General features: G+C 43.6%; 3 protein-coding genes across 3 annotated transcripts; 2 read left to right on the forward strand and 1 right to left on the reverse strand.

Annotated features, from left to right (window-relative positions):
• The first annotated feature begins 32,679 nt into the window (after positions 1-32,679).
• Positions 32,680-33,708, forward strand: LOC147902145 (microbial Terpene synthase-like protein 13). Its single transcript, XM_087374434.1, has one exon. The coding sequence runs from the start codon at positions 32,680-32,682 to the stop codon at positions 33,706-33,708; it is 1,029 nt and encodes a 342-aa protein (XP_087230560.1).
• Positions 33,709-35,880: 2,172 nt separating this feature from the next.
• LOC147902146 (uncharacterized) lies at positions 35,881-36,288 on the reverse strand. The gene has a single exon (XM_087374435.1). The coding sequence runs from the start codon at positions 36,286-36,288 to the stop codon at positions 35,881-35,883; it is 408 nt and encodes a 135-aa protein (XP_087230561.1).
• A 14,666-nt stretch (positions 36,289-50,954) lies between these two features.
• On the forward strand, positions 50,955-51,983 carry LOC147902147 (microbial Terpene synthase-like protein 13). Its single transcript, XM_087374436.1, has one exon. It carries the CDS (start codon positions 50,955-50,957, stop codon positions 51,981-51,983), a length of 1,029 nt encoding a protein of 342 aa, XP_087230562.1.
• Positions 51,984-72,089: the final 20,106 nt, after the last annotated feature.

A 72,089-nucleotide genomic window follows, 5' to 3' on the forward strand; every position in this document is an offset into this window, starting at 1 on the left:
GTTTATAAAGTGCACAAGCTAAATTTTTAGAATACTTCCAACTAAAGCCTATATTAAATGCAAAAAAAGTTTTATTGACGTTAAATCTCTCAAAGACTTCTAAAAACACTTTTTCAGGTAAAATGAAGTCAAAAAGTTTATCAACAAAAAGAAGATGAATAAATCTTTTAGTTCTAGTCTTCTTACTGAGCATAAGTAAATCGTTAGGTTTATTAGTAAGAAATCTTACTTGATCATCTTCTATATTGAAGTAGTGCTTTAGTCGCATCATTGAACTCTTCAGTCCCACGAAACATACGTGGCTTCTTTGATATGGATGCCATAGAGCTGGAAGAAATGGAGAGTCTTTTAGACTCCTTGCTCTTGGTTGATTTGAGAATTGACTCGATAGTGTTAGAGATAGGGGTGTTAAGCAGGTGAGGAAGCAGTGGGGAGTTGGGGGTATATAGAGCTAAGTTGCGAGCTGCTTCTAACATATACCCATGAAACTAGAAGTAAACCAAGAGAGCTGTTTGAATTTCAGAGGGGAAGGAGGCAACCCAACAAATAAAAGCATAAACAAGAGCTGGTCTGGAAGAAAAAGAAAAAAAGTGGGGAAGCTTTTGAAAAACGTACCATAGAAGATGATCAAACCAAATGATAGAGGCTAAGCAGGAGGAATTAGGGTTAGATTTTTTACATTGACACTTTAGCAAAGGTCTAAAAGTGTTCCAACAATTTTTGAGAATTTTTTTGGATTCTCGGACTTTATCTTGACTGACAGGTCCTTTGTTTAGGGCACCTCTGAGGGACAACAGTAGGATAATCCAAAGGGGAATAACTAGAAGGGTATATCTGAGGACCAGGAAATGTACGAGGGCATGGAGGCAAGAGCACAAGATAGCGAATTAATGCCAAGGGAGTAGGAAGTCCAAGCTGATTATGCAAATCCTTCTCAAAAGACCAAGCAACAGGGAGGCAGCTCATCTCCACTTAATTTGCCTCTACCTCCCACCCCTCTTTAGAGTCTTGTGCATGTAGAACCCTTCCCCTGGACCCCTTTGTCATGAAAGATGATAATGAAGACTGGGCTATCACATAGAGTCAGTAGATAAGCCCTTGTTATGTTGCCTGTAGCAAGCCAAGCAGAGGGTACCAACAAGTAGGCTACACAGAGCGACTGCAGTTTTGAGGATGCAGTAGTGAAGGTCTAGTTTTTGGCAGAGACGGCAGATATAGGGGTGTAGACAAAGCAAATAGTGGAGGCCAAACCCATTTTGTTTGCCGAGGCTCTTGCTCTCCTCTTGCCATTACAATCCCCACCACACAAAATTTTTGTGTTGCATTCTGGGTCAGGAGGAGATGCCCATTTGCTACCAGGTGTACTGGTAGACCAAAGAATCACAATTTTTGCTCCGTGACATTCAATACACCAAGGGGTTTTGGAACCTACATAGCCTATAGTCTCGGTAATTCAATCATTTTGTCAAGGAGCATGCTCAAAGGTAGCATCACACTTTCAAGATGGAGCGTAGGTTAATTCTTGCCTGAGTACACCAGCTACTAGTAGCAAAGCCTACTATGCGTGAGCTACCCATGTAGTATGGCAATCTTTTGCCAGAGCTCAAGAAGTTAATCAATAGTCATGTAGTAGAAGCTAAGTCTGGGAGATAACATGTGCGACTTATGTAAGGATCTAGGTGTGAAGTGGGAGGAGTGAGGTAGCCAAGTCCAGTGGTATTATACCAATTTTGCAATGACACTAGATATTGATATACCATCTAAAGATAGCCAAATTATGGTGGGAAACCTTGTTCAAAGATGCTCATGCTCGGTGTGCCAAATGTCATGTATGCCAACACATAGATTGGATAATACCATGAGGTGAGGATTACTGTAATTTGAGATACTGCGTTTGATTGAGCCTAAATCTTGAGCAAGCCTAAACTTTGAATTTAACACTAGGGTTCATTAATCAATTCATCGATCAATGTTGCAAAAGTAAGAATCATTGATTTCAAACCCTTTTCTCTTGCATGAAAATAATAACTGTGGTTACATGCTTCTCGGGAAGGACTTTATTTACATTATTGGCTGATAGTAGTGGCAGGATGAAAATCAGTTGTAATTTGTTATGTCTATCTTCCTTCGTGATATCAATTGTATGCCTACAAGACTTTATCTTCTTCAACATCAAGATACCCTTGACCAAAATATCATTGGTATCTCTAGGAACTCTGGAAATATCAAAGACCTGCACTCCTCTCCATAATATCTGTAACTCCTCTATCAAAGGTGCCATGTACACGTCTATGTTTTTTGCCTTGTACTTTCTTGGCACAAGTAGTGCAAGCATGAGGTGTCCCTTTTTTATTGTTAGCCATGGTGGGATATTGTAATTCACCACGACTATGGGCCATGTCGACCAAGATGTCGAGCGTAACGTAACCCGAAAGGATTCATGCTGTCCATGGCTAGCCCAAGATGTAAGTTGCGTGGCTCCCTCGCAAAGTCCGGCCACTGATTATCTATGTGCTTCCAAGCTGCACAATTTGCGGGAATCCTCAATGTGTCATCAGTGGACCGATGAGATGATTGCCATGTCATCAACTCCGCTATGGATTTGCATCGGAACATGTGTTGTATTCTTGCAATGATGGGAAAGTGTCTCAAGACCTCTACCGGTATCCACTCACCCTGCAAGTCATCTCTATATCGTTGTTCCCCACACTTTGGACAACTAGCCAAATCTCCATGCTCACGATGAAAGAGAATACAATCATTACGACAAGCATGGATGGTATCATAATCCATACCCACCATTGTTAGCATCTTTTTCGCTTCATCTCTTGATGCGGGCATGGTATTTGGTGCAGGCAACATCTTCTAGAGCAACCTATGACAATTCGAAACATACATAGGCTTCGAACAATTATGATTTGGTATACACTATCCAAATGATGATTCTCAAAACAAAAAATATCCAAATAATGAGTCAAATTAATGCAAGAGCTAACCTCATTAAGGCCGAGACACTTGTGTATCCGACCACCCATACTTTACTTGTAGATTCAAGATTGAGAGACAAGCACGTAGTTTAGACATCGTAGCACCCTCGTACAATTGTGTTGATTGCAACTCTCGCATTTTGACCTCAGACTCTGACATCACATGTACATGGGATGTAGTGCCCCTAAAAATGGAATCCATCATGTCAACCATACCCTCATCATCATTTGGGAGACTATAGTCTTGCTGAAAGTGAGAAGGTATATACGTACCCTTGTTACCCTCCTCATCCTGTTTTAAGATTTCGTGTAAATATAAGATCTTGTATTTCCTGGTATACAATAAGACTGCCAGTTCACAGATAAATGGGGGAAGTCAAAGATTGTTACGATACTTAGCAATAAAAGATCTTCCCTTAAGGGGGGTTAGGATACCTAGAGCGAACAGTAGCGAGGGTCTCATCAGCCAACCTCTTTGGGTGGTCTTTATAGTGGATAAAACAATCTCTGTAATTGTTAGCAATTACAGAGCGCATGAAGGCCATGATGTCCTTCCCCCGCGCATCCATCAAGATGGCTTCTGTCTGCGTGATGTCATAATAAATCGTACCATCACCCAGAGGCACGTCTAGATCATCCGAATCCTCCTCCTCCTCACCGCCACATGGCCCAAAGCACTGTGCCATGCATCCGCCACCGCTCTCCCTACTACTACGCCTGCTACCCTGTCGTGTCGAGCTCGTACGCTGGCCACTCGTAGCTGGGGACTGCACGGGACTACGCTGACCACTCGTAGCTGGAGAACCGAGTCTCGATGGCTGGGGAGTATGTCGACGGCTCGTCGAGACTGAAGGACCTCCTGACGGCATGGGGGAAGGGGCATAAGACGGGATGGCAGAAGGGACATAAGACAGCATGGGGGAAGGGGCATAAGACGGTACGGGGGAAGGGGCATAAGACGGGGCATAAGACGGCTGTGCGGACTCCGCTGGGGTGATCTCAGCCGGTGTGGGGTGGCTCGGAGTCTGTAGTGCCGACTCCTGGGGAGTGTTAAGGGTACCCGTCATGTACCCGTATAACTCCGCAGGACTAGGAGGGTGCCCTAAAATGTTATATAAATCCTTCCATATCGATTCCCGTGGATCAGGTGAGCTAGAAGCACTTCCTCCCCACATGTTAAACTGGAAAAAAGGAAACAAATCTATTACTTTGGGAGCTGAGAAGAAAGGGGAAAAAAAAGGGGAAAAAAAAAGAAGCTCTGTCAGAGCGCGTCTATAGACCCATCTGATCTGCGCATCTATAGACGCGTCTAACAGAGCGTTTAACAATTCAAGTAAAACCGCGTCTAACAATTCGTCCAGCAATCCGTCTAACAGTGCGTTTACAAGCGCGTCTAACAGCGCGTCTAACAGTCCGTCAAAACATCCGTCTAAAAACGTGTCTAAAAGTGCATCTAACCATTCATTTAAAACTCCGTTTAACAGAGCGTCTGTGTGAGCGTCTAATACGTGTCTGTGAGTGTCTGTGACAAGCTAGATGCGCAAATAGACGCGCCTATAGATGCGCGTTTAGATGCGCCCTCAGACGCCTCTATACATGCGCTCCGACAGGCGAGAATACTAAAAAGTCAAAAAGGACGTTTCGCCCGACAAAAGAACGTGTCGCTCATACCTAGATGCTGCGTTTTGTGGATGCGAGAAAGTACAAAACTGGAAAGAGCAAGCAAGAACAACTTCAAAAGGACTTACTTGGAAAAAGGTATGGAAGGATCTCTCTTTTCCAAACTTGTTTCTTCTCCTTGTTCGTACTCCTCCTCTTCTTTAGGCTTGGAAGCAAGTGTAGGTACGGTCCCTTTGTCTTGAGTGAAAGCTTGGAACTGTGTATGGGAGGCTCTCTCTTAAGCTTCGAATCTATAGAACTGCTAATAAAGAAGGAAGAAAGCCGCTCGCGAAGTTTAAGTAGTCAAAAGAAAAGCAAAGCGAGCGGCACGCCGAAAAGCAGGTTTAAAAGTCACGTCTATAGTCACATCTATTAGCGCGTCTATTAGCGTGTCTACAGGCACGTTTAAATACACATAGTAGATGCGCGTTTAGACGTGCAAATAGACGCGATATTAAACGCGACTATAGACGCGGCGATAGATGCAACACAGAGTTTTTAAGTTAAGCATTTGAAGAAGAGCAAATTTGGTGGGTTGTTTGTTTGTAGGATGTCCCCATCTTCAACAAGCAGCTCCAGTGAGGATGAATCCCTCCGTATCCACCATCGCGAAATGTGGTTGGAGCAAAATATCAACAAATGTCTGTGTGATCGATGTGGAGGTGCTAATAAAGAAGGAAGAAAGCCGCTCGCGAAGTTTAAGTAGTCAAAAGAAAAGCAAAGCGAGCGGCGCGCCGAAAAGCAGGTTTAAAAGTCACGTCTATAGTCACGTCTATTAGCACGTCTATTAGCATGTCTACAGGCGCATTTAAATACACATAGTAGATGCACGTTTAGACGTGCAAATAGACGCGATATTGAACGCGACTATAGACGCGGCGATAGACGCAACACAGAGTTTTTAAGTTAAGCATTTGAAGAAGAGCAAATTTGGTGGGTTGTTTGTTTGTAGGATGTCCCCATCTTCAACAAGCAGCTCCAGTGAGGATGAATCCCTCCGTATCCACCATCGCGAAATGTGGTTGGAGCAAAATATCAAATGTCTGTGTGATCGATGTGGAGGTGCTAATAAAGAAGGAAGAAAGCCGCTCGCGAAGTTTAAGTAGTCAAAAGAAAAGCAAAGCGAGCGGCGCGCCGAAAAGCAGGTTTAAAAGTCACGTCTATAGTCACGTCTATTAGCACGTCTATTAGCGCGTCTACAGGCACATTTAAATACACATAGTAGATGCACGTTTAGACGTGCAAATAGACGCGATATTGAACGCGACTATAGACGCGGCGATAGACGCAACACAGAGTTTTTAAGTTAAGCATTTGAAGAAGAGCAAATTGGGTGGGTTGTTTGTTTGTAGGATGTCCCCATCTTCAACAAGCAGCTCCAGTGAGGATGAATCCCTCCGTATCCACCATCGCAAAATGTGGTTGGAGCAAAAAATCAAATGTCTGTGTGATCGATGTCGAGGAAACATGTATCGTGCATGCAGGATTACGCTCAATCATATCTCAAAGTATGGAGAATGGGATGTGACCGTAAATAGGGTAAGGGTTTGTAAGTTAAGGTTGATTGAGATACCTATGGGTGTGCATATGTTTGAGTTATAATGATCCCGTTTTAATTTGATACAGGATGCAGTGCCACACCCGCACATGTTACCGATGACTAAACCAAGCTTTTTGGTGAATCTTGAAAGTGTCAAAGAACTTTTGAATTGATTTAAACTAGCTATTTAAATCATCCACAAATTCTTGGCACTACTGGGGACACTCTTCTTTTCCAAAGAGACTCAAAGAGGCTGTAACATAGCAAAATATTGGGAGTCGATAGAGAAAAGCAAAGGCATGCATTATAATACAAAAGAAACTAACCTTAGCAAAACTCTAAATGTTTCAATTGCCTTAAGTGCACTCCTAATAACAGTAGTTTTATTACAATGTACATATTGAAATGTTGAGCATGAAAGAGAATAGGTAATTGCAAATGTTTGTCCTTAAGGATTCTCTAGAAGTAAGGGAAATTTGGAATATTTCAAAAACATGCACAAATTTATAGTTCCATTTCAAATAAACATCTAAAATTTTAATTATTTTAGGGTGGGGGAAAAAGAATTACATAGAGTACAGAAGATGCACTAAGTTAGACACTCAAGCTTCTCATTTTGGGATCAAAGGAAAATATAATGAAAAAGTATGCAATTTAATACACAAAAAGAGAGAACAACATATGAGTGAATGAAACATTCTTGAATTTTTGGTATTCTTTTATTGTTCAATGGTTCTAATGCTTTTACATATACCTAAAATGTCTCAAATTTCTAGCATGTTGAATTGAACTGCCTTTATTGCTTTTACATATACCTACACACACACACACATGCACGCACACATGCACACACACACACACACACACCCTCCCTCGCACTTCAGTTTATGATGCCATTGCGGTTGGAATGGTTTACAACCCCTTGAGCATCCTCATAGGATATCATAGTTTTGGAGACTATACTATGGATGCTTAAGGAAGCCTTTAGCTATTTTGAAACCAAGTGCATTGCTACAACACACACCTGAACAAGGAATAATTTGGTATGGACATAACTATTTTTAAATCCATAGCACATCCAACACTACCTAGCTGCCACACCCTTCCTCCAATATTACATTAGGGGAATTTCGGGCTAAAAAAAGGAGTGGATTACTAGAATGGATTAATAACTAACAAGTCCTATGGAGACATAAAGGTACATGTCCCTAGGCCCTTGGGGGTCCCAAAAAGTGCCCCTCCTTCTCCCACTTGGAGGGGCCTTACAATTCCTCAAAGTTGACTCTCTTTACAATTTTGTGGTGGTCCCCATCCCCAAAAAGTCACTCTCGGCTACCTGCCTCTCCCCAAAAAGTTTGGATTTTTTTACAAGTCCCAAAAATGTCATAGAACCTTCCAAACCTTCCCACAAACCAAACCTATGCACGCAAATCACTTTCCTATTGCGACGTTTAAGTACCGATGTTTAGCACGTGGGGCGCTAATCGTCGGTATGAAAAGCGGGTCCCATAAAGCGTTGCTATATAGCGACTTTAGGCAAATGTCGCTATATAGTGACTATTATAAAAGTCGCTATATAGCGACTTTTAAGTGTCGCTATATAGCAACACTGAGATACTATTTTATGGTGATGTTTTCCAGAGAGGTTTTTTACTCATATAGGCCTTAAAAGTTGGTTTTTTCCAATGACAAATTTTTTTAAATTTTCATACATGCTTGATCTTTTGAGAGAATAAAAGTATGAGAGCATGTACATCAAGCCTTTGAAGCTCATATATTCATGTCCAAGTTTGAGATGAAAAAAATCAATAAAGAGCATTTACATCAAGTGTTTCATCTTGAGCCAAGTCTAAGGCGCCAAACAAGTCTATCTCTAACTCTATACTGAGTTGATCTCCTATATCATCATCGTACTCTAGCATCGTATGTTCACCTAAAAGTACTTGATCATCTTCTTCAATAAAGTGTGGTGATTCTTGATGATCATTGTCTTCTTCCTCAATATCGTGATCTCCATCTTGCTCCCGTGCAATGTCATTATGTGCATTTTCCTCTTGGCTCATTTTGTGATCTTCATCTTCTTCGCTAGATTCATCGGGATCAATTGGATCTGGCATTGGTAGTGGCATCTCCATATCCATATCTCTATCTTCAAAAATTTGCTTACTTCGTGGTGCAACTTGGATCACGCATGCCGTCAGGAGGTCCTTCTGTCTCGCAGAGCCATCGGCGTACTCCTGTGTAGTCGAGACTCGGTTCTCCAGCTACGAGTGGTCCACGTATTCTTGTGCAGTCTCTAGCTACGAGTGGCCAACGTACTAGCTCGACACGACACAGTAGTAGGCGTAGTAGCAGGGAGAGCGGTGGGGGATGCATGGCAGAGTGCTTTGGGAGGGGTGGTGGTGGGGATGATGATGATTCATATGATTTAGACGTGCCTCCGAGTGATGGTACGATCACTCAGATAGGAGGCATCTTGATGGATGCACGGGGGAAGGACATCATGGCCTTCATGCGCTCTGTAATTGCTAACAATTACAGATATTGCTTTATCCACTACAAAGACTAGCCAAAGAGGTTGGCTGATGAGACCCTCACTGCTGTTCGCTCTAGGTATCCTAACCCCCCCAATTGTCAATTCACAGATAAATGGGCCAAGTCAAAGATGGCAATAAAAGATCTTTGCTTAAGAGGCAGGCACTAGCGGAGCTTGCCAGGCTCGTGGGAGGTCAACCTCCTAGGGGCCCGCCCCACACTGCTCACAAGCATGAGTGGAAGAAAGCAATGAAGTCAGCGAGGGAGGACCTCAGTCTACAGCACGTGGAGGCACGAAGGATCTAGATGGAGCAATATGAAAGCGTGCATTTTGGAGCAGGGGGTGTTGAATCATGGGAGGCCCAATTTGTAAGTATCGATCTCAAATTATATTGCTTATGTAGTTTATTAGGAGGTTGTTTCTTTGTACTAACTCCTCCACAAATTGTGTTGTCTTGCAGCTTGATATCGTGGGCAGATACCCTACTCCTGTCGAGATAGCCTACCACCACCACCATCGCAGAGGAGATACATGGAAGCACTTCTATCATGACGGGTTGATTACTGACGAGCAGTATATCCGGGCTACTGGAGTGGCCCCCGAGGTATTTGAAAGTAATTAAATAATGTCAATATTATAAGTAAATATTTGATTTCTCATACATTGATATATGTTGTCCCTTGTTTACAAGTCCCTGCACAAGAAGACGAGGAAGAAAACGAGGAAGGAGGCGGAGAAGGGAGCACAGAAGGGAGCGCAGAAGGGAGCGTGGAAGGGAGCAAGGATGTGGAGAACATAGATTAGTCATAGAATTAGTGGTAGCTACTCTTTTTTATACTTAAAGCCACTGGCTTGGCTTCATGCCTCTTGTATATACACTCCTCTTATTTTTTGTACTTGAAGCCACATGACGTGGCTTAGCTTCGTGCTATATGTACATACAAGCACTTTTTGAGCTTTCAATTTTATTGCGTTTTGGAGCTGTAATGTTTCATTTGGAATTGTAATTAAAATGTGGTTGGCTGTAAGAATCGAATAACACAATGTGGAAATGGGATTCTTGTAACTATATAGCGTACACAACATACATAGCATTCTATAAATCTAAAAAAAAATATTATGTAGCGCGTCTATCAGTGCATCTATAAACATGTCTATATACACGTCTGTTTGTTCAAGAAGCATCTATTTGCATGTCTATAAACGTGTCTATAAGACCGTTTATAAATGCGTCTATACACACGTTTAACGATGCATCTGTCTGTCTTTTAAATTTTTTAGTAGAGCGTATATTTACGTCTCTAGATGCGCGTTTATATGCGTATCTGTCTGCTATATAGACGCGGGTCTCTAGACATGCAAATAGACGTGCCCGTAAGTGTTTTTTAAAGTTTAGTAAACGCGTCTGTTTGCGCATCTGTGGGTGCTTTTTCTTGTTGTGTGTCTCACCACATACTCATGGAAATACTAGTTTGGTTGACCACAAACAACTCCACAAGAATAGATATGTGGTGGTGGATAGCTTGCTCTCGCTCGCGAATTGACACATGAAGTGACTACCATTCATTTGTTGACAGTGTATCTACCCAGAGGACATTCTATCTACTGAGAGGATGTTGCCGACATTAGGATAGTAATTTGGCTCACCACACATATATGGGAGTTCTAGTTTGGCTTACCAAAACTCATCCACTACTAGAATAGATATGTGGCAGTGTGTAGCTCACTCTCACTCTCAAACAAACACATGATTGAGTACCATTTTTTATTGTCATTGTATCTACCGAGAGGATGTTGTTAGCATTGTAACTACTCGGAGGATGTTATTGATATTGTATCACATGATCGAATATGTATGTGGTGGTTTATAGCTCGCTCTCACTCTCAAATTGACATATGATCAACTAGCATTTATTGACCTTGTATCTACTTAGAGGATGTTATTAACATTTTATTAACCAAGAGGATGTTATTGACATTGGAATATGAAATTGGCTCATGAGACATACACAGGAGTACTAGTTTGGCTCACCGTAAACCTTTCCATTGGTGTATTATAGCTCTCTTTCACTCTCAAATGGACACACCATTCATTTATTAAAATTGTATCCACCACGAGGATGTTATTCACATTGTATCTACCCATAGGATGTTGATGACATTGGAATATAAAATTGGCACATGGGAGTACTAGTTTGGGTTTACCACAGACTCCACAGCTAGAATATATGTATGCGGTGGTGTCTAGCTTGCTCTTATTCTCAAATTTTCACATACATCATGGACTACCTGCATATTGTTCATAGCCTTACTATTCCTCCACTTCAATGTTCCACACTCATTCATACGATTAAAGATGAAATTGAGATGTGGCTCTTGGCTATCTTCAACCCATCCTCTGAAGTTGAGGAGAAACTTCTTCTTCAGTCTCAGTTTCCTTTGCTGACCTGCTTGGTTAACGTCGGTGGTGAGGCAAGACGCATCGTCTCTCTAGCCAAATTCTATTCTTGGTTATTCAAGTTCGACGACATGACCGACGACATGCTTGGCCTAGGAAGAAACCTTTCTACAGCCACACTTCTCTTCCAATCCCTTATGGATACGCTTGAGGTAAAGCCTTCCCCTTCAGGGGCACATAGGATGGTCACCATGGCACAGGATTGGTGGAGTGAGATTTGCCTGAATATGCCTGCGACGCAGCGATCCCGATTTCTTCATGCTTTCAGAGATTCAATTGATGCTTGGAAATGCCAAATTTCCTGTCGTGAAGCACGAAGCATCCCGGATGTTCAGACATACATTCTCAGGCATCGGAAGTACTCTGCCACGTTTATCGTCTTCATCCTTGCAGAGTACGCACTAGGAATAGACCTTGATGAAGAGACTCTGACAAGTCCCCTCCTTTCTGCACTCCATGACGCCGTAGTAGATCATGTCTCGTGGGCGAACGATCTCTTCTCGCTTAAATCAGAATATTTGAGAGGGGAGCACGATAATATTGCTTCCGTCATGTGCTTCAATGAGTCCCATGACTTCCAAGTCAGTGTTGAGATGGTATGCAGAATGATCCGACAGAGAGACAATGATTTTGTTAGGTATCTTGATGAAGTCAAAAGGTCCAAGCTGATGGAAAAACCTGGAGTGGGAAGCTACCTGGAAAGCTTGGGCAACTGGATGGTTGGAAATCTGTATTGGTCGTACGTAACAGCTCGATACCATGGTGTGGATGCAAACCCGAATGCTATCGGTGAGCCTCTTCAGGTCGTACTCTATTCGAAAGGACTTAAATGAATAGAGAAAGGTCTTGGTTGTGTGTGATACCTCCATACGATGGTGTGTAATATCTCCATATTAGTCGTGTCTCATAATGGTGTGGACAACCTCTATCCATCCAGCTAATGTACCTTTAGCCAAGCCACCTAAGTTTATGTAACGTTCTCACCTAATTTATGTGGCCAATTAACCTATGCCTTTACATATGTCAAAGCTGGACACGAAATATGATGAAGTATTTTTTTAATCTACTTAGCAAATTTAATACCTATTTTTATGCTTTTCATCCATTCCATCGGGTCTTGTAACATTATCACATGTATATTTTAGGTTTTATGTTAATGTATGCAATGCAAATGTGAATGTTATATTTACATCTTGAAGTTCATCTATACGATATAGTTATCTATGATTTTATCACATAATTATTGCAATTTTTTGGTTGCATTGCAACTATGTAGGCACTCCTGTCACCTAAAACTCATCGTACTATCATCTATAAATTATAAAAGACAAAAAACAAAGTTTCTAATCATCTTTAGAAAAAGAATTAAAGCTTCTCATCTTTAAGAAAACATGATACACATGATCATGGTGATAAATTACGAAAAAGTCAAAACAATAATACTTGTATCTATGTATGTGTTGATACACGGCATGAATAAGCAAGCCAGCCCCCGACACATGAGAATGACCTTACAAATTATGATGTAAAGATGTACACAATTATTTTTCTATCCTTTATGGAGGGTGGAGCTAGCTCAATTAGTCAGAAATGGTAATGGACTATTCATTGATATAGCATAGTTTTATATGGTATATTTCACTGCACAAGAATCTACTTATTAGCGTACATAAATACCAATACCATGCGGTAAACATAAATACCACACATGATTGCCATTTCAAAACTGCTCCTTAATTTAAATCATGACTAAACCAAGTTTTTTGGTGAATTTTTAAAGTGTCAAAGAACATTTGAATTGATTCAAACTAGCTATTTAAATCATCCACAAATTCTTGGCACTACTGGGGACACTCTTCTTTGCCAAAGAGACTCAAAGAGGCTGTAACATAGGCGAAATACTAGAAGTCGATAGAGAAAAGAAAAGACATGCATTATAATACAAAAGAAACTAACCTTAGCAAAACTCTAAATGTTTCAATTGGCTTAAGTGCACTCCTAATAACAATAGTTTTACTACAATGTACATATTAAAATATTGAGCATGAAAGAGAAAAGAAAAGGCATGCTTTGTACAATGTAAAAGCAAGAAGCATGTATGAGTAGCTACCCACAATATGCCGTATTATTTAGGGAATTGCAAATGTTTGTCTGTAAGGATTCTTTGGAAGTAAGGGAAATTTGGAATATTTCAAAAATGTGCACAAATTCTATGTACGTTTTGAGCATTCAAACACCAACTCAACTTGTATTCACCCCTAGTAGGAGCTCCAAACTCTACCTCCATCACCACCAGTGTACACATCGGTTGCGCAATCATCCCTCTATCCATAGGCAAAAAGATACGCTGATGAATCGATATCATTGTCAACTTCCGATGCTCATCTAGGAACTCCATAGCAGATCCTATCAGCAATTACTGGCAAAGTGCCGATGCTGATGGATGACCTTTGCCAATCAATACTGCTGAAACTTCGAATCCGTAGCAGCTGGAGGTAAGCATCAATTGACTAGGAATCAATATACTCCAACAGAAGAAGAGGAAGAAATTGAGCATGAGCCATTCCCATAGAACTGCAAGTGCGATGAAGAGAAAGTAGCAAGCAACTGGTACATGAAAACAATTGCTCAAGGGTTGTAATTCAGATTGCCAATATCTTGCCCTTATGACAGTGCATTGCATGGCGGCTAGGCTAAGACCTCGTAGAAGGCTGCTGTCATCATGCCGCGAACCCTTCTGCCACATGTCCTCATGCGATAGCTCAGCTGCCTCTAGCTCAACCCAAGAAATTTGTGCCTCATTTTTTTTTTGCCGAAAAAACAGTTCTAATTATATTACTTCGAGAACAAGATACAAGAGGTCAGCTTATAGCTGACGGGCTGCGTTCACAAACCGGACGCAGCCCAAAAGGTAGCATAATAAATCATACTCTCACGGAGGAATATGCTGAGTGTGAATGAACAGCCATCGGGGTGGTGAGTAGTGCCACCGAAGGCCCTGCGTAGTCTGCTCGAAGAAGAGGCTCTGTGAATCCCAAGCCTGGAGGAAGCGTCTCCGCTTCTCCTGACCAGCCCGGGAGTCTCCCTGAATCTGGTCCCACTGGCCTCTGAGGGTATGAATAATCTCACTCCAAATCTCCGCCATGATCTGGGCAGTCGATAAGGAGGTGCCACCGAGGATCTGCGCGCAGCGCGAGGTCCAGATGTGCCATCCTGTAATGCTGATGATAATCTCCCAGACTGGCTGCCTCTCCCGAACTCCTGTATCAGCCTCTGCTAGGTGCTGTGGGATACCCTCGAGCGGCCCCCACGTCCCCTGTGTGATAAGGAAAGTGGGGTCCTGCTGGCATGCCTCGAACAAGTGATGAAGACCAGGTGCGGTGCTGCACCAACAGAACGCGCCCCAAGTGATCACTCCTAGCTCTGGTGCTGCACGAGTAAGAAGCCCGAAGGTCCACCTCCACACTTCCTGGGCGCGCATGCAGCTCCACAGGCAGTGTTTTGGTGACTCCTCATCCGCATGGCAAATCTGACAGCAACCGTCCTGGCCTATCTGCCTCAACCAGCTCCCCACTGGAAGACCTTTGTGGGTAAGAAGCCACAGGAAGTACGAGATCTTCCGCGGCCGCCAGCTCTCCCACAAGGCCTTCCAGAAAGCCTGCAAAAAGAACCTGGAAATACCCTGTGCGTACCAGCTAGGACGCTGGGTGGGGGGGCGGCTCTGCATCCTCCCGAGAATTCGCCTGCCCAGAGTCGTGCTGTAAGCGAAGAAGGAAGTCTGCCCCTGTCCTGACACAATCTCTGGCCACCACCACTCTCCTGGGTCCCACTCAAGCTCTGACAAGGCCCGCCCCTCCCAGAGCCAAAGACGCCAAAGCTGCAACTGGTCCTGCTCGATACTAGGGTCGGTATGCCAGACCTTCCCCAGAAGGCCTACGACCCTAACCCTCTGCCACGGTAGTAGGGGGTAAATGAGCGCATCCTCTCTCCTGAGTCGTCCGTCCCCTGAAACCGCGAAGAAGGCGATAGAGGAGTCATCCAAACGTCCTGCGACCACCAGTGGGATGCCACGGGGGGTGAACTGTCCCAGCCAGTGGGTGTCTCCAGGCATGAGGACCTGAGGCTCAGGTGGAGCCAACCAAGCGGCTGGGATCGCTCTGTCGATCTCCGTGCGTCTCGCCTGGACTCCGCGTGCACCTCCCGCTGCGTGTGCCAGATCGGCCATCTCCAGATGTCTGTACGTATCCCTCCAAACTCGAAGGGACCGGGCTGGCCCCCTCATCCAGCCGTCCCACCTGATATGTGATCTCTCCCCCAACTGAAGGCCCTCGGCGTCTCTGACCTGCCCATTCCAGACGAGCGGCTGGCGATCGATCTCCTCCTGACAGCTGGGCTGGGACTGAATGAGACTGAGACGGAGCCGCCTCCAAACCATGAGGAGGCTACGAACGAGTGGGGAGCGGGGCTGAGTGAGCGGGGCGGAAGTGAAGATCCACCTGAAGGACGGTAGCCACTCTCCACCTCGGCGCGGGACACAAGAGCCGACTCCCTGCTGGAGTAACATCTTCCACGTCTGCCCCCCTGGGGTCAAACCGCGGATGATAAGCTTGCCTAACAAGGCCTGACTCTGAAGCTCTGGATCAATGACCCCCAGACCCCCCTCCGCCTGCGGAAGAATGACTGTCTGCCAAGCAACCCTGGCTCTGGTATCTCTCTGCCCATCCTCCCCAGACCAAAGAAAGTTCCGAACCAACCTCCTGAGCTGTGCCACGCTGGATCTCGAGAAGCACCAACAGGAAGCCACATACCAAGCCGTGGCTAGAAGGACCTGGTTAACTACTAAAGCACGACCTGCAAGGGACAGCTTAGCAGTGCTCCAGAAAGCCAGCTTCCGTCGGATGGAATCTAGCACCGGGAGAAACTGTTGGGCTGGCGTAATGTCTAGGCCAACCTGGAAGCCAAGGTATCTAGCTGTCTGACCACGTGGAATCCATCTGAAGCCCAGGAATCGCCCCCACTGAGAACACGCCCCCGGGTCTGTGAGAAAACCAACTGATTTGTTCCAGTTGATTTTCGCACCAGCGGCCGAGCAGAAAACCTCCAGGGCCATCCGCACCCTCTCTAGCATCCTCTCATCGTCCTGGACATAAAGGGCTGTATCATCTGCGTACTCTGAGTCCAGAAGCTCCGTGTCCTCCCGGAGTGGAAGGCGAACACCCCTGAGCCCTGTGGACCTCGCCCGAAGGTAGTAAGTCATGGCCTCGGCGAAGAAGAGAAACAGATAAGGAGCCAGGGGACAACCCTGACGTACTGATCTCTCCAAGCTGAAACGCTCACCCATCCTGCCTCCAATGATGACTCTGCTAGACGCTGTCCTGTACAAAGCTGAGATACCCTGAATCCAGCCTGCCGGGAAACCTAGCCGCTCCAGAGTCCCCTCCAAAAAGGACCAATCCACACGATCGTAGGCCTTCTCGAAGTCGAGAAGTAAAATGGCAAGGTGTGAACCGCTGTACTGAGCCCACTCCGCCGCCTCTGAAAAGGTGAAGACATTATCCAGGATACTGCGGTCCTGGACAAAGCCTGTCTGAGTGTCATGGACGAGGTCTGGGAGTAGAGGTCGAACTCTGGCACTGATCATCTTGGCGAGGATTTTGTAGGCAGTGGTAAGGAGAGTGATCGGACGCCACTGGCGGATCTCCTGTCTATCTCCTCCCTTCGGGATGAGGCAAATCAGTCCCGAGGAGAGGCTCTCTGGCATCTGACCGCTGCTGAAAATCCCCTGCAGAGCTGCAAGGAGGGGCTGATGGATCTAGTCCCAGAAGGAGGTGAAGAAAGCTCGGGATAGCCCATCCTCACCTGGGCATTTCTGCCCATCAATAGCCATCAAGGCCTCCAACATCTCATCCGCGGTGAACGGCGCCAACAACGACGCCTGCATGCTGGGCTGGACCAGGGATGGAATGTGCCTCCACACCTCCTCACGGTCACGACTAGCACGAGGGGCAAGTGGCTCCTGCTGGAAGAGGGTCCTGTAGAAGTCAGTGGCCAACCCCATGACCTCCCCCGGGTCCGTAACAGTGTGACCATCCGCTGTCCTGAGACTCCGTAGCTGATCACCTGCAGCTCTCTGGCCGTGTGTCCTGAAGAACTCCCTGCACATCCGGTCACCCTTCCGGGCCCAGAAGGAGAGGGAGGCGTGATAGGAGAACTCGGAGCGACGCTGGAGGGTCTCCTCCAAGAGGGCTCTGGCTCGAAGGGCCTGGATCCGAAGCTCCTCCGAGCCCGGGGAAGACTGCTGAAGTCGCTGAATGGAGGCGAGGTCCCTCCGAAGAGCTCTCTCTCTGCCCCACCAATCCTGTCGAACCTGTAGGGCTGCGAGCTGGCAGATCTGGCTGGACTCCTGCAGAGCCTGCGCGACCGAGTCTACCAGATCCATGCCCTCCCCCCAATCTCTGTCCCAAAGACTGCAAATGCTGCTACGGATGTCCACCCTCGAGAAGATGGAATCGGGAATCCTGCATGATCGGGGGGGGAGAGTCTGGGCTGCCGAATCTAATGAGAGGAGCACAGGCGCATGGTCGGATAGTGTCGTCCCTGGAACAATGCCCGCCTGGCCACCTCTGCTGATGGCCCAATCACTGACATAAAACCTATCAAGCCGCTCCAGGAGTCTGCCTCCTTCCCTGGGGAAGCCCCAAGAGAAGTCCAGGCTCCCGTGCCAACGCCGGAAGGACGGGTCTCTCCAACTGTCCCTCCCTCCTGTCGCGAAGATGAAAGAGTCCCAAGCTGACTGCTCTGCCTGAGCCATACCTGTGAACTCCGGATCTCTACCCTGCTGGTCCTCCAAGGTCTCCAGGTTGTTGAAGTCTCCTCCAACAATCCAGGAATCCATGTCTGGAAGAATCCCTGTGAGTGTCCTCCAAAAGGTGGCTCTGCATCTGAGGTCTGTGGGAGCATAAATGTTGAGGATTCCTATCTTGGATCCCTCCAAGTTCAGGCCTACCCAAAGGGCTCGGCCTGGGATCAACGTGCCGTGACCGAAAACTGACTGAGCTAACTGCTCGCACACGGAGGTACAGACCCCCCCGCTCCTCCCCTGTGTGCCGATCGAAGGCTCCCAATAAGTGTAGGAGCGTCCAGGGAGAACCTTCCCGCAGCTACGGGCATGAGCCGCAGAAAGCTTGTGCTCCTGGAGCAGCAGTACATCCAATCGACCAATCACTGCAGGCTGAAGTTCCTGACGCAAAATGAGCTTCCTGGGACCACGGGTACTCGAAGAGTGAAACCCGTTCACATTCCAGGAAACGAGGTGTAGGCTCATGGAGAGGGATGGGGGGCTGCGAACAGCTGTCTGCTCGCAGAAGAAGTCGAAGAAGAATCAGACAGATCGGAGTGGAGGCGCTGCCGCTTGTGAGAAGGTTTGGAGGGGGAGACGGGGTCGTCCTGCCCGTTCTTCAAAACCTTCAGCAAAGGCGAGAGGCCTCTAGTGCCATGAACAAATGCTTTCTCGAGCCAGCTCGAGATCTCTGAAGCAGTCATCCCGTAGAAGGTTCGGAGTTTCTGTTGGGACCAAGCTCTGACATCCTGGGGAAGAGGCCATGCCAGGGGGGGTCTGAGGATCACGATCAATCGGAAACGTTTGGCAGCGCAACGCCACCGCAAGCGCACATCGCCCTCGGACCACTGAGTCTCGAGGAGCTGCCCACCGGACGGGCCTATCCAGGAGCAAATCTGGGCGTGTGTCTGCTCTCTGAGAGCCTCCCACACCGAGTCGTCTGTCCAGGTCTCGGTGCCATCGCTGAGGAACGTGAAGGCGAAGCTAGGGCCATCCCTGGGAGCCAAGGCACCAATCCTCCCATCCGCCCCTTTGCGGAGCATGAAGATACTAATGTCGAGACAAGCCGGGAAGGTCCCAAGGTCGGCCACATCCAGGTAGTCCCAGGGGCCAGATCTGTAAAAGTCTCGAGGGAGCTCTCTCTCCTGGAGCTGAGACCCAGCTGAGTCTGCCACTGAGGGGCTAGCGGGAAGGGAAACCTGCTCCACTGGTGGTACAGACACTAGGTGTCCTGCAAGCGGGGGAGGAGGGGGAGGAGGCTGCGGGATAGGCGACTCGGGCTCCACGGAGGCGACTGGCGGAGAAGGTGGAGGAGGTGGAGCGGAGGCTGCACTCGGCTGGGAAGGCGACGGTGCAGCTAACTCTGTAGGAGGGGCGAGGGGAGCAGGGGGGGGAGGGGGATGGGGATGCATCTGGAACTGGGGCTGAGAGGGAGGGGGGGGGGGAGGGGACTGAGGAAAAGGAGGCGGGGGCTGAAACTGCGGGGCGGGCGAAGGGGGGGGAAACTGGGGAAACCGGGGAGAAGGCGGGGGGGTAGGAGAGAGGAGGATCTGAGGCTGTGGAGGGCGGGCTGCCGTCGAAGAAGAGGCTCTCCCAGGTCCCTGGGGCATCTGCCTGTCAGGCCTGTGGAGTGCTGCTGCAGGAATGGTGACCTCTGCCTCCTTGCCTTTATCCGAAATCTTCTTATTCTTTCCTCTTTTCCTTCGAACCTCGGTCCAACCGCCCACTACCTCTGGCCCAGGCTCCGACTGCCTCGGCTCCTCCTGACGTGGCTGTCCGGGGGGGGGAGGTGGGGGCGGAGGGGGCGGGGGCGGGGAGGGTCGAGACGAGCTGGCAAAGCGTGGACAAGCAGCCGCCAAGTGCCCAAAGCCATGGCACCGCAGGCACTGACCTGGCTGTCCGGTGACTATCATGCTCTGGGTGATACTGTCGGCACCTGTAACGATCTGGATCACTGCAGGGAGAGTCGCAGGATCCGCCATAGCCACACGGACTCGGGGAGCTCCTGCCGTGGTCACCGCATCGGCAAAGGTGTCGTGCATAACCCAGCCAAAATGGGAGCCCAAGTCCCTGACAATCGGCCGCAGCTCAGTAGCAAGCCCTGGAAAAACGAGTGTCACTGGGTGGCGAGGTATACGGAACCGAGTATCGAAATCCGCTGCGCTGAAACCACGGTACCACGGGACTATCATGATGATCTTCCCATCCACCGATGTGGGGGAACCGACAACCAGATTGCTCGCAGCTTTCTCACAGGAGAGTTTGAGCCAGAAGATGCCCCTTCCCATAAGGGCCACCTCCTCAATGTGGCCATCCTCTAGCAAGAGAGTGGACTGGAGCCAGTCCCTGATGGTAGACCTGGAGGGGGAGTGTCCAATGACTCTATCGTAAACAGAGGTACGAGCAAAGTCACTGGCTACCGCCTGAACACGGGATGATTGTTGCTCTGTCAGGATAACGCGGTAGGCATCTGGAGAGGGAGGGTCCGACTGGGCCTCCGGATCCGGGCTGGGGGCCGCCATACCGCCAAGACTAACTGCAAGCTTCCGATGAAGAAAAACAGGCTGCCACCCAAGAAGGGGATGAAGCGGCGGTGGAGCCTGGGGGTGAGGCGGGCGAGGCGAAATGAAGGGTCGGAGGGGTCGAAACTGAGGGCGGGGCGAAGGCTGCGGGGTGCGGGGAGTACGGAAGGGGCGAGAGGGCGGGGGGGGGGTGAAGTTGGAATGGCGGGGGTGGAGAGGTGAAGCGGGGGGGCGAGGGGAGCGGAATGAGGCGGAGGCAGGTGAAGCGAGGGGTGAAGGAGCAGCGAGGGGGCGGGTTATTAAAAAAAAAAACAAAAAAATAAAAAAAAAAAAAAAACGAGGCGAGGCGACGCGGGATGGAGCGCGCGGTTAGAGCGGCGGCGAGGGGGGGTTAGAGCGGAGGCGGTTATAGCGACAGCGAGGGGGGGGGTTAGAGCGGGGGCGAGGGGCGGGGTGGAGCGAGGGGGCGGGATGGAGCGGAGGTAAGGGGGCGGGATGGAGCGAGGGGGCGGGTTGGAGCGAGGGGGGGAGGGGCGAGGGGCGGGTTGGAGCGAGGGGGCGGATTGGAGCGAGGGGGCGAGGGGCGGGTTGGAGCGAGGGGGCGGGAAGGAGCGGAGGCAAGGGGGCGGGATGGAGCGAGGGGGCGGGATGGAGCGAGGGGGCGGCTGGAGCGGAGGTGAGGCGAGGGGTAGCGGGAGGGGTGGAGGTGGTCGCAGCGAGGGGGGGGGGGGAGCGAGGGGGGAGGTAGGGGCTAACAGCGAGGGGGGGAGGGGAAGCTCGCAGGAGCGCTCTTTTCCAAATGCTTGATCACTAGTCATAGAAGCATTGCGATTCACACGACTTTGCTCTTCCTAAAAAAGAAAGCAACCAGCTAGTAAAATGAAATTTGTGCCTCATTGGAGATGGGGAATGGGCATTCAAGACTATCGTCATGATGGTATGGACAAAGCCAAAACTGGATGTGGAAGTACGTGGCCTTGAAACGATGTCGGTCCTCAATCATGAAAAACCCAGAATGGACTTGACCATCACTATTTCAACTTGAACCCCGGCATTTTTCTAAGGTGAGTGTTGAACAGAAGAACCAGTTGCCCGCACTCAAAAGATTTCTTCTTCTTGGAAGCCAAATCCAACCTCCGCTTGCACCGTGCTTGAACCTCTAAGGTGAGATAATAGTTCTCCAGCTTTAAATCATCCAATTGGTCTAGAACATCCAACTGGAATACCATAGAGTCATGTGGAAGAAGCCTGTCCTCCACCGCAATCCTCAGATTGAAACAACATGCTTGATCGACGTGATTGCTTCCATCGCAAATGCCAACTTAAAAGGAATCAACCCCATGGCCACCTTGAATGATGTGCGATAGGCCCGTAATGCTACCACTAACTTCTCATCCCAATCCGACACCGTGCGATTCTCATTCACCACTACCGACATGATCTGATTGAAGGTATGATTTGTAGACCCTAGCAATCCATTCGCTTGCAGATAATAAGGGAAAGACTTCTTGTGAATCACCATATAAAGAGCATTCATCTGCTTGATGACTTTGTTGACAAAGTGAGTCCCCCTGTCGCTGACAATCTCAATTGGACACCCGAACCAGGTGAACACATCACGGTATAGACACTTTGCGGCCAATTTTGTGGTGTTGTCCCACAAGACCCAAGCTTTCACCCATTTGGTACAATAATCTGTGGCTACTAGAGTGTAGCAATTCATTGTGTGGGCTGCTACGGGCTTGAATGGACCCATGAAATCCAGGCCCCATTTCTGAAATGGTTCTAGAGGCAAGATGGGATTAAGTGGCATGTGGTCTCGATCAATGGGCTGTCCCAACCGTTGGCAAAGGTTGCAACTTTTTGCAAACCATCGAGTATCCTTCTGTATGGTCAGCCACCATAACCCTACCTATAGAACTAATTTCTTTGCGGTGACTTTGCCCGCAAAACGGCCACCCAAAACCCACAATGGGCTTCCATTAACACTACTTCCTGCTCATGATGTGGAATAGACTGCAACATCGCCTCAGTCAGGTGACGTCAGTACAACTGTCCCAGGACTACTTCAAAGGATCGGCTTTGCAATGCCAAGCATTTTTGCTAATCTTGATTCATGTACTTGGGCATGATGCCAGTAGATAGGAATGAGAGCATCTCATCATACCATGACCATGGTCTTTCTGGGATGACTTCAGCCTCTACCATGATTGGATCCACCCAAAAAATCGCCGCTAGCTCCACATCAATGAACTCGTCTTGCGGACTGCCATCTCCATGCTCAAGATGTTGTGCCACTACAGTTGCGTCGTCGATGTTAAGGGATCAAGAGGTCCTTTCGAGCGTGTGTACATGCATGCCTATTGGGAAGATAACAACCATAGAATTCATTGCCATGACCATCGGATGAGGTTCTTCATAGGAATTTCAGCACTCACTCGACCATAACCAGGGTGCTGGGGGTTGGATCACATCCGATAGAGTGGGGAAAGAGAGAATAAGAGAAGAGGGAAAAAAGGGGGAAAGAGAGAATAAGAGAAGAGAGAAAAAAGGGGGAAAGAGAGAATAAGAGAATAAGAGAAAAAAGGAAAAAAGGAAAGAGGGAAGGGAAAGAGAGAAGGGGGTAAGACAGAATAAGAGAAGGGGGAAAAAAGATACATATGCTCATGCATAAGCATAAGCATGAGCATATGTCTCATTTTCCTATGCTCATGCTTATGCTTAATAAGCATAAGCATAAGCTCATGCTTATGCTTATGCATGCGCATAAGAGAAGGGGGAAATAGAGAATAAGAGGGAAAGGAAAGAGGGAAAGGAAAGAGAGAATAAGAGAAGGGGGAAAAAAGAGACATATGCTCATGCTTATGCATGAGCATATGTCTACTTCTCTTATGCTCATGCATAAGCATAAGCATGAGCATATGTCTCATTTTCTTATACTCATGCTTATGCTTAAGCATAAGCATAAGCATAAGCTCATGCTTATGCTTATGCATGAGCATAAGAGAAGGGGGAAATAGAGAATAAGAAGGAAAGGAAAGAGGGAAAGGTAAGAGAGAAGGGGGAAAGAGAGAATAAGAGAAGGGGGAAAAATGAGACATATGCTCATGCTTTTGCATGAGCATATGTCTACTTCTCTTATGCTCATGCATAAGCATAAGCATGAGCATATGTCTCATTTCCTTATGCTCATGCTTATGCTTAAGCATAAGCATAAGCATAAGCTCATGCATATGCTTATGCATGAGCATAAGAGAAGGGGGAAATAGAGAATAAGAGGGAAAGGAAAGAGGGAAAGGAAAGAGAGAAGGGGGAAAGAGAGAATGAGAGAAGGGGGAAAAAAGAGACATATGCTCATGCTTAGCATATGTCTATTTCTCTTATGCTCATGCATAAGCATAAGCATGAGCATATGTCTCATTTTCTTATGCTCATGCTTATCCTTAAGCATAAGCATAAGCAAAAGCTCATGCTTATGCTTATGCATGAGCATAAAAGAAGGGGGAAAGAGAGAATAAGAGGGAAAGGAAAGAGGGAAAGGAAAGAGAGCAGGGGGAAAGAGAGAAGGGGGAAAGAGAGAATAAGAGAAGGGGGAAAAAAGAGACATATGCTCATGCTTATGCATGAGCATATGTCTACTTCTCTTATGCTCATTCATAAGCATAAGCATGAGCATATGTCTCATTTTCTTATGCTCATGCTTATGCTTAAGCATAAGCATAAGCATAAGCTCATATGCATGAGCATAAGAGAAGGGGGAAAGAGAGGAAAGGAAAGAGGGAAAGGAAAGAGAGAAGGGGGAAAGAGAGAATAAGAGAAGGGGGGAAAAAGAGACATATGCTCATGCTTATGCATGAGCATATGTCTACTTCTCTTATGCTCATGCATAAGCATAAGCATGAGCATATGTCTCATTTTCTTATGCTCATGCTTATGCTTATGCATGAGCATAAGAGAAGGGGGAAATAGAGAATAAGAGGGAAAGGAAAGAGGGAAAGGAAATAGAAAAGGGGGAAAGAGAGAAGAGAAGGGGGAAAAAAGAGACATGCTCATGCGAATGCATGAGCATATGTCTACTTCTCTTATGCTCATGCATAAGCATAAGCATGAGCATATGTCTCCTTTTCTTATGCTCATGCTTATGCTTATGCATGAGCATAAGAGAAGGGGGAAAGAGAGGAAAGAGGGAAAGGAAAGAGAGAAGAAGAGGGAAAGAGAAAAGAGGAAAAAAGAGACATATGTCTACTTCTCTTATGCTCATGCATAAGCATAAGCATTCTTATGCTCATGCTTATGTTTATGCTTAAGAGAAGGGGGAAAGAGAGAAGAAGAGGGAAAGGAAAGAGGAAAAAAGAGGGAAAGAAAGAGAGAAGAAGAGGAAAAGGAAAGAGGGAAAAAGAGGAGGAAATAGATTGAAGGAGGGAAGAAGGAAAGAGATTGAGGGGAAGAGAGGGTTCCTACGCCCATCACTACAGGTAGTGCTTAAGGCGCTACCTACAGGCCAATGCAAATAACAAAAATAATAAATGGAAAAAAGAGGAAGCACTTACCTGAAATAGTACATCCTGCTCGGTGTTGTGGACTGGCCCTACAAAAGAGAGGAAACAACCCATTTTTCAAATAAGATGTTAGAGGAAGGAGGAGATTACAAAAGTAACTTCTTGAAAGGAGGAGATTAAGGAGACAAGGAAAGGAGGAGATTGAGGAGACAAGGAGAAAGAGAAGGAAGAGAAATACAAAAAAGAGGTGAGTCTTCTTTCTTTCTTGAAATCTCGTTTTTTGTTTCAATCCTTTGAAAACAAGCATGAAAACTAGTTTACAGGTTTAGCAATACAAGGAGAAGCACTCACAAAACTAAAGCTAACCTCGGGGGGGTCACTCATCATATGTAACCCTATCACGTGAGTTCAACAGAAGGATATTTTTTATTTCTAAAATTTACAGAAATATATATACATAAGGGACTATTTAAAATAGTTTTGGAAAAAAATTACAGATTTGTATAGAAAAGGGGTACATTTTATTGATGAAAAATTTACAAATAAGGGATTTTAAAAATAGGCCTTGAACGCACGTGATATAGAGGGTTTATACATAGTGATCCCCCCGAGAAGCTAACAAACAAATAACCTACATTGTTGAAACAAACTCACCTCTTGAAGAACTTCCTTTCAAGAAACCAAAGAGGGAAAAGGGTAGAGAGAGAGTCCAAGAGCTAGGAGAAGGGTGAGGAGTGGAGAATAGAGTGAGAGGTTGTCGGAAATAGGTGGGAGGTCATCGAAAATAGGTGGGAGGAGAGATTGCCTTGCTTACTTGAGAGATTAGAGAAGGGGATAAAGAAAGCGCTGCGTGATGGGAGTCTCGAGTTTTAACCCACAATGTCGCTATATAGCGACGCTTATCCGTCGCTATATAGCGACGTTTTTAATTAAAAACGTCGCTATATAGCAACGGAACAGAGCAAAAAGTCGCTATATGCGACACTTTAAGTCACTTTTTGTTGTAGCATGAAAAAAAGCTCATAGATGCTATTTTATAACTATTAATATCTCTTCTTCATGCTTATGTTGTGATTTTATAAGTGTCAAAATGCGAGAGTTGCAATCAACACAATTGTACGAGGGTGCTAGGATGTCTAAACTACGTGCTTGTCTCTCAGTCTTGAATCTACAAGTAAAGTATGGGTGGTCGGATACAAGTGTCTCGGCCTTAATGAGGTTAGCTCTTGCATTAATTTGACTCATTATTTGGATATTGTTTGTTTTGAGAATCATCATTTGGATAGTGTATACCGAATCATCATTGTTCGAAGCCTATGTATGTTTTGAATTGTCATAGGTTGCTTCAGAAGATGTTTCCTGCACCAAATACCATGCCTGCATCAAGAGATGAAGCGAAAAAGATGCTAACAACGGTGGGTATGGATTATGATACCATCCATGCTTGCTGTAATGATTGTATTCTCTTTCATCGTGAGCATGGACATTTGGCTAGTTGTCCAAAGTGTGGGGAACAATGATATAGAGATCACTTGCAGGGTGAGCGGATACCGGTAAAGGTCTTGAGACACTTTCCCATCATTGCAAGAATACAACACATGTTCCAATGCAAATCCATAGCGGAGTTGATGACATGGCATGCATCTCATCGGTCCACTGATGATACATTGAGGATTCTCGTAGATTGTGCAGCTTGGAAGCACATAGATAATCAGTGGCCGGACTTTGCGAGGGAGCCACGGAAGTACTAGTTTGGCTGACCACAAACACCTCCATAAGAATAGATATGTGGTGGTGGATAGCTTGCTCTTGCTTGCAAATTGCACATGAAGTGACTACCATTCATTTATTGATAGTGTATCTACCCACAGGGCGTTATTGACATTCTATCTACCGAGAGGATGTTGCCAAAATTGGGATATTAATTTGACTCACCACACATTCTAGTTTGGGTTTACCACAAACTCCATAGCTAGAATATATATATGCCTTGGTGTCTAGCTTGCTCTTATTCTCAAGTTGACACATACATCATGGACTACCTGCATATTGTTCACAGCCTTACTATTCCTCCACTTCAATGTTCCACACTCATTCATTTACACCCTGATTTTCATACGATTAAAGCTGAAACTGAGATGTGGCTCTTGGCTACCTTCAACCCATCCTCTGAAGTTGAGGAGAAACTCCTTAATAAGTCTCAGTTTTCTTTGCTGACCTGCTTGGTTAACGCCGGTGGTGAGGCAAGATGCATCGTCTCTCTTGCCAAATTCTATTCTTGGTTATTCAAGTTCGACGACATGACTGACGACATGCTTGGCCTAGGAAGAAACCTTTCTACATCCACACTCCTCTTCCAATCCCTTATGGATATGCTTGAGGCAAAGCCTTTCCCTTTAGGGGCGCATAGGATGGTCACCGTGGCACAGGATTGGTGGAGTGAGATTTGCCTGAATATGCCTGTGACGCAGCAATCCCGATTCTTCATGCTTTCAGAGATTCAATTGATGCTTGGAAATGCCAAATTTCCTGTTGTGAAGCACGAAGCATCTCGGACGTTCAGACATACATTCTTAGGCATCGGAAGTTCTCTGCGATGTTTATCGTCTTCATCCTTGTGGAGTACGCACTAGGAATGGACCTTGATGAAGAGACTTTGATGAGTCCTCTCCTTTCTGGGCTCCATGATGCCGTAGCAGATCATGTCTCGTGGGCGAACGATCTCTTCTCGCTTAAATCAGAATATTTGAGAGGCGATCACGATAATATTGCTTCCGTCCTGTGCTTCAATGAGTCCCACGACTTCCAAGTCAGTGTTGAGATGGTATGCAGAATGATCTGACAGAGAGACAATGATTTTGTTAGGTATCTTGATAAAGTCAAAAGGTCCAAGCTGATGGAAAAACCTGGAGTGGGAAGCTACCTCGAAAGCTTGGGTAGTTGGATGGCTAGAAATCTATATTGGTCGTATGTAACAGCTCGATACCATGGTGTGGATGCAAACCCAAATGCTATCAGTGAGCCTCTTCAGGTCGTACTCTATTCGGAAGAACTTAAATTAATAGAGAAAGGTCTTGGTCATGTGTGATACCTCCATACGATGGTCTGTAGTAGCTCAATATTGGTTGTGTGTCATAATGGTGTGGAAGACCTCTATCCATCCAGCTGATGTACCTTTAGCCAAGCCACCTAAGTTTATGTAACGTTCTCACGTAATTTATGTGGCCAATTATCCTATGCCTTTACATATGTCAAAGCTGGATGCTAAATATGATGAAGTATTTTTTTAATCTACTTTATTTTTATGCTTCTCAGCCATTGCATCGGGCCTTGTAACATTATCACATGTATATTTTAGGTTTTATGTTAATATATGCAATGCAAATGTGAATGTTATATTTACATCTTGAAGTTCATCTATACTATATAGTTATCTATGATTTTATCACATAATAATTGCGATTTTGTGGTTACATTGCAACTATGCCTATAGGCACTCTTGTCACCTAAAACTCATCATACTATCATCTATAAATTATAAAAGACAAAAAACAAAGTTTCTAATCATCTTTAGAAAAAATTGCTTTTACATATACCTACACACACACACACATGCACGCACGCATGCATGCATGCACACATGCACACACACACACACACACACACACACACACACACCCTCCCTCGCACTTCAGTTTAGGATGCCATTGCGGTTGGAATGGTTTACAACCCCTTGAGCATCCTCATAGGATATAATAGTTTTGGAGACTATACTATGGATGCTTAAGGAAGCCTTTAGCTATTTTGAAGCCAAGTGCATTGCTACAACACACACCTGAACAAGGAATAATTTGGTATGGACATAACTATTTTTAAATCCATAGCACATCCAACACTACGTAGCTGCCACACCCTTCCTCCAATATTACATTAGGGGAATTTTGGGCTAAAAAAAGGAGTGGATTACTAGAATGGATTAATAACTAACAAGTCCTATGGAGACATAAAGGTACATGTCCCTAGGCCTTTGGGGGTCCCAAAAAGTGCCCCTCCTTCTCCCACTTGGAGGGGCCTTACAATTCCTCAAAGTTGACTCTCTTTACAATTTTGTGGTGGTCCCCATCCCCAAAAAGTCACTCTCGGCTACCTGCCTCTCCCCAAAAAGTTTGGATTTTTTTACAAGTCCCAAAAATGTCATAGAACCTTCCAAACCTTCCCACAAACCAAACCTATGCACGCAAATCACTTTCCTATTGCGGCGTTTAAGTACCGATGTTTAGCACGTGGGGCGCTAATCGTCGGTATGAAAAGCGGGTCCCATAAAGCGTTGCTATATAGCGACTTTAGGCAAATGTCGCTATATAGTGACTATTATAAAAGTCGCTATATAGCGACTTTTAAGTGTCGCTATATAGCAACACTGAGATACTATTTTATGGTGATGTTTTCCAGAGAGGTTTTTTACTCATATAGGCCTTAAAAGTTGGTTTTTTCCAATGACAAATTTTTTTAAATTTTCATACATGCTTGATCTTTTGAGAGAATAAAAGTATGAGAGCATGTACATCAAGCCTTTGAAGCTCATATATTCATGTCCAAGTTTGAGATGAAAAAAATCAATAAAGAGCATTTACATCAAGTATTTCATCTTGAGCCAAGTCTAAGGCGCCAAACAAGTCTATCTCTAACTCTATACCGAGTTGATCTCCTATATCATCATCGTACTCTAGCATCGTATGTTCACCTAAAAGTACTTGATCATCTTCTTCAATAAAGTGTGGTGATTCTTGATGATCGTTGTCTTCTTCCTCAATATCGTGATCTCCATCTTGCTCCCGTGCGATGTCATTATGTGCATTTTCCTCTTGGCTCATTTTGTGATCTTCATCTTCTTCGCTAGATTCATCGGGATCAATTGGATCTGGCATTGGTAGTGGCATCTCCATATCCATATCTCTATCTTCAAAAATTTGCTTACTTCGTGGTGCAACTTGGATCACGCATGCCATCAGGAGGTCCTTCTGTCTCGCAGAGCCATCGGCGTACTCCTGTGTAGTCGAGACTCGGTTCTCCAGCTACGAGTGGTCCACGTATTCTTATGCAGTCTCTAGCTACGAGTGGCCAACGTACTAGCTCGACACGACATAGTAGTAGGCGTAGTAGCAGGGAGAGCGGTGGGGGATGCATGGCAGAGTGCTTTGGGAGGGGTGGTGGTGGGGATGATGATGATTCATATGATTTAGACGTGCCTCTGAGTGATGGTACGATCACTCAGATAGGAGGCATCTTGATGGATGCACGAGGGAAGGACATCATGGCCTTCATGCGCTCTGTAATTGCTAACAATTACAGATATTGCTTTATCCACTACAAAGACCAGCCAAAGAGGTTGGTTGATGAGACCCTCACTGCTGTTCGCTCTAGGTATCCTAACCCCCCCAATTGTCAATTCACAGATAAATGGGCCAAGTCAAAGATTGTTACAATACTTGGCAATAAAAGATCTTCGCTTAAGAGGCAGGCACTAGCGGAGCTTGCCAGGCTCGAGGGAGGTCAACCTCCTAGGGGCCCGCCCCACACCGCTCACAAGCGTGAGTGGAAGAAAGCAATGAAGTCAGCGAGGGAGGACCCCAGTCTACAGCACGTGGAGGCACGAAGGATCTAGATGGAGCAATATGAAAGCGTGCATTTTGGAGCAGGGGGTGTTGAATCATGGGAGGCCCAATTTGTAAGTATCGATCTCAAATCATATTGCTTATGTAGTTTATTAGGAGGTTGTTTCTTTGTACTAACTCCTCCACAAATTGTGTTGTCTTGCAGCTTGATATCGTGGGCAGATACCCTACTCCTGTCGAGATAGCCTACCACCGCCACCATTGCAGAGGAGATACATGGAAGCACTTCTATCATGACGGGTTGATTACTGAGGAGCAGTATATCCGGGCTACTGGAGTGGCCCCCGAGGTATTTGAAAGTAATTAAATAATGTCAATATTATAAGTAAATATTTGATTTCTCATACATTGATATATGTTGTCCCTTGTTTACAAGTCCCTGCACAAGAAGACGAGGAAGAAGACGAGGAAGGAGGCAGAGAAGGGAGCGCAGAAGGGAGTGCAGAAGGGAGCGTGGAAGGGAGCGAGGATGTGGAGAACATAGATTAGTCATAGAATTAGTGGTAGCTACTCTTTTTTATACTTAAAGCCACTGGCTTGGCTTCGTGCCTCTTGTATATACACTCCTCTTATTTTTTGTACTTGAAGCCACATGACGTGGCTTAGCTTCGTGCTATATGTACATACAAGCACTTTCTGAGCTTTCAATTTTATTGCGTTTTGGAGCTGTAATGTTTTATTTGGAATTGTAATTAAAATGTGGTTGGCTGTAAGAATTGAATTACACAATGTGGAAATGGGATTCTTGTAACTATATAGCATACACAACATACACAGCATTCTGTAAATCTTAAAAAAAATATTATGTAGCGCGTCTATCAGTGCGTCTATAAACATGTCTATATACGCGTCTGTCTGTTCAAGAAGCATCTATTTGCATGTCTATAAACGTGTCTATAAGACCGTTTATAAATGCGTCTATACACACGTTTAACGATGCATCTGTCTGTCTTTTAAATTTTTTAGCAGAGCGTCTATTTACGTGTCTAGATGCACGTTTATATGCGCATCTGTCTGCTATATAGACACGGGTCTCTAGACATGCAAATAGACGTGCCTGTAAGTGTTTTTTAAAGTTTAGTAAACGTGTCTGTTTGCACATCTGTGGGTGCTTTGTCTTGTTGTGTGTCTCACCACATACTCATGGAAGTACTAGTTTGGTTGACCACAAACACCTCCACAAGAATAGATATGTGGTGGTGGATAGCTTGCTCTCGCTCGCGAATTGACACATGAAGTGACTACCATTCATTTGTTGACAGTGTATCTACCCAGAGGACATTCTATCTACTGAGAGGATGTTGCCGACATTAGGATAGTAATTTGGCTCACCACACATATATGGGAGTTCTAGTTTGGCTTACCAAAACTCATCCACTACTAGAATAGATATGTGGCAGTGTGTAGCTCACTCTCACTCTCAAGCAAACACATGATTGAGTACCATTTTTTATTGTCATTGTATCTACCGAGAGGATGTTGTTAGCATTGTAACTACTCGGAGGATGTTATTGATATTGTATCACATGATCGAATATGTATGTGGTGGTTTATAGCTCGCTCTCACTCTCAAATTGACACATGATCAACTAGCATTTATTGACCTTGTATCTACTTAGAGGATGTTATTAACATTTTATTAACCAAGAGGATGTTATTGACATTGGAATATGAAATTGGCTCATGAGACATACACAGGAGTACTAGTTTGGCTCACCGTAAACCTTTCCATTGGTGTATTATAGCTCTCTTTCACTCTCAAATGGACACACCATTCATTTATTCAAATTGTATCCACCACGAGGATGTTATTCACATTGTATCTACCCATAGGATGTTGATGACATTGGAATATAAAATTGGCACATGGGAGTACTAGTTTGGGTTTACCACAGACTCCACAGCTAGAATATATATATGTGGTGGTGTCTAGCTTGCTCTTATTCTCAAATTTTCACATACATCATGGACTACCTGCATATTGTTCACAGCCTTACTATTCCTCCACTTCAATGTTCCACACTCATTCATTTACACCCTGATTTCCATACGATTAAAGATGAAATTGAGATGTGGCTCTTGGCTATCTTCAACCCATCCTCTGAAGTTGAGGAGAAACTTCTTCTTCAGTCTCAGTTTCCTTTGCTGACCTGCTTGGTTAACGTTGGTGGTGAGGCAAGACGCATCGTCTCTCTAGCCAAATTCTATTCTTGGTTATTCAAGTTCGATGACATGACCGACGACATGCTTGGCCTAGAAAGAAACCTTTCTACAGCCACACTCCTCTTCCAATCCCTTATGGATACGCTTGAGGTAAAGCCTTCCCCTTCAGGGGCACATAGGATGGTCACCATGGCACAGGATTGGTGGAGCGAGATTTGCCTGAATATGCCTGCGACGCAGCGATCCCGATTTCTTCATGCTTTCAGAGATTCAATTGATGCTTGGAAATGCCAAATTTCCTGTCGTGAAGCACGAAGCATCCCAGATGTTCAGACATACATTCTCAGGCATCGGAAGTACTCTGCCACGTTTATCGTCTTCATCCTTGCGGAGTACGCACTTGTTATTGACCTTGATGAAGAGACTCTGACAAGTCCCCTCCTTTCTGCACTCCATGACGCCGTAGTAGATCATGTCTCATGTGCAAACGATCTCTTCTCGCTTAAATCAGAAGATTTGAGAGGGGAGCACGATAATATTGCTTCCGTCATGTGCTTCAATGAGTCCCATGACTTCCAAGTCAGTGTTGAGATGGTATGCAGAATGATCCAGCAGAGAGACAATGATTTTGTTAGGTATCTTGATGAAGTCAAAAGGTCCAAGCTGATGGAAAAACCTAGAGTGGGAAGCTACCTGGAAAGCTTGGGCAACTGGATGGTTGGAAATCTGTATTGGTCATACGTAACAGCTCGATACCATGGTGTGGATGCAAACCCGAATGCTATCGGTGAGCCTCTTCAGGTCGTACTCTATCCGAAAGGACTTAAATGAATAGAGAAAGGTCTTGGTTGTGTGTGATACCTCCATACGATGGTGTGTAATATCTCCATATTAGTCGTGTCTCATAATGGTGTGGACAACCTCTATCCATCCAGCTGATGTACCTTTAGCCAAGCCACCTAAGTTTATGTAACGTTCTCACCTAATTTATGTGGCCAATTAACCTATGCCTTTACATATGTCAAAGCTGGACACGAAATATGATGAAGTATTTTTTTAATCTACTTAGCAAATTTAATACCTATTTTTATGCTTTTCATCCATTCCATCGGGTCTTGTAACATTATCACATGTATATTTTAGGTTTTATGTTAATGTATGCAATGCAAATGTGAATGTTATATTTACATCTTGAAGTTCATCTATACGATATAGTTATCTATGATTTTATCACATAATTATTGCAATTTTTTGGTTGCATTGCAACTATGTAGGCACTCCTGTCACCTAAAACTCATCATACTATCATCTATAAATTATAAAAGACAAAAAACAAAGTTTCTAATCTCTTTAGAAAAAGAATTAAAGCTTCTCATCTTTAAGAAAACATGATACACATGATCATGGTGATAAATTACGAAAAAGTCAAAACAATAATACTTGTATCTATGTATGTGTTGATACACGGCACGAATAAGCAAGCCAGCCCCCAACACATGAGAATGACCTTACAAATTATGATGTAAAGATGTACACAATTATTTTTCTATCCTTTATGGAGGGTGGAGCTAGCTCAATTAGTCATAAATGGTAATGGACTATTCATTGATATAGCATAGTTTTATATGGTATATTTCACTGCACAAGAATCTACTTATTAGCGTACATAAATACCAATACCATGCGGTAAACATAAATACCACACATGATTGCCATTTCAAAACTGCTCCTTAATTTAAATCATGACTAAACCAAGCTTTTTGGTGAATTTTTAAAGTGTCAAAGAAAATTTGAATTGATTCAAACTAGCTATTTAAATCATCCACAAATTCTTGGCACTACTAGGGACACTCTTCTTTGCCAAAGAGACTCAAAGAGGCTGTAACATAGGCGAAATACTAGAAGTCGATAGAGAAAAGAAAAGGCATGCATTATAATACAAAAGAAACTAACCTTAGCAAAACTCTAAATGTTTCAATTGGCTTAAGTGCACTCCTAATAACAATAGTTTTACTACAATGTACATATTAAAATATTGAGCATGAAAGAGAAAAGAAAAGGCATGCTTTGTACAATGTAAAAGCAAGAAGCATGTATGAGTAGCTACCCACAATATGCCGTATTATTTAGGTAATTGCAAATGTTTGTCCGTAAGGATTCTTTGGAAGTAAGGGAAATTTGGAATATTTCAAAAACGTGCACAAATTCTATGTACGTTTTGAGCATCCAAACACCAACTCAACTTGTATTCACCCCTAGTAGGAGCTCCAAACTCTACCTCCATCACCACCAGTGTACACATCGGTTGCGCAATCATCCCTCTATCCATAGGCAAAAAGATACGCTGATGAATCGATATCATTGTCAACTTCCGATGCTCATCTAGGAACTCCATAGCAGATCCTATCAGCAATTACTGGCAAAGCGCCGATGCTGATGGATGACCTTTGCCAATCAATACTGCTGAAACTTCGAATCCGTAGCAGTTGAAGGTAAGCATCAATTGACTAGGAATCAATATACACCAACAGAAGAAGAGGAAGAAATTGAGCATGAGCCATTCCCATGGCAAGACGAAGGAGAAGAAAAGAGAGAAGAATGGATGCCAATGAGAGCTGAAAGGCAAATGCACTCAAGAGAACTGCAAGTGCGATGAAGAGAAAGTAGCAAGCAACTGGTACATGAAAACAATTGCTCAAGGGTTGTAATTCAGATTGCCAATATCTTGCCCTTATGACAGTGCATTGCATGGCGGCTAGGCTAAGACCTCGTAGAAGGCTGCTGTCATCATGCCGTGAACCCTTCTGCCACATGTCCTCATGTGATAGCTCAACTGCCTCTAGCTCAACCCAAGAAATTTGTGCCTCATTGGAGATGGGGAATGGGCATTCAAGACTATCGTCATGATGGTATGGACAAAGCCAAAACTGGATGTGGAAGTACGTGGCCTTGAAATGATGTCAGTCCTCAATCATGAAAAACCCTGAATGGACTTGACCATCACTATTTCAACTTGAACCCCGGCATTTTTCCAAGGTGAGTGTTGAACAGAAGAACCAGTTGCCCGCACTCAAAAGATTTCTTCTTCTTGGAAGCCAAATCCAACCTCCGCTTGCACCGTGCTTGAACCTCTAAGGTGAGATAATAGTTCTCCAGCTTTAAATCATCCAATTGGTCTAGAACATCCAACTGGAATACCATAGAGTCATGTGGAAGAAGCCTGTCCTCCACCGCAATCCTCAGACTTGAAACAACATGCTTGATCGACGTGATTGCTTCCATCCCAAATGCCAACTTAAAAGGAATCAACCCCGTGGCCACCTTGAATGATGTGCGATAGGCCCGTAATGCTACCACTAACTTCTCATCCCAATCCGACACCGTGCGATTCTCATTCACCACTACCGACATGATCTGATTGAAGGTATGGTTTGTAGACTCTAGCAATCCATTCGCTTGCAGATAATAAGGGAAAGACTTCTTGTGAATCACCATATAAAGAGCATTCATCTGCTTGATGACTTTGTTGACAAAGTGGGTCCCCCTATCACTGACAATCTCAATTGGACACCCGAACCAGGTGAACACATCACGGTATAGACACTTTGCGACCAATTTTGCGGTGTTGTCCCACAAGACCCAAGCTTTCACCCATTTGGTACAATAATCCGTGGCTACCAGAGTGTAGCAATTCATTGTGTGGGCTGCTATGGGCTTGAATGGACCCATGAAATCCAGGCCCCATTTCTGAAATGGTTCTAGAGGCAAGATGGGATTAAGTGGCATGTGGTCTCGATCAATGGGCTGTCCCAACCGTTGGCAAAGGTTGCAACTATTTGCAAACCATCGAGTATCCTTCTGTATGGTCAGCCACCATAACCCTACCTGTAGAACTAATTTCTTTGCGGTGACTTCGCTCACAAAACGGCCACCCAAAACCCACAATGGGCTTCCATTAACACTACTTCCTGCTCATGATGTGGAATAGACCGCAACATCGCCTCAGTCAGGTGACGTCAGTACAACTGTCCCAGGACTACTTCAAAGGATCGGCTCTGCAATGCCAAGCATTTTTGCTAATCTTGATTCATGTACTTGGGCATGATGCCAGTAGATAGGAATGAGAGCATCTCATCATACCATGACCATGGTCTTTCTGGGATGACTTCGGCCTCTACCATGATTGGATCCACCCAAAAAATCGCCGCTAGCTCCGCATCAAGGAACTCGTCTTGCGGACTGCCATCTCCATGCTCAAGATGTTGTGCCACTACAGTTGCGTCGTCGATGTTAAGGGATCAAGAGGTCCTTTCGAGCGTGTGCACATGCATGCCTATTGGGAAGATAACAACCATAGAATTCACTGCCATGACCATCGGATGAGGTTCTTCATAGGAATTTCAGCACTCACTCGACCATAACCAGGGTGCTGGGGGTTGGATCACATCCGATAGAGTTCATCTTGAAATCCATGGATGTGCCTCCTCACCACAGCAGTCTCCTCCCGAATCTCCTCTAGAGGGAGTGCAACTGTGTGCAAACCTCCATGTGAAGTGCCTCCGCAATGATGGCAAGGAGTGGATGAGATGAGCACTCAATTGCCCGATCGCGAATTCCTTGCGTGATGGTAAGAATGCGCATCGTGATTGCCAATGTGTAGCGTCATAAATACGCGCAGATGCTATGGGAAACAATAGACAAATGATACGTGTAACATCCTTAAGAACGGAATATAGATATACAAGAGAATGACAAAATGGTGAAGAACACTGTATTCCAAAGCAATAGCTCGCACAACATCTATGTACACAATGACCTCGGAATGCTAGTAATAGCATGCATATAGAACCGTGTGATGGTTAAAGAAGCAACCATTGAAGACCACAACTGCTTGGAGATCTGATTAACCGTCAACCCTTGCAGCTAACCTACCCTTGCACACCCCTCTAGGTCACTGTTGGTAGCCCGCATGGTTATGCAATAACAATTTCTTACATGGTGTCAAAGCTCTAGGATCTTCCAACAACAAGTATCTTGATAGTCTTGAACATTAGATGATTTAGCTTGGCCATTGCACCTAGGGTAATATGTAGTTGCAACCCGGTGCATCACCATGAATTCCTTGGTCAAGGATTCAATCAATTCATTCATAAAGTGGGTCCCTTGGTAACTAACAAATTTAATTGGGCAACCATAATAACAGATGATATGTTCAAACAGAAGCTTGGTAGTATTGCAAGCCAAGTTATCATGTAGAGCCTTGGCTTCTACCCACATGGTGGAATAATTTGTAGTTGCCAACACGTACTTATTTTGTGTCTAATGTGCTATCTTAAATGGACCCATAAAATTAATCCCCATCTCTAAAATGCTTCCTAAGGTTGAATTGGTTGCAGAGGCATACGATCTTGTGAGAGCAAGTTAAATCATTGAGGTGATCGTGTTTGAGCGAGCCCAGAGTTTGAGTAAAGTTTCCAAGGAACTATGCCATTGTGTGCTATTGAAGAAATTCAAAAGCCTTTTACAATTCCAAGTTCTTTGACAATTTCAAATCTATATTGTGAGAATTATAGTATTAACATATGAGATGAAATCATAGAAGTTGAACATGTTTATGTGAGGAAAGAAATGCAATTGCAAGTGAACTTTTGTTGAAGTACATAAAGCTATGTTGACATAAGAATTGTCATTGCAATCATATTGCGTGAACATTTGTACATCCCATTCACTCAAAATATGCTATGTACACACTTAGATTATAGGTTTAGGGATTTTCAAAGTAGATGCAATAAAGTGGTAATTACTCTGCAAATTTAAAATTAGCTTCTAACACAGTAGTAGGAGCATTACATACATCCAGCACATTGCCTGCAAATCACATAACATGATTACATTTCCTAGTCAATTTACTTAGAATAATCAATGTAAAGGGAGATCCTCAAGATGAATAAGATCAACTTAATATTAGAAGATAAATACTATTCATTTCAAAATTTCTTGCACCAATTATTTCAAAAGATATAAACTTCCATGAACCCCCTCAATCACTGTCTTTGCACTTGTCATCCATAAAAACACTATGAATGCACAAGTGTCCTTTGATCTGTTCATTATATTGCCTATCTCTCAACAAGGCCCTAGCCATTCCTTCAGCATACGAAGACCCCAACACACTACAATTTAAAAAAATCAAACATGGATAAGTTCAAATTCAAAAGAGAAGTACAAAATGACAAAGAAAATATTTCCAGTAAGATAACCAAAATTCTTATTCCGTAGTTAGAAAAAAAACAAAAGATCTAGGTTTTGGGGAAAAAATGATATTCGTATGCAATCAAATAAAAATAAAGTATGTCTGTTGCTATCAATGTGGGTAATACAACCAAGTGGAAGTGAATTCTCTCACTAGTTATCAAAGAGATTAGAAGTGGGATTCATTGAATAGTCATCAAAGGGACTAGAAGTGGGATTCATTGAATATTCATCTTTGTCAAGGCTACGAGGCCAATAGCCACATAAAGCTGCACTAGAGGCAACACATGCATGTCTACTATGAGTATCCATATCAAAAGAGTAACAATAGTGACCACTAGCCTGGCATGACCTCATGAGTGGGCCTATTCCATATCCCATCTCAAGGATTAGACCTCTCGGCATGCATAACAAACTCAAAATCATAGAAATGAATCTAGAGGAGCACTCCAATGCACCCCTAGCACCCTAAAGTGCTACAATAGAAGAAGAGTGTCCTCTAGTCTAGTGAGCCTCAAGCATGTAATGAGTCCACATGTCATCAATCACTCATACTCGTTGCATGTCACTCAAAGATGGGCAGCGTGGCTCGAGTGCAAAATCCAAGTACCAACATAGAAGTACAAAATTGCACAAGAGAAATTACATCGTGTAACATAGAGAAGTTAATGAATAGTATATAATTTTCTTTTTTTAAGCAAAAAAGATGGTTTTTTTAATATTATATCTCAAGAGACAAATAATCACATAAAGTTCCAATTATGACTAGTTCCACCAGTACATTTGAGAAACCAAAACAAAAAAAGGGAAAGAAAATGATGATTATACATCAGTTATGGACTGAGGGTCTATTGATTATGCTTGATATCTTTGATGAATACCTTGCCATCTCAATAGACAACCCATTTTCCTTCCTTTCTAGCCACCCTCGCCTTTGCAACCTCTGAGGCTTTACATTCAACTGAGTTTTTGTGAGTTCCTTTGCAATCCACACTGGAAGTACTTTTAGCTTATTAGACTATCTAAGAATTTGTATTCTTTCCTCTCTTATTAAAAAAGTGAGAATTTATTGAGCTCCTTATGATACCATGTCGAATTCTACATCTCCCCACTCAATTCTTGGTAGAGCTTTGTTGAGTTTTTCAAAGGTCTCACTCCCACATCTTCTACTACATTCTAGTTGTCTGCTAGTCCTCCAATCCTTACTTTCTTGAGTTGAGCTGCCTTTCAACTTGCTCCTTTACTTCCTTCTAAACCTATGTACCTAAAGAGCTCTCTACCTCTCCTTTGAACTTCTCTTGAATCTCTCCCTTAAGTGCAACTCTTCCATTTGAGTAACTAGCTCCTCATCTAGAACGACATTTGGGATTGGATTGTTGAGTTTGAGCTTAGCAGTTTTCACTATCTCTTCTAGCTTTTGAAACTTGTATTTTCGCTTACTATTCTCCTTCTTGAGAAAGCTATTGGAGAAGGAGGATGACTTCATTTTTCCTAGTATTGGGTAGAGATGATGCTACTGTTGCAGCATAGGAAGGCTTCTCTTCTACTTTTCTATCACTCATTGAAAAAATGATAGAGTACCATCAGCACCCCCACCCCACTTGCGATGCTAATATTGTGCGAAAAAAAAGAGAATCTAACTTTGAATCAGAAGGAGAAAATGTATCCTATTTTCTAAGAAACACAATTTCTTTTTACTGTGAAGTGATCCAAACAAACCTTTGATAAAGTCATACATGTTCTTGTCCAGCACCACCACTCGCCTCTTGGGAAAAAATCATGTCTTCACTCCTAAGAAGCTAAGGGCCACATTGAAATAGACAGATCCTACAACCTACAAAAATTACAAAACTTCTTAGTTTTGTCTAGATTTTAGAGGAGATTCATCCAAGATTATGCCAAGATTGTTGTTTAAACGAGATTCATCCAAAATTATCCCAAGATTGTTGTTTTAATGATGGAACAACTTAAGGGGAAGGGAAGTGTGGGGGGTTAAAGGCCATTATACCTTAACCCCAGTTATGTACAATACTCAAACAAATATATATATGGATGACATAGAAGATTAGGGTGTTCTGCACCCGCCAAAACTTGTGTGGCTCTCTTCTTACTCTCCCTTCCCATAGGTTTCTGTTGTGCGCTCACAATAGGTATCAGAGCCTTGCCCTCTTGCCACCCTCTACTTTTCTACTACTGTGAAAGCTTGTGGGAGAGCTTCTACTTACTTGTGGCTTCAAAACAAAGGAAGGAATCACATTTTGCTTGTTGCAACAGTGATTTCCAGCCCGCCGTTGCTTGCTTTTTAGAGCTTGTTTCTTGCTGGTTTCCAGCCCAAGAAGGGTTATCTTCACCCGTAGTGGTATGGGGTCTCCTATTTCCCGTTGGAGCTATAATTTGACATATTTTAAGTCGTGTTTACTGTTCAGGGTGTATACAATAGGTTGCTCTATCTTTTCGAACAGTTTGTTGCTTGTTTTAAGAGGGGAAAGACATATATTCATCTTTGGGAGCAAAAACGACCTGCTATACAATGCTTTCGGCCTGTGCTACACTGGTTTCAGCCACGAGAAGCAAAAACAACCTGTTTTCTTAGGAAACTTTGCTACTACGAGTGCCGAATGTTGTCACTTCGTGGTTTCATTCCTAGGAGGTCGCAAGTGATGCGTTTACACATTCAGAGCTGAGCATTCTCTGATTTGCAAGACATTTTGCAAGATTTGTGCTTGTGCACTGTTCATACTTGCTCGGGTGTAGGAGAGGATTGGTTGCTCATTTTTCTGTGCATTGGTTTTACTGATGCATTATGGCCAGGATTGGTTGAGACAGAGGGAGATCGCAAACTGAATTGTGAGGAATAATTTTATGCTGCTATTTTTTCTGCTGCAAACTATACGAACAGTCACTTTCAAGAGAGAATATCTCAAACCTTGAGGATTCAGAATCTGAGTTAAATAGAGACAGTGTAGACTATTTTAAGGGCTACAACTTTGCTTTCGCGAGTTTTCTGATTTGGATTATCTTTCAAAAGTTATCAAACCTGTAAAACAGCAAAAAGTTGCAGTCTACAACCTATGAAGCCTGTTTTTGACCTAAATATCTTTCCAAGTGTGAATAATTCAATCAAGGTCTGAACTAGAAATTTTGAGATCATTGGAAAAGCTACAATATTTCTTTTAAAAGCACTTCAATCCGAGATTTGCAGGAAAAGTTATGATGCCTTATATGCCCATGATTTATAATTTTGACAGTTTATGACAGCAACAATTGGAAAAAGTGAGCAGGAGGTCGTTTTCAGCAGTTAATATTAGAGAATCCATAAGGAATTTGAATTTGTAGTAAACTAGAAGCTTTTATAGCTATCAGTTGGCTATAATTTTGTTGTTTATAGTTTTGGCATCCGAGTTATCATTTAAAATATATAGGCTATTCAAAATAGGGAAAAGTTGCTATAGACTGCTGTAATTTCAGCACTTTGACTGGCATTTGGATTGCCATTGCAGTTGGCATTTTCTTTTGGGCCAGATTGCTCATGTGGATTCATAGTATGTGCACATGAGTCAGTTGCATTTTAATGCTTTGAGCTTTGAGCTTTTGGTGACATTACCCTCCATTGCGGTATACATATTTGGGTGCATCGAGTATTTGGTGTGATTCTTTCTTGCAAGCACTAGCATTTGGGATTTTGCTTTATTTGCATGATGGCATCCTCTTTCATGTCTGAAAGGGAGTTTTCAACATTAAAATTTTTGATGGGACAAACTTTTCTTTGTGGAAAGAACAGATAAGGGATGTGCTTATTCAAAAGAAGCAGATTAAACCCTTAGCAGGGATCGAAGCTAAGCTTGCATATATGTATGAGGATGATTGGAATGAGTCGGATGCATTAGCAAAGTCTACTATTAAACTTTATCTTGTAGATTCAGTCTATTTCATAGTAGTAAATGAGCAGACTATGGAAGATTTGTGGAAGAAATTATGTGCCACTTATGAGAAAGAAACTACCTCTAATAAAGTTTACCTCATGAAGAGGTTGTTTGAGGTACAGATAAAGGAAGGGACCGTCTCCATTGCTTTGCACTTGAATGAATTTAATATTATTTTCACCCTACTTCAGGCTCAGAAGATGAATTTTGATGCGGAGACTAAGGCAATATTCTTCTTATGTTCATTGCCATCCTCGTGGAATACCTTCCGTACAGCTATCAATAACTCAGCAGTTGGTGGAGTATTGAAGTTTGATGATGTTGTGGGTAGTTTGTTGGCTGAGGAGATTAGACGAAAGTCTATGGATGGCAACAAGCAAGATGCAGCCTGAAATGTACAAAGGGGCAAATCATAGTTCAAGGGGAAGTTGTGAATTCATGAGGAAGCAATGAGGCACACAATCTCCACACAATGTAAAGCTTTATTCCATGAGTGGTTACATATATAGGCAACTGCCTCCATGTAGGTAGATCCCAGATCCACAATCATATCCCTGATTATCTTAATCAATCCCCTCCTATGATCACTCACTCATCACACCAACCTGACACACCTAACTAATGAGTCACTACAACCTTCTAGCACACCTACACTCACACACTTCTTGCATAGGACTCCAAGCCCATAGGCACATATGCACAAATCAATTTGCCCCTTCATTCCCCCCCACAAATTGATGACCTCATCCCTTAGTAGTAGTACATGGGATGCTCCATGGCTTGCCCACCATCATGTGGCAACACACATGGCCCCAACCTGTGACTCACTCTTAGGATTCTTGGTTTACAACAACTGGGAGATAGACAATGACTATGTATATAAAGCCCAATGAGTCCAAGGAAAAATCTCAAAAGACTAACAATCATTTAAGGATGGACTATCCATTGCAAAGAACCATTATTGACCTCACACACACATAACTTAGAAAACATATGGATCCTCACCCTTGTCAGAATTTTGACTTGGGTGTTGTAAGCAGTGAGAGCTTTGACATTCTCTGGTCCTTCATTGGGTACACAGATGTTGTGCGAGCTATTGCTCTAGAATACAATGTTCTTTAGTGTTCTATCTCTCGCAAATTTGTATTCTGTCTCGTGGATGTTGCGCGTATCATTTGTCTATTGCTTTCCGTAGTGTCTGTGTGCATTTATGATGCTACAAGGATAACCCAAAGGGTAACAATGCTTAGGGAACCTCTGAGGGACAACAGTAGCATAATCCAAAGGGGAACAACTAGAAGGGTATCTTTGAGGATGAGGAAATGTAGGAGGGCAAGGAGGCAAGAGCACAAGACAGCGGATTAATGCCCAGGGAGTAGGAAGTCCAAGCTGGTTATGCAAAGCCTTCTCAAAAGGGAGGCAGCTCATCTCCACTTAAATTGCCTCCACCTCCCACCCCTCTTTAGAGTCTTGTGCATGTAGAACCCTTCCATTGGACCCCCTTCTCATGAAAGATGATAATGAAGACCGAGCTGTCACAGAGAGTCAGTAGACAAGCCCTTGTTATGTTGCCCGTAGCAAGCCAAGCAGAGTGTACCAACAAGTAGGCTACACACACCAACTGCAGTTTTGAGGATGCAGTAGTGCAGGTCTAGTTTTTGGCAAAGACGGCAGATATAGGGGTATAGAGAAAGCAAATAGTGGAGGCCAAACCCATTTTGTTTGCTGAGGCTCTTGCTCTCCTCTCACCATTACAATCCCCACCACACAGAATCTTTGTGTTGCATTCCAGGTCAGGAGGAGATGCCCATCTGCTACCAGGTAAACTGGCAGACCAAAGAATCACAATTTTTGCTCCATGACATTCTATGCACCAAGGGGTTTTGGAACCTACATAGCCTATAGTCTCGGTATACGACCGCGCGATAAGAGAATTCAACCGTTTTGTCAAGGAGCATGCTCAAAGGTAGCATCACACTTTCAAGATGGAGCGTAGGTTAATTCTTGCCTGAGTACACCAGCTACTAGTAGCAAAGCCTACTATGCTTGAGCTACCCATGTAGTATGGATATCTTTTGCCGGAGCTCAAGAACTTAATCAATAGTCATGTAGTAGAAGCTAAGTCTGGGAGATAACATGTGCAACTTATGTAAGGGTCTAGGTGTGAAGTGGCAGGAGTGAGTTAGCCAAGTCCAGTGGTAATATACCAATTTTGCAACGACACTAGATATTGATATACCATCTAAAGATAGCCAAATTGTGGTGGGAAACCTTGTTCAAAGATGCTCATGCTCGGTGTGCCAAATGTGATGTATGCCAACACAGAGATTGGATAATACCATGAGGTGAGGATTACCGTAATTTGAGCTACTATGTTTGATTGAGCCTAAAGCTTGAGCAAGCCTAAACTTTGAATTTAACACTAGAGTTCATTAATCAATTCATCGATCAATGTTGCAAAAGTAAGAATCATTGAATTCAAACCCTTTCTCTTGCATGAAAATAATAAATGTGGTTACAGAGAGCAAGCTTCTCTTGCTCGGTCTTGTCTTGATGGGCAAAAATGATGAATCCAATTGAGGATTTTGTCAGGAAGGACTTTATATACATTATTGGCTGATAGTGGTGGCAGGATGAAAATCAGCTGTAATTTGTTGTCTGTCTTCCTTCATGATATCAATTGTATGCCTACAAGACTTTATCTTCTTCAAAAATTGTCTATGAATTTGTAGCTCTAGAGGACAAAGCATTGACCGTAATATTTTCTTGCCCTGCCTATTACATGTAGAGCAATATTTTCTCTCAAACAAAAATAATCATACTTGAATAAACAATAGATCAAAGGGAATGCACATGTACATGCAAATTAAAAGATTCCTCTCTAGATTTTTTTGGACTAGCAATAGCTTTCAAAGATTAAATAGCTAATATATCAAAACTATAGTATTTCTTTTCAAAAATTCTGTCCAAAATTTTGATAATACATGACCCTTATACCTATTCCAAATACATACTAAATGCCAAAATCTATCCTTTATAGTCTCAAAATTGAACCAAGCTCATTGCCAATACTTGTTTGGTTTGACAAGAAGCCAAGGCCTTGAACAATTCAACCTTAGTAAGAGTAGCCTGGGCATGAACTCATGCACTTTGTCACTCAATCCAAAAACACCCATGAAGATGAAGTAGATCTGTTTGCACAGAATGTATATCCCCGTCTCTTTGCATCTTGTTGCAAGAATTCATTGCAAGTGCATAATGGACATTTTGATATTGTCACTATGTATGTAAGGCCTTTTGTGTTAGAACTCCCTATACACATATGAAATAGATGCATTCATTTGGATTACTTATTTTCTCTTGCACAACTTGCATTCAAACATTGAACCTTTTGAATCATCTCTTGAAAATCTTTGCTCAACTTGGATCACCACTTTACTATTCTATCATCCCTTCTACGTGTGCAAACATGACTCATTACTGCAGCACTCCTTAGCACATGTGCTCCATGCACATGCAATCGGTTAACCTCCTCAAGAACAAAACATACTTGTTGTAACTGCTCCTTTTCATGTGCTTTAATGGAGGTCCCAAATGCAACCTTCCACACCCCAGGTGAATGACCAAGCATACCCAAGATAGACTGATTAACACTCCATGTCCCCTCCATGTATGGGCTCTAGAGGTATTGCAAAACCACACAAACTACTCTTTTATACCATTAGGATGTTGTCTTCTACCCTTGAAGCAAGGTGGAAGGATACCCTCAGTCACAATTCGACCCAATACATTATCCTTTTCAACAATAAATCCAAAGCATGTGACCACACTATACAGCTCTACTGTCCTGATAGCCCAATTAGCATCATGCACAGTAGTCTCTTTATATAGATTGTCATGTTCTTGCACACTAGATCAGCCTTCTCTCCTCCCACGAACCTTCCTCTTGCTAGTAACATAAATATACTCCAGCATATGACTATCACGCTCCGTCATTGTAGTAGGGCCATTGACCTAGATTGGAGGATGTTGCCTTATATGTCAGCACCGCTAATTTGGTCTAGCAATCTGAGCATACATTTCCTGTATATTGCCTATTCTAGAAGCAGGGCTGTATACCTCCAATGACTTTGGGAATGGAGCCATAGGCTTCACCTACCTTTGACATTTTTACCTACTACCAATTGGATAATTAATGTTGACAGCCAGCAGTCAATGCCATGTGAGTTGCCAATGTTGATTTATGCTACGATGCTGACTTAGATAGTCAATACTGAGTTAGCAAGTTAATGCTGAGTTAGTGGTAAATGTTGACTTATGCAGGGGCTTACACAATTGATGTTGAGTTAGTGATCAACGTTGACCTAGTAGTTAGCCTTAAAACATAGGAAAATTTGGCTTGTAAATTGGCACCCCTAGCTCCAAAAAAGAAATCATAAGGGGCTACCACCCCATCAAACCAAGGGGACTACTCTAGTTTCAAGGATTCTATGAGGATGGATAGCAACATGGGAAATACTGATAAGAGTACAACCACTATGGAACCAGACTTCAGCACCACAATCTTCCACATCTTTGATTGTTAGGGGACTACTCTAGTTTCAAGGACCAAACCAAGGGACTACTCTAGTTTCAAGGATTCTATGAGGATGGATAGCAACATGGGAAATACTGATAAGAGTACAACCACTATGGAACCAGACTTCAGCACCACAATCTTCCACATCTTTGATTGTTAAACAACTAGTGGAAAAAATTACTAGCATGATGGGAATACTTGAGGCTAGGTTCACCCAAAATGAGAACCCATATGTGGGTAAATAAGGAGCACAAATGGATATCAATAATTTTCCACCCTTCTACATTCAAGGCTATGCAAAGGGAACAAGCAGCCACAATGACTCTTGGACCCCAACAAGACTAGAGTTTAGGTGGGTATTTTCCTAGCTTCCTAAACACAATGAGACCTACTTTGCAGTATGACCCGCAACTGGGCACACAACTTATGCTGACTCAAGAAGAGAAGTACTTGCAGTTTGGCATGCACGGAGTCTTAGCAAGTTCCACAAGAGCAGATGCCAATTCATCCAAGAACCTTCTCTTGGGTGAATAATGGGGTAGAGCCTGGTGCATGATCTTCACCACAAACTACCACATTCATGACTATTTACAAAGCACAAACTCCAACTTCAAATCCACCTAATGAGGAAAGGAAAACATATAGGGATGAAGGAAAAGTAGGTGCTTCTCATGCCTACCCTAACATCGGTCAAGAGGGGAAAACTGGGACCCCAATTGAATCACTTCATGGATCACCAACCCAACAAAGCCAAAGTGCCCCACAACCTACAACGTTTGCCAAGGGTACCGGTATTATGCCTCCATTATCGCCAGTGCATCTGTGGGAGTAGGCATGTTAATGCCTAGGACTGACTTATTCACACCTCCATGTCGATACAACTAAATGGAACTTCACAAATTCCTAGTGGCTCTAGTCCAACAAATCCAACATATACTGGCAACCCAAACCTTCAATATACTCCTAATCCTAGGTATATGTATGGAGCAAGACCAAATCTATCCTCCACTACCTCCTATCGCCCACAAACTATGATAACAGATGATGCTATGAGAGTCCATGGGATGCTCGGTCAAAAGGCTCCCACATAGAGGCTTCCCTAAGGACTCTAGCAACTAGAACATCTCAAACTTACACTTAATTAGGTGACACATGTACCTGACGTTTTTTACTATCTTGGATGGAGGAAATGGAGTTAGTATTATCACCAAGCAATGCTAGGAAAAGTGGGGAGAATGTCCCATGGAGGATACCACCCTTGTGGGTGAAGTTGGCCGATGGTGCAACAGCACGGCCAATTGGAATCTTAAAATATCTCAAGATCAAACTTTTGGCTTTTCCTATCAAGTACCCTTTATAGTAATCATATTCCATAAGCCAAACTCATATGACATCATCTCGAGTAGACCCTTCAAGAAAATGCATGATTAGTCCAATTGATAACATTTATTTAAGAAAAGGAGACCAAATCATTTGAGTGGACTTAGTCTAGAATTTTGGCATCCTAGTGTGGGTAGATATTAGGCTAACCTAAGTGACCCCACACCGACACCCGACTCTTTTTAAAAGGATACTAAAACTTACAATTTTTTTTGAAAGCTTTGTTTATCCTTTTTGCTTGTCCTCCTTTGTTTTTTTAAAGGCTCCAAGCAGAGCTAGATTCTTGAAAATCCATATAGTTTGATGTGGGCGCACGATATACATAAGATACTGTAGCGCACGCTATTGTGTGGTAGATGTAGTACCACATGGTATGAAGAAATACTATGTGGTATTGTCACTTTCTTACTGCACGGTGTGTCGTTTCACTGTGTAGTAACCCACTGCACATCAACCAGTGCCGGTAAAAAAATGTGATTTGATTGCTTTAAATCGCTCCAAGGAGCCCTAAAAAATGTTTAAAATGTTTTAATTAGCTAATTTAAAATGGCCGTTTTAAATCCCTCATAAATCCTTGTTTTTTACTTTCAAATCAATGTGAGACTTATTCTATAATCAGGAGGATATATCTGGCCTTGTGATGCAATAAATTGTATACTTTGGTGATGGTAGAACAGTCATACTTCACCAAAAACATGTTCATGTGCAACTATTTTACATCATTTATATATTTAGAGAGGATGACATTGGAATGTATATACCAAGAGGATGTTGTTGACATTGCATATATTGACATGATGTTTCTACCATTGGAATATTAATTTGGCTCACCACAAACACATGAGAGGCCAATCGTGTACTAGCTTGACTCACTATACAAGCAGTACAATCATGTACTTATTTGGCTCACCATAAACACATGGAAGAACAATCACTATAAACTCCTTAGTAGTACGTACTATAAGCAGTACGTGGGAGTCCACCAATCATGTACTTATTTGGCTCACCATAAACACATGGAAGAACAATCACATACGAGTCTGGCTCACCTAAAACTCCTCCATGAGAATATATATGTGGTGTTGTATAGATCAATCATCATGGATTACTACTCATTTATTGACATTATATCTACCCACAAGATGTACTCGACATTATATCTACCAGGACAATATTATCGACATTGCATGTACCCACGAGAGGATGTTCTTGACATTGGAATATCAATTTGGCTTATCACACGTAGACGAGAGTCTAGTCTATCTCACCACAAACTCGTCCACTAGAAAAGACATGTGGTGGTGTATAGCTCGTTCTCAGTCTCAAATTGACAGATGATCAACTGCCATTCATTTACTGAAAGTATCTACCTGGAGGGTGTTGTAACATTGGAATTCAACACACATACATGGGAGTACTAGTTTAGCTCAACACAAACTCCTCCACTAGAATAAATATGTGGCAATGTGTAGCTGGCTCTCACTCTCAAATTGACACATCATCGAGTACCATTTATTTATTGGCATTGTATCTATTTAGAGGAGGTCGTTGGCATGATTGTATCTACTTGAAGGATGTTATTGATAGAATTATCTACCGAGAGGATGTTGTTGACACTGGAATATTAATTTGTCTCACCACACCATCACGGAAGTACTAGTTTGGCTGACCACAAACACCTCCACAAGAATAGATATGTGGTGGTGGATAGCTTGCTCTCGCTTGCGAATTGACGCATGAAGCAAGTACCATTCATTTATTGATAGTGTATCTACCTAGAGGGCGTTATTGACATTCTATCTACCGAGAGGATGTTGCCGACATTGGGATATTAATTTGGCTCACCACACATTCTAGTTTGGGTTTACCACAAACTCCACAGCTAGAATATATATATGCCTTGGTGTCTAGCTTGCTCTTATTCTCAAGTTGACACATACATCATGGACTACCTGCATATTGTTCACAGCCTTACTATTCCTCCACTTCAATGTTCTGCACTCATTCATTTACACCCTGATTTTCATACGATTAAAGACGAAACTGAGATGTGGCTCTTGGCTACCTTCAACCCATCCTCTGAAGTTGAGGAGAAACTCCTTCTTCAGTCTCAGTTTCCTTTGCTGACCTGCTTGGTTAACGCCGGTGGTGAGGCAAGACGCATCGTCTCTCTTGCCAAATTCTATTCTTGGTTATTCAAGTTCGACGACATGACTGACGACATGCTTGGCCTAGGAAGAAACCTTTCTACAGCCACACTCCTCTTCCAATCCCTTATGGATATGCTTGAGGCAAAGCCTTCCCCTTCAGGGGCGCATAGGATGGTCGCCGTGGCACAGGATTGGTGGAGTGAGATTTGCCTGAATATGCCTGCGACGCAGCGATCCCGATTTCTTCATGCTTTCAGAGATTCAATTGATGCTTGGAAATGCCAAATTTCCTGTCGTGAAGCACGAAGCATCTCGGACGTTCAGACATACATTCTCAGGCGTCGGAAGTTCTCTGCGATGTTTATCGTCTTCATCCTTGCGGAGTACGCACTAGGAATAGACCTTGATGAAGAGACTCTGACGAGTCCCCTCCTTTCTGCGCTCCATGACGCCGTAGCAGATCATGTCTCGTGGGCGAACGATCTCTTCTCGCTTAAATCAGAATATTTGAGAGGGGATCACGATAATATTGCTTCCGTCATGTGCTTCAATGAGTCCCACGACTTCCAAGTCAGTGTTGAGACGGTATGCAGAATGATCCGACAGAGAGACAATGATTTTGTTAGGTATCTTGGTGAAGTCAAAAGGTCCAAGCTGATGGAAAAACCTGGAGTGGGAAGCTACCTCGAAAGCTTGGGCAGCTGGATGGCTGGAAATCTGTATTGGTCGTACGTAACAGCTCGATACCATGGTGTGGATGCAAACCCGAATGCTATCGGTGAGCCTCTTCAGGTCGTACTCTATCCGGAAGAACTTAAATGAATACAGAAAGGTCTTGGTCGTGTGTGATACCTCCATACAATGGTCTGTAGTAGCTCCATATTGGTCGTGTGTCATAATGCTGTGGACAACCTCTATCCATCCAGCTGATGTACCTTTAGCCAAGCCACCTAAGTTTATGTAACGTTCTCACCTAATTTATGTGGCCAAATATCCTATGCCTTTTACATATGTAAAAGCTGGATACTAATTATGATGAAGTATTTTTTCAATCTACTTAGCAAATTTAATACCTATTTTTATGCTTCTCAGGCATTGCATCGGGCCTTGTAACCTTATCACATGTATATTTTAGGTTTTATGTTAATATATGCAATGCAAATGTGAATGTTATATTTACATCTTGAAGTTCATCTATACGATATAGTTATCTATGATTTTATCACATAATAATTGCGATTTTGTGGTTGCATTGCAACTATGCCTATAGGCACTCCTGTCACCTAAAACTCATCATACTATCATCTATAAATTATAAAAGACAAAAAACAAAGTTTCTAATCATCTTTAGAAAAAGAATTAAAGCTTCTCATCTTTAAGGAGACATGATACACATGATTATGCTGATAAATTATGAAAAAGTCAAAACAATAATACTTGTATCTATGTATGGGTTGATACACATCAAGAATAAGCAAGCCAACCCTCGACACATGATACTCTTTAAATGAAGAGAATGACCTTATAAATTGTAATGTAAAGATGTACACAATTATTTTTCTATCCTTTATGGAGAGTGGAGCTAGCTCAATTAGTCAGAAATGGTAATAGACTATTCATTGCTATAGCATAGTTTTATATGGTATATTTGACTGCACAAGAATCTACTTATTAGCATACATAAATTCCAATACCATGCGGTAAACATAAATACCACACATGATTGCCATTTCAAAACTGCTCCTCAATTTAAATCATGACTAAACCAAGCTTTTTTGTGAATCTTTAAAGTGTCAAAGAACATTTGAATTGATTTAAACTAGCTATTTAAATCATCCACAAATTCTTAGCCATACTGGGGACACTCTTCTTTTCCAAAGAGACTCAAAGAGGCTGTAACATAGCGAGATATTGGAAGTCGATAGAGAAAAGAAAAGGCATGCATTATAATACAAAAGAAACTAACCTTAGCAAAACTCAATGTTTCAATTGCCTTAAGTGCACTCCTAATAACAATAGTTTTATTACAATGTACATATTGAAATGTTGAGCATGAAAGATCAAAAAAGAAAAGGCATGCTTTGTACAATGCAAAAGCAACAAGCATGTATGAGTAGCTACCCACAATATGTCGTATTATGTAGGTAATTGCAAATGTATGTCCGTAAGGATTCTTTGGAAGTAAGGGAAATTTGGAATATTTCAAAAACGTGCACAAATTTATAGTTCCATTACAAATAAACAGCTAAAATTTTAATTATTTTAGAGTTGGGGGAAAATAATTACATAGAGTACAGAAGATGCGCTAAGATTAGACACTCAAGCTTCTCATTTTGGGATCCAAGGAAAAAATATGCAGTTTAATACACAAAAAGAGAGAACAACATATGAGTGAATGAAACATTCTTGAATTTTTGGTATTCTTTTATAGTTTAATGGTTCTAATGCTTTTACATATACTTAAACTGTCTCAAATTTCTAGCATGTTGAATTGAACTGCCTTTATTGCTTTTACATATACCTACACACACACACACACGCACGCACGCACGCACACACGCACACACACACACACACACACACCTCCCTCGCACTTCGGTATATGATGTCATCGCGGTTGGAATGGATTACAACCCCTTGAGCATCCTCATAGGATATAATAGTTTTGGAGACTATATTATGGATGCTTAAGGAAGCCTTTAGCTATTTTGAAACCAAGTGCATTGCTACAACACTCACCTGAACAAGGAATAATTTGGTATGGACATAACTATTTTTAACTCCATAGCACATCCCAACACCACCTAGTTGCCACACCCTTCCTCCAATATTACATTAGGGGAATTTTGGGCTCAAAAAGGGCCTTGTAAGGAGTGGATTACTAGAATGGATTAATAACTAACAAGGCCTATGGAGACATAAAGGTACATGTCCCTAGGCCCTTTGGGGTCCCAAAAAGTCCACCTCCTTCTCCCACTTGGAGGGGCCTTACAATTCCTCAAAGTTGACTCTCTTTACAATTTTGTGGTGGTCCCCATCCCCAAAAAGTCACTCTCGGCTACCGGCCTCCCCCCAAAAAGTTTGGATCTTTTCACAAGTCCCAAAAATGTCCTAGAACCCTTCCAAACCTTCCCGCAAACCAAACCTATGCACCCAAATCACTTTCCAACAACTAAATCCTACTCCTCCTCACCATAATCACCTCCCAACCTCTGAATCGTCCTCTTTCTCAACGTAATCATTTTTCAACAATTGAATCCAATTTATTGTTACCATTTTTTTTTGTTGTGATCCCAAACTTTCTTCCATTACTCTTATTCTACTGAAATCTTGCACCCAAAAGCTACAAAAAAGCACCTTGCACATTGAAGTTGCACCAGAGTACACTATGACTCATCAATTCCATGGCCAGAGGATTGTTGACAAAGAGACACTAGATTAAGTACAACAACAAAGAGCAAGGCTTGTTGGCTTGTGGAGTGTTGGAGGACTTTATCGAGTGGATCCTTTACAGGTGCTCGTTGGAAACCATCCCACCTACAATGGCATCATCACTCGTACAAGAGAGCCTTCCTGCTCCACCATTCACATCTTGATCTTGGTTCTATCAAGTCGGGCTCTAACATATCTCGAGGACTAAGGCACGTTGCCAGTGTAGGATTTTTGTGTCCCATTCCCTCTGCATTTTGTCCTACAAACTTGCCAAAGGGTCAGCCAGTTGATCAACATTCATTGATACAATTCCCGAAATTGTTAGCAGAAAATGTGCCAACCCATATGAGGTGCTTTGGTGCTGTAATTTTGCAATGATTGTTTGAAGGCTCTCTTCATGAAAATTGCAGGCGTTCTCCACACCAAGATCCACATCTCTCACTATTCTATACTTTTTGTTGCTAGAGGTATAGATGTTGCTACTGATTGCAAATTCTGTCTCTCCACTGTCGGAGAGAACTACCAAAACCTATTGAAACTCCTAGAAGCAAACTTGACTTGAGGCAGTAACTCTATCAACAATTGAACGAGATGCCTCAGCAAAACTCATTAGCAAAAGGAAACTTGGCATCTCTACAAGGTTAGGCACCACCACAAAACTGATTACCACCTCTAAAGTGACCACCAATAGGGCACTTTTTCCTGCCAAACTTATATGCACCAAAATCAGAGGGGGAAAGGAAGAAGACCATAAAACCTTAACCCAAATTACTAAGAATTATGTAAGTGTGGACCCTAAACCCGAGGATTACCAAAAAGCGAGCTGTGGGAAGCAAGCCAAGCAGTAAAAGTGAGCCATAGAAAACTGAAGCCACAGTCAGGGTTATGGTGGCTGACTATACATAAGGATGCTCGATGGTTTGCAAAAACTTGTGACCTTTGCCAATGGTTGGGACAGCCCACTGATCAAGACCGCATGCCACTTAATCCCATCTTGCCTCTGGAACCATTTCAGAAATGGGGCCTGGATTTCATGGGTCCATTCAAGCCCGCAGTAGCCCACACAATGAATTGCTACACTCTAGTAGCCACGGATTATTGTACCAAATGGGTGGAAGCTTGGGCCTTCCGAGACAACAGCATAAAATCGATCGCAAAGTGTCTATACCGCGATGTGTTCACTTGGTTCGGGTGTCCAATTGAGATTGTTAGCGAGATAAGGGTACTCACTTTGTCAACAAAGTCATCAAGCGGATGAATGCTTTTTATATGGTGATTCACAAGAATTCTTCCCCCTCTTATCCGCAAGTGAATGGATTGGCAGAGTCTACAAATCATACCTTCAAGCAGATCATGTCGCTAGTGGTGAATGAGCACCACTGCACGAATTGGGATGAGAAGTTACTGACAGCATTATGGGTAAACTGCACATCATTCAAGGTGGCCACGGTGTTGATTCCTTTTAAGTTGGCGTTTGGGCTAGAAGCAATCACATCGATCGAGCATATTGTTTTGAGTCTAAGGATTGCGGTGGAGGACAGGCTTCTTCCGCAGGACTCTATGGTATTTTGGTTGGATGTTCTAGACCAATTGGATGATTTGCAGGCAACTGGTTCTTCTATTCAATACTAGCCTTAGAAAAATGCTGGGGTTCAAGTTGAAATTGCGATGGTCAGGTCCATTCTGGGTTTTTTATGATTGTGGACCGACATCGTTTTATCTTGCGGATTTGCAAGGGCACCTACTTCCACATCCAATTAATGGGTTTCGGCCTTGTCCATACCATCTTGATGGCAGTGTTCAATGCCCATTCCCGATCTCTAATGAGGCATAGATTTCTTGGGTTGAGGTGGAGGCGGTCGAGCTATCGCATGAGGACACATGGCAGAAGGGTTTGCAGCATTATGACATTAGTCTTCTGCGAGGTCTTTGCCTAGTTATGCACTGTCGTCAAGGCAAGATATTGGCAATCTGAATTACAACTGTTGAGCAATTGTTTGCATTGCTTGCTGCTTTCTCTTCATCGCACTTGTAGTTCTCTTGAGTGCATTTGCCTTTCAGCTCTCATTGGCATCCATTCTTATCTCTTTTCTTCTCCTTCGTCTCACCATGGGAATGGTTCATGCTCAATTTCTTCCTCTTCTTCCGTTGGTGTATATTGATTCCCAGTCAATTGATGCTTGCCTCCAACTGCTACGGATTCGAAGTTTCAGCAGTATTTATTGGCAAAGGGTGGATGTTCATCCCCATAACCATCGGTGCTTTTCTAGCAGCCAACTGTGTACATCAGCGGTGATGGAGGTGGAGTTTAGAGCTCCTACTAAGGGCGAATACAATCTAAGTGGGTGTTCGGATGCTTGGATGAGGGACCTGTAACGCTGGATACTCAAGCCATTGTTCTTGCAGGCCAAAACATACACCATAACTCCTCATACTTTAGGGATGATAGCGGTTGCTGAGGAGAGGGCGGTGCCATGGGATCGAATCCTAAAGGAGCGGATTCATCCAGAGGTTTTACAGGTGGCAACACATGTCAATAAGAAGTAGGCAGTGAATTCCAAGATTAGGCAAGTCCTGGAGATTTTGTTTCCCCATACATCTAGAGTCTACAACACCTCGACGATCGACTGCCTTGGTGCTCACTCTTGCACCTGAGGGGCTTGCACAAGACGAAGCTGAGGGATCTTCTAGTGGAGTGGCTACAAAACAACGAAGGAAGAAGACTCGCCTTAGCCAGGGGGTGGTATCTCCCCTTGCCCCCTCGACTCCTTCACTTACAGGTGGTGTGGGAGGTGTTTTCACCAGTGGGGTAGCGACGATGCAAATTGCTGTGTCTACACCTCTGGCATTACCATTCATGGTGAAGTGGGTGATGGTGACTCCAAGAGATTCCCTTACGCAGTAGGTGGATGGAGCATGATTCTTTAATCTACTGCAGTGATGATTCTAGGAGGTACTCCGGTGGTGGGAGGTTCACTTACGCAATGGTGGATGGAGCAGCATCAGCAGAGTGCAGCAATAATGATTGCGGTGACTCCTACAACATTAGTGGTGGCCTCTGATGCGACGGAGGGTGTCGACAGCAGAAGTGTTAATGGCAATCTCAGAGTCTGTGGGTGTGTCTCTAGTGTCTTCTACCGGGTTCAATTTTTGGACGCAGCCTATGCACGTGTAGCTGTAGTTTTGTTCACATTTGCTTGCGTGGATAGCTTTACAAATTGGTGCGGGGAGAGAGTCTACGAGAGTGACCAGTTTGGAGGTGGAAGTCATGGAGTTGCACATGGGAAATGAGTCTCTGCGAGGTCAGCAGGAGCGGGTGCGACAATTGGAGGATCGGATGACAGTCCTTGAAGCTAGAGTTCAAGTCATGGTGGAAGCACACTCGGAGGCCACGCAACACTGCATGCGGAGTATGTGTTGAGGAGTTGCTATGCCGATGTACTACCAATGCAATGGTGGAGTATTTGCGAGCTTTTTTGGGGAACGTGAGTGTTAACGTGGAGTACATGGGCTCACTCTTGGAATCTCTTCAGGGTGATTTGCGGGTGGAATGGGATAAGGAGGTGGCAAGATGGAGTGTGGTTGTTGTTCCGTAGACCTGTCAGGAGCTGTTTCCACACGAATGACAACCCCGAATGGATGGAGATGTGGGAGCTGGTGTGGGTTCTAGTTAGCAATAGGTTCCGTAGGTGCCGACTAGTTCTAGACCAAAGGGGTCTAGTACTTCTTCTGGTGGTGGTGGTGTAGATAAGGAAAAAGGAGTGGTTGCGGAGTCAGTATAGATTGAGGAGGATTGGCAAGCCAAATATGAAGAGCTGGCAGAAGGCATTGTGGAAGCAGTTCTTCACAACAGCAAAAGAATAGATGCATTGAAGCAGCAGAGGTGTTCACCTTGTCTATGGTTGGAATTGTGCACCCATTCTTTCAGTATGTCACTACCTCCTCGTCCTCCTTGGTGGAAAGAGGCAGATTGGTTTTTGGGAAAGTATTATAATAAGCACACGCCTTTTCTTGGGTTGCCAGATCCCCCTTCCTATGAGCCCATGGTGATTCAAAGACCTGCGACAGCACAAGAATGATGGCAGTAGCAATTACCGCTAGGTGCATGGATAGACGAAGTATTGCCCACGGAGTAGTGGCCTAAACAGTAGGTAGTGGATAAATCCAAGCCTCATCCATTACAATGGATGATGCATCTGGAGTAGGATCGAAGATTGAATATGTTCATGCGGAAGAGGCAGCTAGCAATGACTACGGCTATTGGTTCGAGTGGAGCGACAACGTAGTTGCAGATAGAGTTACCTGAGAGCAGTGATGCAGGACTGAGCAAGGTGGGTGGCATTGTTGCACCTGTTCTAGTTTCTAGTTTAGATGAAGAGTAGAACTACGGTGATGGCTATGGAAGGGCCTCACAAAATAAAGTGGCGGTGTGCAGCTAAGCGCATATGTCACTATAATGGTTGCTTTTGGACAGGCAACATCGAAGATGTCCAAAATGTGGCGATGCTTTTGGATAGGAAGGAGAAAGAAAACAAGGACGTTTAGACAGGCATTGCAACTACAGAGAGTGGATGTTTTTTGGAATGGGATGCTTTGTAATTATTGTGTACTAAAGGGTGAGATTTCGCTTACCGCACCTGGTTCTCTACCCAGGCTAGGTCTAAAATGATTGTTGCACATACACTTTGCACCATGTAAGACATCTGAATTCATTCCGGGGATGAGCATGTGTGGTTTGCACAGTCCACCATGAGTGCCATGTGTTATTGCATAACCATGCGGGTTAGCAGCAATGAGACCTAGAGGGGTGTGCGAGGGTAGGTTAGCCGCAAGGGTTGATGGTTTGGATCTCCAAGCACTTGTGGTCTTCAACGGCTGCTTCTTTAACCATCACATGGTTCTATACGCATGCTATTACTAGCATTCCGAGGTCATTGTATACACATATGTTGTGCAAGCTATTGCTCCGAAATACAATGTTCTTCAGCGTTCTGTCATTCTCTTCTATATCTGTATTCCGTTCTTGTGGATGTTATGTGTATCATTTGTCTATTGTTTCCTGTAGCGTCTGCACGTATTTATGACGCTACAGAAATATAGGATTGAAATGCTCAAGGGAGAGGATGATGGTGGAAGCCCACTCAATATCAAGAAGCTCTAAAGAACTCAAACATGGGAAATAAGAGAGACACGATACCAAGAGGTATCCAGGTTCTAGATTGGATTTGATTCCACACTCACAAATTCCAAATATGTGTGTTCTTATGCAAGTATTAGGATTAGGGTCCTCATCCCCAACCTGCATCCCATTGGCTTGTAACCCAACTTACCCATGCACTTTCTTACTTCCACTAGGAAGGGATTTCCAATGTTACAATGTAGAGAAAGCAAGGGGAAAAGAAGAGAAGACAAACGAGCTCAGAATCATCTCTGCATCATCCTATGCAATGAAGAAGATAACTCTACAGATGTTTGTTCCATTGCATTTTCCCCAAAGATTTCTCTTTAAGGTTTAAGGGTGGTAGCTCTAGTGCTGACAAGTGGAAAGTTAAAATTTGTCCCCCTCTTACCATTCACTCCTAAGGTACTTATTTTAGGCCAACTGTAAAGTTGACATCTCTTTTTCTTAGCCTTGGAAATTGTTTTGAGGAGTCGTCTTCTGAGCCATTTCTTGGGTGTTGTTTCCTTCATTTTTCTTGCATAAACAATTATAAGATGGTGTTTCTTTTTTTAAAAATTAGTGAAAAAGGAAATTTCCTTTGGGCATATTAAATTGTTTGATGGCAAAGGGTTCATACTTGGCAAAACCCAAGTAAAATATCTTGTAATGTGTAAAGGTCTATGGCCCTACATCCAAGTCATGAAGCATATTGACATCAATATAGATGATGATGATATTGAAGAATAAGCATTGTCCATCATTGCACTTAACCTCCATCCAAAACTCATTCATCTCGTGGTGGGAGCCATGTCATCAAAGATATCTTGGAATGAGTTGGATCAACTCTATGGAGCAAGTGACACAAGCACTCCCGTATTGTACTCAAAGTCAAATTGTGTGGTTTAGGCTTTTTTGAAATGGAAAACTAGGTGACTTTATTAGTGAAATCCATAGTATCACAATGCAATTGGCCACTATTAATGCTAAGGTGGAAGAGGAGGATTTTATTGTAGTGCTTTGGAAGAGCATGCCCCAGCCATATGAGAACCTCTTCACAACCTTAAAGCACTACAAGGCATAGGCCATTTTCCGACGAAATACCGACGCTTTTTACATTAAATTTTTTTTTTTCACGGGTGCAAACGTCGCTATAAGAGTCACTAAAAGCGTGGAAAAGAACCGTCGCTATAAAGCATCGCTATATAGCAACAATGATAAATGTCGCTATATAGCGACACTGTTAATCGTCGCTATATAGCGACACTGGTAAATGTCGCTATATAGCGACGATTAACAGAACTAAAAAAAAGGATTAGTCGGGCTAAACAGGGCTTGCTATGGCCCTGTTTAGCCCCACTAATCCTTTTTTTTTTTGTAATTACAAAACAAAGTTTTTTTATAACAAAATTTCCCTTGCGAAAAGGGTGATACAAAATCGCTCAAATGAAATGATCGAGCAACAAAAGCATATACATGTCGGACATATACAACATTGTTTGTTACAAAATTACCCTTTCGAAAGGGCGATACAAAATTGCTCAAACGAGCGGATATACAAAATGACATATAGGATGAAGAAAATGCTACTACCACTATAATTACTACTACTCATCCGAATCCGAATCGTCCTCATCTTGTTGGCCTGTTCCTTGGTCCTCGTGAGCTGCGTCTTCTCCCTCATCCTTGTCATGTGCGTCTGATCCCTGGCCCTGTTGATCTCTTGCCTCCGATGATGGGATGCTTGAGCTTTGACCCTAAGAGTGAACCATATAAATCGAAAATTAGATTGGAACTTAAAGAATAAAACAATTTAAAAAGTGAGATTACAAGTAGGAGTAAACTTATACCGTGTGAGCAGCCACCTCAGCCCAATCGACCGTCGCTCCCATTGCCTCTTGCTCAATAAATCACGGCTTTGTTCCTATCTGAAATGCGCATCGTGTCTCTGCATGTGTAGGAAGATGACCCATCGCAGCTTACTATGGATCCAATTTACAAGAGTTAGAGTTAGCTAAAGTGCATGTAATATGTAGTAAAACAAATAGAACAATACATTAAATGAGAAGAAGAAGACTTACCACGGTTGCCTCGAATGCCAACAATCCGCCTGCACCAAAGTGCGAAGTACCTACAACATCCAACCGTCTCTTCGCAGCCCTCCTCTGACCCTCAAACAATTCGAGATGGTCCCTATTTTGCTTCTTGAAGAACATCCAATCAGCTTTGTCTGCCCAGCTGGGTTTAGCCAACCTCTTTGTGATGGAAGTACGCAAGGTTGATCTACGATGCTTCAAGACCAAACCCATGCACTCTCGCATATAATTCTCATTAAACTCCCAATTTGGCGGGTTAGGGTATTTTTGTTTTAACTCATCGATGACCACTTGCTTCTTTTGGCCATCGTGATACCGCCAATCGGTAGCAATGCCGCTCTTGAAGTGATGGCTCATCAACCGCCTCATGGTGGCGATAACTGCTTTGCCCTTTCTATCTTCTATTATCTCTCCGGCAGCTGTGATTTGATAGGAGAGATCCCCTGATGAGTAAGGAGGACTGATGGTAGCAGAGTCAGAAAAAGTGGAAGCTACGTGAGCGCTTCCAAAGCAAGGAGTAGCAGTGGGAGTAGGAGAGGGAAAGGGACCTGAATGATACTATGTCTCCAGACCAAGTGGAGACTTGTAGGAACGTGAGTGTGCTGACTCGTCTACATCTCCCGAGTTAACCCAACATAAGCTGCCCTTCCTACTCTTCCTTCCCTTACGAGAGGCATGTGCAGGTGATGACCCCTCGGTCGAAGGGGCACGAGGGGACAGCTGGGCAGTACGTCCAGCTGTCGGTGTAGGGGAGGAATTGCTGAGGTCCTCTGAGATAGCAGAGAGAAGAATCTCACTTCCTCCTCATCACTCATCTGCGCTACAAACTTGTCCGGACTCCCAACAAAGCCATGCACGGCTAGCAAAGGAGTTCCCCGAGGGGTAATCGTAGTGCTACGTGGAAGAGGAGTCGGACCAGGGGCAGTCGTAGTGCTAGGTCCGAGAGGAGTTGGACCAAGGGTAGTCCTCGGGGTAGTCTCCTGAGAGGAATCAAACTCCTCTGGAGCATATAGATCATGAGCTCTTCTCCTGCGAGGCTGTCCGTACTCGTCGGATGAGCGACGTGATCCCATGTCTAACATAGACACAAACACGAAAACAAAAAACAAAAGAACAAACATAAGCATAGGCATAGGCATAGGCAAAGAGGGAGAGAAGAGGAAGAGGAAGAGGAAGAGGAAGAAGAGGAAGAGGAATTTGAAGAAGAGGGAGAGAAGAGGGAAAAGAGAAGGGGGAGGAGAAGAGGAAGAAGAGGGAAAGGAAAGAGGGAAAGAAGAGGAGAGAAGAGGGAAAGGAAGAGGAAGAAGAGGAAGAAGAGGAAGAAGAGGGAGAGAAGAGGAAGAAGAGAGAAAGAAGAGAGAAAGAAGAGGGAAAGGAGAGGGGAAGAGAGGAGAAGAGAGAAGAAGAGGAAGAAGAGAGAAAGAAGAGAGAATAAGAGAAGGGGGAAAAAAGAGACATATGCGAATGTGAATGCATGAGCATATGTCTACTTCTCTTATGCTCATGCATAAGCATAAGCATTCTTATGCTCATGCTTATGTTTATGCATGAGCATAAGAGAAGGGGGAAAGAGAGAAGAAGAGGAAGAGAAGAGGAATCTGAAGAAGAGGGAAGAGAAGAGGGAAATGAGAGAAGAGCATAAGAGAAGAGGAATCTCTTATGCTCATGCATAAGCATAAGCATTCTTATGCTCATTCTTATGTTTATGCATGAGCATAAGAGAAGGGGGAAAGAGAGAAGAAGAGGGAAAGGAAAGAGGGAAAAAAACAGAAAGAAAGAGAGAAGAAGAGGGAAAGGAAGGAGAGATTGGAAAAGAGGAAAGAGGGAGAAAAAGAGAGAAGGGGGAACGAGGGAATAAGAGAAGGGGGAAAAAAGAGAAGAGGAATCTCTTATGCTCATGCATAAACATAAGCATTCTGATTCTCATGCTTATGTTTATGCATGAGCATAAGAGAAGGGGAAAAGAGACAAGAAGAGGGAAAGGAGAGATTGGAAAAGAGAAAAGAGGGAGAGAAAGAGAGAAGGGGGAAAGAGAGAATAAGAGAAGAGGGAAAAAAGGGGGAAAGAGAGAATAAGAGAAGAGAGAAAAAAGGGGGAAAGAGAGAATAAGAGAATAAGAGAAAAAAGGAAAAAAGGAAAGAGGGAAGGGAATGAGAGAAGGGGGTAAGAGAGAATAAGAGAAGGGGGAAAAAAGAGACATATGCTCATGCATAAGCATAAGCATGAGCATATGTCTCATTTTCCTATGCTCATGCTTATGCTTATGCATGCACATAAGAGAAGGGGGAAATAGAGAATAAGAGGGAAAGGAAAGAGGGAAAGGAAAGAGAGAATAAGAGAAGGGGGAAAAAAGAGACATATGCTCATGCTTATGCATGAGCATATGTCTACTTCTCTTATGCTCATGCATAAGCATAAGCATGAGCATATGTCTCATTTTCTTATACTCATGCTTATGCTTAAGCATAAGCATAAGCATAAGCTCATGCTTATGCTTATGCATGAGCATAAGAGAAGGGGGAAATAGAGAATAAGAAGGAAAGGAAAGAGGGAAAGGAAAGAGAGAAGGGGGAAAGAGAGAATAAGAGAAGGGGGAAAAATGAGACATATGCTCATGCTTATGCATGAGCATATGTCTACTTCTCTTATGCTCATGCATAAGCATAAGCATGAGCATATGTCTCATTTCCTTATGCTCATGCTTATGCTTAAGCATAAGCATAAGCATAAGCTCATGCATATGCTTATGCATGAGCATAAGAGAAGGGGGAAATAGAGAATAAGAGGGAAAGGAAAGAGGGAAAGGAAAGAGAGAAGGGGGAAAGAGAGAATGAGAGAAGGGGGAAAAAAGAGACATATGCTCATGCTTAGCATATGTCTATTTCTCTTATGCTCATGCATAAGCATAAGCATGAGTATATGTCTCATTTTCTTATGCTCATGCTTATCCTTAAGCATAAGCATAAGCAAAAGCTCATGCTTATGCTTATGCATGAGCATAAAAGAAGGGGGAAAGAGAGAATAAGAGGGAAAGGAAAGAGGGAAAGGAAAGAGAGCAGGGGGAAAGAGAGAAGGGGGAAAGAGAGAATAAGAGAAGGGGGAAAAAAGAGACATCTGCTCATGCTTATGCATGAGCATATGTCTACTTCTCTTATGCTCATGCATAAGCATAAGCATGAGCATATGTCTCATTTTCTTATGCTCATGCTTATGCTTAAGCATAAGCTCATATGCATGAGCATAAGAGAAGGGGGAAAGAGAGAATAAGAGAAGGGGGGAAAAAGAGACATATGCTCATGCTTATGCATGAGCATATGTCTACTTCTCTTATGCTCATGCATAAGCATAAGAATGAGCATATGTCTCATTTTCTTATGCTCATGCCTATGCTTATGCATGAGCATAAGAGAAGGGGGAAATAGAGAATAAGAGGGAAAGGAAAGAGGGAAAGGAAAGAGAAAAGGGGGAAAGAGAGAAGAGAAGGGGGAAAAAAGAGACATGCTCATGCGAATGCATGAGCATATGTCTACTTCTCTTATGCTCATGCATAAGCATAAGCATGAGCATATGTCTCCTTTTCTTATGCTCATGCTTATGCTTATGCATGAGCATAAGAGAAGGGGGAAAGAGAGGAAAGAGGGAAAGGAAAGAGAGAAGAAGAGGGAAAGAGAAAAGAGGAAAAAAGAGACATATGTCTACTTCTCTTATGCTCATGCATAAGCATAAGCATTCTTATGCTCATGCTTATGTTTATGCTTAAGAGAAGGGGGAAAGAGAGAAGAAGAGGGAAAGGAAAGAGGAAAAAAGAGGGAAAGAAAGAGAGAAGAAGAGGAAAAGGAAAGAGGGAAAAAGAGGAGGAAATAGATTGAAGGAGGGCAGAAGGAAAGAGATTGAGGGGAAGAGAGGGTTCCTACGCCCATCACTGCAGGTAGTGCTTAAGGCGCTACCTACAGGCCAATGCAAATAACAAAAATAATAAATGGAAAAAAGAGGAAGCACTTACCTGAAATAGTACATCCTGCTCGGTGTTGTGGACTGGCCCTACAAAAGAGAGGAAACAACCCATTTTTCAAATAAGATGTTAGAGGAAGGAGGAGATTACAAAAGTAACTTCTTGAAAGGAGGAGATTAAGGAGACAAGGAAAGGAGGAGATTGAGGAGACAAGGAGAAAGAGAAGGAAGAGAAATACAAAAAAGAGGTGAGTTTTCTTTCTATCTTGAAATCTCGTTTTTTGTTTCAATCCTTTGAAAACAAGCATGAAAACTAGTTTACAGGTTTAGCAATACAAGGAGAAGCACTCACAAAACTAAAGCTAACAAACAAATAACCTACATTGTTGAAACAAACTCACCTCTTGAAGAACTTCCTTTCAAGAAACCAAAGAGGGAAAAGGGTAGAGAGAGAGTCCAAGAGCTAGGAGAAGGGTGAGGAGTGGAGAATAGAGCGAGAGGTTGTCGGAAATAGGTGGGAGGTCATCGAAAATAGGTGGGAGGAGAGATTGCCTTGCTTACTTGAGAGATTAGAGAAGGGGATAAAGAAAGCACTGTGCGATGGGAGTCTCGAGTTTTAACCCACAATGGCGCTATAGGTATGGACATAACTATTTTTAACTCCATAGCACATCCCAACACCACCTAGTTGCCACACCCTTCCTCCAATATTACATTAGGGGAATTTTGGGCTCAAAAAGGGCCTTGTAAGGAGTGGATTACTAGAATGGATTAATAAATAACAAGGCCTATGGAGACATAAAGGTACATGTCCCTAGGCCCTTTGGGGTCCCAAAAAGTCCACCTCCTTCTCCCACTTGGAGGGGCCGTACAATTCCTCAAAGTTGACTCGCTTTACAATTTTGTGGTGGTCCCCATACCCAAAAAGTCACTCTCGGCTACCCGCCTCCCCCCAAAAAGTTTGGATTTTTTCACAAGTCCCAAAAATGTCCTAGAACCCTTCCAAACCTTCCGCAAACCAAACCTATGCACCCAAATCACTTTCCAACAACTAAATCCTACTCCTCCTCACCATAATCACCTCCCAACCTCTAAATCGTCCTCTTTCTCAACGTAATCATTTTTCAACAAGTGAATCCAATTTATTGTTACCATTTTTTTTTGTTGTGATCCCAAACTTTCTTCCATTACTCTTATTCTACTGAAATCTTGCACCCAAAAGCTACAAAAAAGCACCTTGCACATTGAAGTTGCACCAGAGTACACTATGACTCATCAATTCCATGGCCAGAGGATTGTTGACAAAGAGACACTAGATTAAGTACAACAACAAAGAGCAAGGCTTGTTGGCTTGTGGAGTGTTGGAGGACTTTATCGAGTGGATCCTTTACAGGTGCTCGTTGGAAACCATCCCACCTACAATGGCATCATCACTCGTACAAGAGAGTCTTCCTGCTCCACCATTCACATCTTGATCTTGGTTCTATCAAGTCGGGCTCTAACATATCTCAAGGACTAAGGCACGTTGCCAATGTAGGATTTTTGTGTCCCATTCCCTCTGCATTTTGTCCTACAAACTTGCCAAAGGGTTAGCCAGTTGATCAACATTAATTGATACAATTCCCGAAATTGTTAGCAGAAAATGTGCCAACCCATATGAGGTGCTTTGGTGCTGTAATTTTGCAATGATTGTTTGAAGGCTCTCTTCATGAAAATTGCAGGCGTTCTCCACACCAAGATCCACATCTCTCACTATTCTATACTTTTTATTGCTGGAGGTATAGATGTTGCTACTGATTGCAAATTCTGTCTCTCCACTGTCGGAAAGAACTACCAAAACTATTGAAACTCCTAGAAGCAAACTTGACTTGAGGCAGTAACTCTATCAACAATTGAACGAGATGCCTCAGCAAAACTCATTAGCAAAAGGAAACTTGGCATCTCTACAAGGTTAGGCACCACCACAAAACTGATTACCACCTCTAAAGTGACCACCAATAGGGCACTTTTTCCTGCCAAACTTATATGCACCAAAATCAGAGGGGGAAAGGAAGAAGACCATAAAACCTTAACCCAAATTACTAAGAATTATGTAAGTGTAGACCCTAAACCCGAGGATTACCAAAAAGCGAGCCGTGGGAAGCAAGCCAAGCAGTAAAAGTGAGCCATAGAAAACTGAAGCCACAGTCAGGGTTATGGTGGCTGACTATACATAAGGATGCTCGATGGTTTGCAAAAACTTGTGACCTTTGCCAATGGTTGGGACAGCCCACTGATCAAGACCGCATGCCACTTAATCCCATCTTGCCTCTGGAACCATTTCAGAAATGGGGCCTGGATTTCATGGGTCCATTCAAGCCTGCAGCAGCCCACACAATGAATTGCTACACTCTAGTAGCCACGGATTATTGTACCAAATGGGTGGAAGCTTGGGCCTTCCAAGACAACAGCATAAAATCGATCGCAAAGTGTCTATACCGCGATGTGTTCACTTGGTTCGGGTGTCCAATTGAGATTGTTAGCGAGATAAGGGTACTCACTTTGTCAACAAAGTCATCAAGCGGATGAATGCTTTTTATATGGTGATTCACAAGAATTCTTCCCCCTCTTATCCGCAAGTGAATGGATTGGCAGAGTCTACAAATCATACCTTCAAGCAGATCATGTCGCTAGTGGTGTATGAGCACCACTGCACGAATTGGGATGAGAAGTTACTGACAGCATTATGGGTAAACTGCACATCATTCAAGGTGGCCACGGTGTTGATTCCTTTTAAGTTGGTGTTTGGGCTAGAAGCAATCACATCGATCGAGCATATTGTTTTGAGTCTAAGGATTGCGGTGGAGGACAGGCTTCTTCCGCAGGACTCTATGGTATTTTGGTTGGATGTTCTAGACCAATTGGATGATTTGCAGGCAACTGGTTCTTCTATTCAATACTAGCCTTAGAAAAATGCTGGGGTTCAAGTTGAAATTGCGATGGTCAGGTCCATTCTGGGTTTTTTATGATTGTGGACCGACATCGTTTTATCTTGCGGATTTGCAAGGGCACCTACTTCCACATCCAATTAATGGGTTTCGGCCTTGTCCATACCATCTTGATGGCAGTGTTCAATGCCCATTCCCGATCTCTAATGAGGCATAGATTTCTTGGGTTGAGGTGGAGGCGGTCGAGCTATCGCATGAGGACACATGGCAGAAGGGTTTGCAGCATTATGACATTAGTCTTCTGCGAGGTCTTTGCCTAGTTACGCACTGTCGTCAAGGCAAGATATTGGCAATCTGAATTACAACTGTTGAGCAATTGTTTGCATTGCTTGCTGCTTTCTCTTCATCGCACTTGTAGTTCTCTTGAGTGCATTTGCCTTTCAGCTCTCATTGGCATCCATTCTTATCTCTTTTCTTCTCCTTCGTCTCACCATGGGAATGGTTCATGCTCAATTTCTTCCTCTTCTTCCGTTGGTGTATATTGATTCCTAGTCAATTGATGCTTGCCTCCAACTGCTACGGATTCGAAGTTTCAGCAGTATTTATTGGCAGAGGGTGGATGTTCATCCATAACCATCGGTGCTTTTCTAGCAGCCAACTGTGTACATCAGCGGTGATGGAGGTGGAGTTTAGAGCTCCTACTAGGGGCGAATACAATCTAAGTGGGTGTTCGGATGCTTAGATGAGGGACCTGTAACACTGGATACTCAAGCCATTGTTCTTGCAGGCCAAAACATACACCATAACTCCTCATACTTGAGGGATGATAGCGGTTGCTGAGGAGAGGGCGGTGCCATGGGATCGAATCCTAAAGGAGCGGATTCATTCAGAGGTTTTACAGGTGGCAACACATGTCAATAAGAAGCAGGCAGTGAATTCCAAGATTAGGCAAGTCCTAGAGATTTTGTTTCCCCATACATCTAGAGTCTACAACACCTCGACGATCGACTGCCTTGGTGCTCACTCTTGCACCTGAGGGGCTTGCACAAGATGAAGCTGAGGGATCTTCTAGTGGAGTGGCTACAAAACAACGAAGGAAGAAGACTCGCCTTAGCCAGGGGGTGGTATCTCCCCTTGCCCCCTCGACTCCTTCACTTATAGGTGGTGTGGGAGGTGTTTTCACCAGTGGGGTAGCGACGATGCAAATTGCTGTGTCTACACCTCTGGCATTACCATTCATGGCGAAGTGGGTGATGGTGACTCCGAGAGATTCCCTTACGCAGTAGGTGGATGGAGCATGATTCTTTAATCTACTGCAGTGATGATTCTAGGAGGTACTCCGGTGGTGGGAGGTTCCCTTACGCAATGGTGGATGGAGCAGCATCAGCAGAGTGTAGCAACAATGATTGCGGTGACTCCTACAACATTAGTGGTGGCCTCTGATGCGACGGAGGGTGTCGACAGCAGAAGTGTTAATGGCAATCTCAGAGTCTGTGGGTGTGTCTCTAGTGTCTTCTACCGGGTTCAATTTTTGGACGCAGCCTATGCACGTGTAGCTGTAGTTTTGTTCACATTTGCTTGCGTGGATAGCTTCACAAATTGGTGCGGGGAGAGAGTCTACGAGAGTGACCAGTTTGGAGGTGGAAGTCATGGAGTTGCACATGGGAAATGAGTCTCTGCGAGGTCAGCAAGAGCGGGTGCGACAATTGGAGGATCGGATGATAGTCCTTGAAGCTAGAGTTCAAGTCATGGTGGAAGCACACTCGGAGGCCACGCAACGCTGCATGCGGAGTATGTGTTGAGGAGTTGCTACGCCGATGTACTACCAATGCAATGGTGGAGTATTTGTGAGCTTTTTTGGGGAACGTGAGTGTTAACGTGGAGTACATGGGCTCACTCTTGGAATCTCTTTAGGGTGATTTGCGGGTGGAATGGGATAAGGAGGTGGCAAGATGGAGTGTGGTTGTTGTTCCGTAGACCTGTCAAGAGCTGGTTCCACACGAATGACAACCCCGAATGGATGGAGATGTGGGAGCTGGTGTGGGTTCTAGTCAGCAATAGGTTCCGTAGAAGCCGACTAGTTCTAGACCAAAGGGGTCTAGTACTTCTTCTGGTGGTGGTGGTGTAGATAAGGAAAAAGGAGTGGTTGCGGAGTCAGTATAGATTGAGGACGATTGGCAAGCCAAATATGAAGAGCTGGCAGAAGGCATTGTGGAAGCAGTTCTTCACAACAGCAAAAGAATAGATGCATTGAAGCAGCAGAGGTGTTCACCTTGTCTATGGTTGGAATTGTGCACCCATTCTTTCAGTATGTCACTACCTCCTCGTCCTCCTTGGTGGAAAGAGGCGGATTGGTTTTTGGGAAAGTATTATAATAAGCACACGCCTTTTCTTGGGTTGCCAGATCCCCCTTCCTATGAGCCCATGGTGATTCAAAGACCTGCGACAGCACAAGAATGATGGCAATAGCAACTACCGCTAGGTGCATGGATAGACGAAGTATTGCCCACGGAGTAGTGGCCTAAACAGTAGGTAGTGGATAAATCCAAGCCTCATCCATTACAATGGATGATGCATCTGGAGTAGGATCGAAGATTGAATATGTTCATGCGGAAGAGGCAGCTAGCAATGACTACGGCTATTGGTTCAAGTGGAGCGACAACGTAGTTGCAGACAGAGTTACCTGAGAGCAGTGATGCAGGACTGAGCAAGGTGGGTGGCATTGTTGCACCTGTTCTAGTTTCTAGTTTAGATGAAGAGTAGAACTACGGTGATGGCTATGGAAGGGCCTCACAAAATAAAGTGGCAGTGTGCAGCTAAGCGCATATGTCACTATAATGGTTGCTTTTGGACAGGCAACATCGAAGATGTCCAAAATGTGGCGATGCTTTTGGATAGGAAGGAGAAATAAAACAAGGACGTTTAGACAAGCATTGCAACTACAGAGAGTGGATGTTTTTTGGAATGGGATGCTTTGTAATTAGTGTGTACTAAAGGGTGAGATTTAGCTTACCACACCTGGTTCTCTACCCAGGCTAGGCCTAAAATGATTGTTGCACATACACTTTGCACCATGTAAGACATCTGAATTCATTCCGGGGATGAGCATGTGTGGTTTGCACAGTCCACCATGAGTGCCATGTGTTATTGCATAACCATGCGGGTTAGCAGCAATGAGACCTAGAGGGGTGTGCGAGGGTAGGTTAGCCGCAAGGGTTGATGGTTTGGATCTCCAAGCACTTGTGGTCTTCAACGGCTGCTTCTTTAACCATCACATGGTTCTATACGCATGCTATTACTAGCATTCCGAGGTCATTGTATACACATATGTTGTGCAAGCTATTGCTCCGAAATACAATGTTCT

Source organism: Dipteris shenzhenensis, chromosome 5, assembly GCF_047967505.1.
Source record: "Dipteris shenzhenensis isolate YYH24624 ecotype China chromosome 5, Dip_SZ_1.0, whole genome shotgun sequence".
NCBI lineage: Eukaryota > Viridiplantae > Streptophyta > Polypodiopsida > Gleicheniales > Dipteridaceae > Dipteris > Dipteris shenzhenensis.

Coding starts and splice junctions, on each gene's coding strand:
- LOC147902145 (XM_087374434.1), top strand. CDS start 32,680: ATGGACTACCTGCATATTGTTCACAGCCTTACTATTCCTCCACTTCAA.
- LOC147902146 (XM_087374435.1), bottom strand. CDS start 36,288: ATGTCGGTAGTGGTGAATGAGAATCGCACGGTGTCGGATTGGGATGAG.
- LOC147902147 (XM_087374436.1), top strand. CDS start 50,955: ATGGACTACCTGCATATTGTTCACAGCCTTACTATTCCTCCACTTCAA.